At 44.4% G+C, this 71,874-nt stretch overlaps 1 protein-coding gene and 1 non-coding gene across 2 annotated transcripts; both read right to left on the reverse strand.

Annotated features, from left to right (window-relative positions):
* Positions 1 to 2,492: 2,492 nt before the first annotated feature.
* ARGLU1 (arginine and glutamate rich 1) lies at positions 2,493 to 28,441 on the reverse strand. Its single transcript, XM_039226663.1, has 4 exons — positions 27,849 to 28,441; positions 19,844 to 20,069; positions 17,465 to 17,548; positions 2,493 to 3,319 (listed from the first exon to the last, which is right to left on the reverse strand). The coding sequence occupies exons 1-4, from the start codon at positions 28,193 to 28,195 to the stop codon at positions 3,155 to 3,157; spliced, it is 822 nt and encodes a 273-aa protein (XP_039082594.1). The 5' UTR covers positions 28,196 to 28,441; the 3' UTR covers positions 2,493 to 3,154.
* A 22,221-nt stretch (positions 28,442 to 50,662) lies between these two features.
* On the reverse strand, positions 50,663 to 50,793 carry LOC120228375. Its single transcript, XR_005527486.1, has one exon. It is a non-coding gene; the product is annotated as a small nucleolar RNA SNORA18 (small nucleolar RNA).
* Positions 50,794 to 71,874: the final 21,081 nt, after the last annotated feature.

Here is a 71,874-nt window from a genome sequence, read left to right on the forward strand (position 1 = left end):
AGTACAACTGCTCAACATCCTCTGATCCAACCACTGGAGGCTCTGGAAAAGAACAATCTTCCGCACATCGGTTACTCTGGAAACTACATATATACAGTATCTAACAGATCAGACAATGCGATCTAGTCCTCTGAAAACCAGTGACAACTCTGCGTCAAAGTGTGTTGTGCATCCATGAGCACGTAAGTGCAGACCTTCTAGATTACCGCACCAGTACCAGCTGTGCTCATGCAAAACAGAATGCTAAAATAACGAGTAAACAAAACACAGAAATAACAAATATGATAAAGACATCTGGGCAGGAAAATGGCAATTCAACAAATGGACCCAACAAATGGGTCTATTCCTTGGTCTTCAACACCCATTTGAGATGCCTTCCTTTGGAGGTCCTCTCACTTAATTAAGAGCATTCAGGTACTGGAGTGTTCGGGAGACCCCTGGTGACAGTGGCAAGTCTCAGATACTGAGAGATCCCGTCTTCAGAAATTCCCATGGCCAGGAATCCAACAGATGGACGGTTCTGGGTGTAAAGGAGCAGAAAATTAAGGTAACTGAAATGAGAAACGCTTAATAACAGCTTTGGAGAAATTTAGTTAGGTGACAAGTGGAGGTGCTTAATATAAAATGAGGTATCAGAAACGATACCTAGAGTTCATCAAGCCAGGAGTCTATGCTTGTTTCACTTTGGAAAAAAAGAAGTGCAACATTACTGAGTAAGTAATGTTTGGTGGCCACACAAAGTAGCTGACGGCATGGAGAGGCACAACCACATGGCTGGGTCGCTGACTACATTTTTGTAAGGGAAACTGGTGCGGTCCATCTTTAACTAAAAACCCCTTCCCCTCTTTGCAAGCATTAAAGAGTCCTCACACCGAGCTAATTTAAAGGTTTCGTTTATACAGTTGATAATTCTGCAAACTCCACAATAGAAATTGCAATAACTACATACTTTAAATACTGCAATAAAAGTAAACAGTCATTAGTTAACTCTATAATGCATTAAGAATAACCTAAAAAACAAATTGTGAATAAAGCCATATTTAATAAATTAGGGAACATCTGAACTGCTAATTGGGAGAGAATTTGAGCTTTTATAATACGTACACAAAAGCAGTGGAAACAAATGAAGAAAACAAATTAGTACACACTTTTGCAGCACAGAGAAGATTGGGTGTATTTTATTAACAATCACTTCCTCTTTCCTGTAGCCTGGCACAGGGACAATTTATATCTGATGCGAGTCTCCCACAGCCGCTGACACTGCCATGTCACTAGGCAACTTACTGTGATTTCACACCATATGTGGCAGTAAGAGATTTAAAAAAAGTAAAAGGCACGCATAAGCTAATTTAAAATTTTAAGTCCAGGCTACTCTCTTAGATACAATGTTTGTAACACTTGCAGAGCAAAACAATTTTTAAATAAACAGTTCCCAAAACTTGAATATACAACCCAAGAACAATGGATCTGCACTCCCCTCAAAATAAGTTACATTAAAAAAAAAAAAAATCATGAAATAGAGCTAACCTATAATAAAGGTTAAAAAAGGATTCATGAAGCAACCTATCTTCTTTAGGTAAATAAACTAAATGTTTGAGTAATTAATAGGTATAAGTCAGTTCTCTCACTACAGTTCATGCCTACTTAAAAGTCTATCTTTAAAGATATTTAAACTGATAATATTGTTCCTTACCACAATAGACTCACTGAAGAGCTCAAACTAAAGCAATAGCATTTTTCTTAGCATGCACACACAAAATAATCTACCATTTAGGCAGTGCATTAACTTATGTTTTCACTTTGAAAGACTTAGCAAATGGACTCGAAAATATTGGAGAACATGTTCTCTACTTTGAAGACATGTTTATGCAGCTCAGGTAGCATTTTTAGATCCATATCCTTTTCGTGAATAAACGTTTTAATACCAGTAGACTTAAACATACGTAGATAACTGAGGCAGATTCTAGTGTATTAAGAATCATCCGTAAGGTATCACATGCAGAAACAAAAACTTGTAAGAAGTTTAAATGTGTTTGTCCCAAAAATACACGTGCAGGCACCCCACAGCAAAGAGGATTTGACTATCTTAGCCTTTAGTGAAAGTACAAAGCTAAGTTCTTTCTGATGGCCCACTTTGAAAATAATCTAAGGTTCTATAAATTGTTAGAAGCATTTTTCTGGTCTTCATTAAGTATAATTTGTGCTAATATTTATATCCTAAAACAGAGGCACAGGACTGAGAATTTAAATCCTTTTCTGGGTGCTTAGTCTTTCTTAAAGGTGATACTGATGTCTTAATTGCAGTAGCAGCATAAATCAAGTATCTGTATGAAACGCTAATGCAGGAGTATATTTAATGTACATATAAGTCCTATGTTAGAAGTCTGAGGAAAGATAGCATGGCTCTGGGATTCCTAAATTGTCGACCATCAAAAAGCAAACCACCCTCTTTAAGACTTAACAGAACTTTTAAAAAAAATTGCTTCAACATATGAATTTAAGACTTTACTTTATTCAGCAAAATCATTTATTTACACAATGGGGAATGCTGGTTTGATTTTGTCAATGAAATAAAAACAAAGGAACAGAGACAATACTGAACTGGGTATGTATTCTGTGCCAGAGCTGACCACTGGTCTCCTTACCTGTATCAGGAACATCAAGGACACTGGTTAACAACACACCACACAGGTCCAGGAACACCCTGGGGGGCTTCCAATGCAATTACCAACTTTTTCTTTTTTTATAAATATATAAAAAAACAAAAAGTCAGCAAAACCAGCATTATGATGTAATAGACAGAGTATAACTCTGAAGTCAATGGGTCAGTGAAACCTTATCAGACCATCCACAGCTTACAGAGTGATCTGCTCCTCCTACAGACCACTAACACCGAATCCAAACAGGGGAAAAATAGATCACTTTTCAGAAGACAAAATGATCTGATAAGGATTTGACTTAATGGAAGTTAAGGGGGGAAAAAGGAATGCAGAGCATAGCCCCTATTAGAACAAGCTAACTTTTCCAGATTTTCCAAATTAAAAAAAAAAAAAAAAAACAAAAAACAAAACAAAAACAAAAAAAACCACTTCAACATGAAGCTACCATACAAAGTTTTTCCATTTTTCTTTGTAAAAAGTTCAGAGTTTGCAATTTAATCCTGGGTTTTTAGTGAGAAGGACAGTTTGGGCCTGGACTTCCCCTTGCCCAGGATAATTTTTTGTTCTTCTTTTTGCTGACGTTGTCGCTCTTGTTCTAGTTTCATCCTTTCCTCATGAATCTTTCTTTGTTCTTCAACAATTCTCAACTGTTCTTCAGCCTGAAAATTAAAAGTAAACATTAAAACTTTCTAACAATTTCCTGTCTCCCATTAGTAACGTTGGGAACTTAGGTGACAACTTACAATCAATCAGCAGGAACATACTACAGAATGTTTAATAAAACTTACCTAAGTGTAACAAAACTTTCCTAATTGTGGAATTAGAAAAGAACCCATTAATTCTGCGTATGCTGATTTCTTAATGAAAAATATATTTAAAAATTGTAGAAAAGCACACACTTGAAAATGAAAGTTTCTAAAAATCGTATCTTGAGATCAGTATAGATTTTGTCCTAGTGCCTATTTTAATCCACACCTTCAGGGCATCGGATTAATAGATTGTCAATTACGAACCAAGGCACTGACTTATTCAGAGTAGGTTTTCTACCAATTACTAGAAGTAGATTTATAATTAGACATGAAAAAGTTATACGAGAGAAACCTGGCTGGCTCAGTCAGTTATGCATCCGTCTTTTGATTTCAGCTCAGGTCATAATCTCATGGTAGGTGAGTTCTGCACTGACAGCTCAGAGCCTGCTTGGGATTCTCATTCTCTCTCTCTCAAAATAAGTAAGTAAACTTAAAAAAAAAAGTTACAGAAAAAAATCTCTACTGGGGTTACATTATATTGTCAATACACAATCAAGAAATACTAAAGACCCCTTTCTCTGGAGTGAAAAAAAATAAAGACCCTTTTCAGTGGCTGATTATGCTTTTCAGGTTCACGGACACTGGTATAATTAACTTCTGCAGGGCCTTCTGTCTATACACTTCCCCTCTTCAGCAAAAAAAAAAAAAAAAAAAAAAAAAAAAAATTCAGGCCATTCGAATTCTCCCTCCTCACTGTCTCTCCTTCATGCCCACTTCCTTACTTCCACCCCAGGTGCAGGTCTACCCCTCCAGCCCAAGGGACATTAGGCCATGTGTGCTGGGGATTCTGGTGGTCATGGACGAGGAGTGGCTCCTGGCATTTAGCGGGTAGAGGACAGGCATGCTAGTAAACATCCTGCTGCGCACAGGTCAGCCCCCCAACAATTATCCAATCCCAGATGTTAATGGGGCCAAGACTGAGAATAGCCGTCTAATCCTTTCGGTTTTTAACTCTCAGTGATCACTATGGTCCTCTTTTTCCTATTAAATCTTTATCTTAAAACATTCACTGCACGCTTTGAACGCTTTCCTATTCCCAAGGTCAAATTTTAAAGTCATTACTTCTATCTCCATTATTCTACTAAAATTATTTTCTAGATAGTCAAAAGCTACAATTATTAAGGAGTTCCTTATTCATTCTTCTCTTCACTTGAAGGCTTTTAAAAATTCTTTCTCCTCCCACATATTCTTTAATACGAAACACTGTGGTTCAAAACATTAAGGCTCCAGGTAATCTGTGGCTCAGTCAGTTAAGTCTCTTGACTCTTGATTTCCGCTCAGGCCATGATCTCTTGGTTCCTGAGACAGAGCCCCACGCTGGACTCCACACTAACACCACGGGGCCTGCTTGGGTTTTTCTCCCTCTCTGCCCCATTCACGTGCTGTCTCTTTAAAATAAACATTTTAAAGAACCAAAACACAAAACATTAAGGCTCTCCACGTGATCAGTCCTATCTCCACTGATCGCTTTACAGCAGAAGACGGGAAAGATGACAGACTCTGGTATGCAACATAAAATGTTCCCCGCGTCAGGCTCTGCTGGCCGCTAAGAGCTTGGAGCCTGCTTAGGATTCTGTCTCCCGCTCTCTGTCCCTCCCCCATTCGTTCTCTCTCTCTCTCTCAAAAATAAACATTAGGGGCACCTGGGTGGCTCAGTCAGTTAAGCATCTGACTTCAGCTCAGGTCATGATCTCGCAGTTTTGTGGGTTGGAGCCCTGTGTCAGGCTCTGTGCTGACAGCTCAGAGCCTGGAGCCTGCTTCAGATTCTGTGTCTCCCTCTCTCTGAACCTCCCCTGCTCACACTGCCTCTCTCTCTCTCAGAAACAAATAAAACGTTAAAAAAATTTTTTTTGAAATAAACATTAAAAAATTAGAAAGAAAAAAGTGGGAATTTGGTCAGTAGGCAAGATGGAGAATCCAGCAGTGAGGTGAAAGAGCAGTCTCTCTCAGACCTCTGCCCTAAGCGACAGCTGGCTTTGGGACATGCTCCGAGGAGAGCTCTGCAACAGGTCCAAGACTCAGAACCCTCACAACTGACCTGAAGAGAAATCAGCCCTTCTACCACCTTCTCTATTGCAACCCATATCCTGTAGCGTTATGCGGTCTCCTTTCTTCCCCAACGCAAGCAAAGAGCCAACCAGTTTGTTAATCCTCTCTTGGTGCTCTTTTCCATCACATTCTCTCATCAGTTTGTAGACCCCTCCTCCCCACCCCCACGCAGGGCCCCACATCTCAGAGCTGAAATGGCTTCCTGGTTTCCAGTTTTTACCCTTCATCCACCGGCACCCTACGGAGTGAACGCTACCAGTCTAACAGCTTTGGGGACATCGGTCTGTTCTCTCATGCCCTCCAGGGATTTCAACCACGTGCAGAATATGGCCTAACTTCCCAAATCAGCACACTTCTTAAGACGTTCTATAATCTGGCTCCAACTGTGTGTCTGCCACTCTCTCAAATTCCGCTCGCTTCTATCTTGCCTCCCCTTCTCTTCTCCTATTGAAATCCTACCTGTACATCCATTTCAAATCTCCACTGTGGTGCTTAGACTTTCGCTGATGATTTTAAAAGAATTACCTACTTCTGATCATCTTTAGTTAAGTTCATATGCCAGTTACTTTACCCAATTTTAACAAATCATCACACATTTTAGCTAAGAGCTTGGCAAGTACAACTGAATCAAAGAATAGTCAAGAACCTTACTTTGTGTCCATATGCTTGAAACCCTTAGCAATATGAACACCCAGATCCACTGTTCCCTATGGTTCTAACTGAGCCCTCAACAAAGCAGATTAGATCCTTCAAGAGTGAAGAGTTTGAACATCACAGCTTCAACCCTTAAGAGAAATCTAATCAAAATTACACAGTATTTTTCACCCTATCACACTGACAAATTAAAAAGTGAAATACAAAATTCTAGCTCATGAAGAGTACTATGGCACTACTTACCCAAATCCTATTTTCATAATACCTTTACCCAGCAAATGAATTTTCTGGAATATATTCTAAAACAACACTTGCATACATGCAAAATTGAACAAGGTTTTGGGGCACCTGGGTGGCTCAGTTGGTGAAGTGTCTGACTTCAGCTCAGGTCATGATCTCACAGTTCATGGGTTTGAGCCTTGCATCGGGCTCTGTGCTAAGAGCTGAGCCTGGAGCCCGCTTCAGATCCTGTCTCCCTCTCTTTCTGCTCCTCTCCTACTTGTGATGTTTGTCTCTCTTTCCAAAATAAAAATAAACATTTAAAAAAAGTTTAAAAAAACTGGACAAGGTTTTTTTTAATGCAACACAGCTTGCAGAAGACTGGAAAATTTTAAATATTCCTGAATATGGAACTATTAAATCATGGAAAATCTATACAATAGATACTATGTAGGGGCACCGGGGTGGCTCAGCTGGCTAAGCGTCAAACTCCAGATTTTGTCTCAGGTCATGATCTCACAGTCCTGAGATCAAAGGCCAGGCTCTGAGCTGGGCAGGGAGCCTACTTAAGATGCTTTCTCTCCCTCTGTCCCTCCCCCACTCATGGGAATACATGTGCCCTCTCAAATACTGTGTAGTTTAAAAAACTCACAGAAACAGGAATCCCTACATACTGAAATGGAAAAACCCCCAAGTTACACTGTTAAGTAAGAAACGCAAAGTCCCAAATAGTTCTATATAGTATGCTATTTCTCTGCAAAAAGGGGAGAATAAAAATACATGGATTTGTATCTGCCAAAATATGCATTTTAAACTCTGGAAAAATAGACAAAAAACATAACTGAATATATAAATGAAAAGTAGGTGGATGGGGGAAAAAGATAAAACCATTTATTTTCCTAAAAAATACATCTGGATGATATGATCACATTACCTAAATTAAAATAAATTAGATTTTCAAAGTAGTTTCTTTCATAAATAGGAAATACTAATTCTGCACTGAAATTGACTTTATTTTTAAATGTTTATTTATTCTTGAGAAAAAGAGAGAGACAGACAGACAGAGGCAGAGAAGGGGCAGAAAGAGAGAGAGGGAGACATAGAATCCAAAGCAGGCTCCAGGCTCTGAGCTGTCAGCACAGAGCCCAATGTGGGGCTCAAACTCATGAGCCTCGAGTTCATGACCTGAGCCAAAGTCCAAGACTGAGCCACCCAGGCGCCCCTGAAATTCGACTGGGTAAAGGAAGTTTCAATGTCATCCGGGTTCACGGACCCAGGAGACAGAAGTGCACTGTCCAGAAGAGGGGCTGCAGTCTCTGGCTCTCCCTCAGTGCTGAGCATACAGTGCCCTACGGGAAGTACCTGATAATGAAGTGATTTTTAGAAATGAAGTCAGCAGGTGAATATCCTGTCTTTACACTCAAATATTTGTACTTTGTTCCATTACACCTTTAAACTAAGCATAAATGTTATTCAATTACACCAGGGCAAAGAAAAAAGAGTAGCTGGGCAAAAACCAAAGCCATCTATTTTAATACAGTGGCTCTCAAATGATGAAAAATTGGCTTCCTACCCCATCCATCTGTGAAGTTTGACCCTACAACTTATTTGCTAGCTGTGCTCCTACACCCTAGCCCCCTCTGCAATCTGCCTCACAGGCCATTTCCTTCCCAATGAGCTCATGAGCCGGAAAGTCCACTACTCCTCCACCCTTCTGTCATTTATGCAGACGCTATGCAGAAGAAAGAACTATCCCAGGGGGGCGGGGTGCTGTTATGGAGGCCCAAGAGAAAGTTAACCTCCACCACACTAGAGCCGTGGAATTAGGGTGGGCCTTCTTCGCTGTTAAGTCCAGGACCTTCACAAAGGTGGCTTTCAACCTTGCACCTCACTCGGAAGAGTGACACGTGAGATGAAATACATAAAAGCAACGTATACCATTCTACAAGAACTTATTTACCCCTTCCAGTACCTTCTGTCCCACCTCCCTTTTACCCATAGGTCCCAGTCCCTTTATTAAAATTACTCCTTTCTAAGCATTCTCCTCCTTACACTGCCTGTAACTGTTCATCGAGGTGATCCTTGGCAGCATTTTTTCAGCAAATAAGGATGCTGAAACCTACTAAAAATATATCTGAAGTTGTACAAAATCTTACAACTACAAAGAGAGAAATACTTGTTATCAGCAGTGATTACAGGAAAGATGGGAAAGAATGAAAAAATATTACACTTGGTGAATCATACCACCACTCAGAAATGTGGATTCTGTGTTTTAAACTCTCCAGACACACACCCTGTTAAACTCTGCCATTTGTGATTTTAATTCATCTTTACCTCTGTAACAAGTGTAATGTATATCCCACTTTAGATAAACAATGAATAAAAAAAGTAATGGACAGAAATTTGAAGTAATTAGTTCTGACCCTTAACAAATTACGGATCAGTAAAATTTTCTGGAGTTATTAATGTACAAGGTGAAAAAAATCACATGAGAGTTTTTTTTTAAAGCAATCCCCCTCCTGTGGCAAACTGGTTTTTCTGTTACCTCTTCACAGTATAAACCACAGGATATCGTTAGCTGTTAGCTACCATGTAAAGAGAATTCTGATCACCAGCCACTTCTAGCCCCTTTCCTTCTCAACTTAATTCCCAGCTGTTACCTTAACCTATCATCTTAAATGTATTTTTGGAACTTCGACATTACATAACTTCTCCCAAGATCCTGTATTACTTGAAGTGGACACAACGGCTTCAGGAAGGACCTGACAGCTGAGGCTTGTATGGGATACTCGACACGGAAATCACTGGCCTCCGGCGCTCGGCAGGGAGTGCTCTGCAGTAACTGCCCAAACACCAAGCTCAGACCTTCAGGATTATACCATTTATGTCCTAAAATGAACTCATCCAGATTGGTTCTTTTACTCAGCAATACCCTAAAAGTTCTCTTTTCTTTCAAGTCGGTGCTTCTGTCTGCCCTGGTCCCTCATTCCCTCGTGTGGAGGTTTTCTCACTGCCTGCCCGCTGATAGCTGGCTGTCGGCATGAGGACGTCCTCTGGTTCCTACACCAGATTCTCTCTCCTTCTCTCCCCTCTTCCTCCCACCTCTGCACGCTTCTATCGTTCACCAAGTCCATTCTCTCTTTACAGTTTCTACCACCACCTTCGCAATTCCAGCCCCATCTCTGACAAGCTTTCAGCGGGTTTCTGGTTGACTTTCTGTTCTTCATCTACACTGTACAGTGCCAATTTGGTAATGGCAGAAAAATTTCAAAACACTGTTGCCCAAAATACATTATCATCATCTTAAATGAGCTTCTTGTCTTATCAGTTGAAAACAAGCCTCTCACAGTGGGGCGCCTGGGTGGCTCAGTCGGTTGAGCATCCAACTTCAGCTCAGGTCATTATCTCACGGATTGTGGGTTCGAGCCCCACGTCGGGCTCTGTGCTGACAGCTCAGAGCCTGGAGCCTGCTTCAGATTCTGTGTCTCCCTCTCTCTCTGACCCTCCCCTGCTCATGCTGTCTCTCTCTCTCAAAAATAAATAAAACATTAAAAAAATTTAAAAAAAAAAAAAAAAAAAAGAAAGAAAGAAAACAATCCTCTCACGGACTAAACACTCTTCCCTAACTCTCCACCACTTCATTTTAAGTTAAAGTACTTGACATTTGCATTCGGTGTCAAGCCATCTGTACTGGTCTCTCTTAAAATGTGTTAAGTACGTCACTATTGACTACATGTATCACTTAATCCTGTGCTCTCTCAGCTTAGAGACGCACACTCTACTATAAATGCCGATTCTTTTTCCAACTGCACTCGTCTCCTGTAACCACTGTAACAAATTACCACGAACGGGACAGCTTATGAAAACAGAAGTTCTTCCTGGAAGCAAAGTCGTCCCAAGTCAGTATCATTGGAACTGAAGGTACTGACAGGCCCCCTTCCTTCTGCAGGTTCTCAGAGGCAAACTTTCCCTGGCTGCTTCTAGCCTCTTCACGGCTGCCAGGGGTTCGCGGCTTGTGTACACGCACTGCTCCAATCTTTTAGACCAGCATCTCCAAATTTCTCTGTTCTGTCCTCAGGTCACCTTTTCCTCTCCAAGTGGAGTCTGCGAGCCCTTCCTCATGGTGCTCCCCCCACACCCCGGTCCTCTTCAGTCCAAGGCGGCAGTGTCTCTGCTGATGAGGCACCCTCACAAACACCGTGGGTCGCCCACATCTGCAGGCCACTGGACAAGATGCTCCGCCACAGATCTTTCCTGGATAATCTCATTGACTCCTGGTGTTTGCTAACTTGGCTGGAGGAACTTCTGAGTCACAGGCATAATGTCATCAGCCCTAGCAAATGGTTGTTCGGCCCCAGCCTTGGCCTTCTTTCCAGTCTGTCTAACAGTAAAGCCTCCTAACTTTACAGCATCTTCTGTGGTGTAGATAGGCTGAAATTTTCTCCAAACATCAAGCGCTGGCTCATTCCATTTTACCTATCCATTCTTTCCTCTATCTCTTCTTGAATTTTACTATTAACAGCCAGGGGAGGAAACCAGACTGTACCTTCAACACTTCACTTAGAAACAGCTTAGACTTCTGCAAGTTCAACACTCACGAGCCCCACCTTCTACACAGCCGTCGGGCACAAGCCACGCAGGTGTCCCACCACTATACTGTGAGGACCTCCTTCCCTCTAGTTTGCAGCAACATCCTCTTCCTTTAAAGTCTCTATTTCTACCAACGGTCTTTTTGTAAGGCAGTATAGGCATTTTCTATCATGTGCCTCAGAATCCTCCCGACCTTTAACTGTCCAACTCCAAAACTACTTCCGCATATTCAGGTAACAAACTAAGTAGTTCCAGATGACAGAAAACTATCCTGGAGGCCAGAAGTTCGAAGTCAGTATCACTGGTCCAAAATCAAAAGGTCCCACTCCCTCAGGAGGCTCTAGAGGAGTCTATTCCTTGCTTCTTCCAGCTCCTGGGGGCTGCCAGGACTCTCCGTCTCCTGACCACATCACTCCAATCTTCAAGGCCAGAATCTTCCAATCTCTCTCCGCTGCCTTCAGCCTCTCCTGTGTGCACTGTGGTGAGAGCCCCCTCTCCCTTCCTCTTATAATGATATGTGTAATAGCGTTTAGGGCACAGTGGATAAACACCCCAAGACTTTTAACTTAATCATACCTGCAAAGACTTTTTTGGGGCCACACACAGTAACTAATGTTACTAAGGTAACAGGTTCCAGAGATGAGCACACAAAACACATAAATAACTTTGTGTGTGGTGGGGGGCATTTTCCAGAGATCTTTTTTTTAATGTTTATTTTTGAGACAGAGAGAAACAGCATGAGTGGGGGAGGGGCAGAGAAAGGGAGACACAGAATCGGAAGCAGGCTCCAGGCTCTGAGCTGTCAGCACAGAGCCCTACACGGGGCTCAAACCCACAAACTGTTGAAATCATGATGTGAGTCGAAAAGCTAGACACTTAACCAACTGAGCCACCCAGGCACTCCCAAAAATATCTCTTAATTGCAAAGTGAGATCCAGTTTACTTTGAGTATAAGGAACACAGTTCACATATAATCAACTTCCAAACATGGTATTATTTTTTCATTTCTCAAAAGAGTGAAGTACAAAGCGGTAAGTACAATGAACATGGTAAATCTCCCTATTTGGCAATTTGAGAGAGACAGAGATGGAGCAAGTGCATGTGCAAAGGGGAGGGGGCAGAGGGAGAAGGAGAGAGCATCAGAGCCTGATGCAGGGCTCAATCTCATGACCTTGGGATCATGAGCAGAGCCAAAATCAAGAGTCAGATACTCAACCAACCGAGCCACCTAGGAGCCACAAGGAAACTGTTTTTAATAATAAGTAAGAGAGGAAATACATGGTAGATCTCAAACTTAGGATTTGTATGTATTTTAAAAATTCCAAACAATGTTTCCCAAGTAAAATCAATTTTTCCTTTTGTCAGTACGTTTATAATTTTATTAGAAATTGTCAGTCTGCCTCTTATTATAGTTATTTATTTGCAAATTAACCAGATTCCATTTTACTACCACTACCACTCACCAAGGGATAGTTTGAGGATCATTTTCTTGTGTTGCTACAGCCTCCCGCAGGACACCGAATTCCACAGCAACATCTATCACTTTTCTTAGTCTCTTTCCCTTTCTAATTAAGTATGATTCATACCCATTTCAGAATAATACCTGGGCTTTTCCCAAGCACATCACAAAAAACTTCTGTGGAGGAGTAAAAAAAAAAAAAATTTTTTTCAGTACTATTTTTAACATTAAAAAAAAAAAATTAAAAATCGCCATTGTACGAACAACAGCTTCTCAAATATGTTAAGACAGCTGTGCACTGCCAGTGGTAACCCGGAACCAGATACCAATCTGCCAAAAAGCTAAGTCCCGTCAAGCCAAGACACATGTGAATTAATTCTTGTTTGATTTTATTAATCAAGCATGTCTGTTGGTTAATGTTCTTTTGCCTCCTTCTGGACAGATAAAATCAAACATCTTGACAAACAATTTGGAACCGATGTGAGCAAAAACTACTCCTGGTCTAGAGCACCTAACATGAATTTCACATGAGAAAGCCCATGGGGCTAAGCTAATACATTCCTTGTTACAGATCATTACTGTGATCAATCTTTGAGCTTCTGTCATAAGGATCTAATTAAAAGTTAGTCAAAATGTGGTTTAAATTTACTTTCTCTACTAATTATTTTTATGTGATCATGAAAGTGATATATGTTAGTTATAGAAAAGGTAGAAAGTAGAGAAAAGTATAAAGTCACATATAAGTCTACCAATTAGAGAGAACTATTCCTAGCATTTTCCCCCATCTACTACACTGTGCAAATATACTTTTCAAATTAGCAGGATCATAATGTACACAAAAATTTTGCATTTAGCTATTTCCCATGTCTTAACAAAGAGTTTCTGACTAAAGAAAAACCAACTGTATAAGTGATCTGAACACCTGGAAAATTTTCACTCTTCTAAATAAGGATAAAACCGTTTTATTAACATATTTGTATCTGATTTACTTTTCTTAAGATAAAATTCTTAGGAACAAAATTAATTAAAGGCTCCTGATATTTACTGATTGTTATTTTCTAAAATGGTCACAGACATTTCAACTCCCAGAATCACCACATAAAAAGGTCCCTTTATACATCCTTGCCAACAACACTTGGCATGAGGGGAAAAAGTCTTTTTCTATTGGTATTTAGCATTCGAGAAAAAGAAAGGGGGGAGGGGAGTCCTTTGTTTTGCCATATTGTCAACAATTTATGACAGCACTTTCCATTCTCCATATGAGTGAATTCTTTCTGGTTTCTTTTTCTATTAGGGAGCTGGTCTTCTTTACTGACTTCTAAGAAATCCTTGTACTATTCTTTAACAGTTACAATGTTTAAGAAAAACCCTCTAGGGAACCTTCTCTCCCCACCCTCCTTTAATCTGCTTTGGAACCTCAACTACCATTGCTTATCTCACCACCTTCTTGGCTACACAGAAAGCTGCTTCTCTGCTGCAGCCTATCCCACTATCCAGAGAGGGATACACACTCCTGCCTGTATTCGAAGGCCCGAAAAGGCCTCTGCCCTGCTCCATTTCCTCACACGCCTGTCCCCATCGTAAGTACAATTTCCAACTATCCACTGAGGCCCAGCTCACGCAGATCTCTTCTAAGATCCAGGACAGTCAGTTATCACACATTATCCATAGGACTACCTAGTATTTTTGTATTACTAGTTAACTTGTCTTGGAATTGTCCTTGTTCCACAATTAATACATTAAATACTTACAGAGAACCTAATGTCTTATCAACTGCTTTTTACACACAACAAATTCTCAATATGGATGATGTGAACAGTGAAAGCTTGGCTGCTCCCTCTTCCGCCCTCTTGCCCTCTAAGAGTTAAGAATGCACCCCATTCTTCTCACTATGCAATGACCCAGCCCACAGTGCTGGCATACTTAGTACGCCGTAAAGACAAACAGAACTGTTGCTTCAACAAGATAAACTAGCACTACAGACACACTCAGGAAAAGTCCCGGACTGTCTACAACACGGGCATATTTCCCTTTCTTAAATATCTGTTCTTTTAAAGAGAATTCTTTTCCACTAGTTATTTCCCAATAAATGTGTAAAAAGATTAAAGAACTTGCTGAAAATTGAGAGGATGAGGAATGGACAACAAAAATGCAAGTCTCCATGTGTGGCTGGCATCTTTACGCAGTAACATTCTGTCTTTTCCTACACAAAGAAAGGATGCTCTCTGGTTTGCCTGCAAGCAAGCAACTACCAATAGAGCCAAATAAAAAACTTCTCCAACACTGACAATTATTTCTCGAGCTTCCAACATTATCATGCACAGGAAACAAATGAGTTATGTCCAAGTTCTTGCCAAATACTCTCAAATTCAAACTCTTTTTTCTCCAAGGTATTTTTTCACTCAAGTTTTTTTTTTTTATTTTTTTTATTTTTATTTATTTCTAGGAGAGAGAGAGAGAGACAGCGTGAGCAGGGAAGGGTCAGAGAGAGAGGGAGATAAAGACTCTGAAATAGGCTCCAGGCTCTGAGCTGGCAGTCAGCACAGAGCCCGACGAGGGGCTCAAACCCACGAACCGCGAGATCATGACCTAAGCGAAAGTCAGATGCTTAGCCGACTAAGCCACCCAGGCGCCCCTTTTTCACTCAAGTTTTACTGATGACAGGCAATATGAACAGTCTCGCTGCAGTCTATTCTGCCAAACCCAAATGTTCCAGAACAGTGCTGGTCTAGGTATGACCCATGAATCAGCAACAGTCTGCAAACCATAATGGATCCGTAACAAGATATGTAGAAACCAGGAGTGTTTTAGAAGCTTTTATAGCCACTTGACATCATTTTTCTAGTAATTCATCTTAATTGTATTTTGCAAACATAGTCTGAGACAAATTAGGATTAAAAGACAAAAACAAAAACTGGCCGATTACCACCACTTGAAAAGCAGTGGCTCTAGAATAAGCTTGCTGATCTTTTCCCAGTAACGACACACCGAAAGTCCTATTTTTATGGTGCATGTGGGTAAACAAAGAAAATTGCCATAAGAAATATAGAGAGCCCAAGTTTCCCTAGGTACCCAGTTACCCCGGGATCAGAGGGATCTTTGCAGGGTGTAAGTAGTGGAGAAGCGCTGCTCTAGAAGTCACAATCTGGCAGTCCAGGCCCTCCCAAACGGAACTCCCTATGCTATCCAATCTCGGATCATGTTCTAAGAGGAATTCCAGCCGCCTGGCAATTCTGGTTCAATGTTTTAAATACCAGCTATACTGTCCCACCCTTCTGGAAATACCTATGCCCTATAAACCACACTGTATTTACCTTTCAAAAAAGCTCAACACTCAAGACTCAAATTAAGGCTCATGCTTTACATCTTCCTTCCTCCTACCTGCACTGAGATTTTCTTCTTACACAGAAATCACTAAAAAAGCATGATAACATACTCATTAATAAGAGCGTAGGGACGGATCTGAGAATGGGTCCTCATACATTTCACTTTCATAGTGCCTGTTCTACCGCAAGAGATTTTAAGGTCTTCTCACTGGGAAAGCAGGATTAAGTCCTTCCCTTTCGCTATGACTTTTACAATAACAGGACAGCATGTGAACTAAGAATCCTGGTGTCATCTGCATTAAGTTGCTTAGGCCATTTCCAGGATTGGCTTTTTTAGAGCACACCATCTTCTAAAAGATTATGCCTTGGAACCAACTGCCCCCTAGTTTCAACTTTTTACATTCTTACAAACTCTGGGACACATTATTTATGGTCTTCCTTCACCCCTACTCTCATTGGGATCCACTGTCAATTAATTACTTAGACCAACTCAGATCATTTTGTGCCTTTATAAACACAGTCACAGAATTTGTTTTTTTCCTAAGCCACTTAACTGGAGCTTACAACTTGCTTTCTTCCTCATACAACAGTAGGACTTTGCAGCAAATGTCTTCCTATGACTGTATCGGTGTCAAAATATTTCTTAGTAAACAATACTTTTCTAAGAGATTTAGAGCCAAGAGTCCCTCTTCTGGGTCATGTCTGCATTCCTGGGAACTAACCAGCTCTCATTCTCCATTCACCCTAAGTAACTTCCCTTCCACCTCTGATTTAGATTCTTACTTCAAAGTAGAATTCCTATATGCCACTTTCTTGGGGGAAAGAAAAGTTTTTCCTTCAATGCCAGTCTTCCTTTTGTTTCCTGGATTTTTTATATCCACAGTCATTTCATTCTATTTTCTTCCTCACACCAAGACTGCTTCAGAATATACACTTTTTAAAATTTTTAATTTCTGAGAAAGAGAGAGACAGAGTGCGAACAGGGGAGCGGCAGAGAAAAAGGGAGACACAGAATCTGAAGCAGGCTCCAGGCTATGAACTGTCAGCACAGAGCCCAATGCCGGGCTCGAACTCAAGAACTGTGAGATCATGACCTGAGCTGAAGTCGGACACTGAACTGACAGAGCCACCCAGGCGCCCCAAAATATAAACTTTTAAGTTGTTCCACATCACCTGTGTGACCTGTGGGTCATAATTACAGAAGTGTCTGTATTCCTTGCTAGATTACAAACTTGGAATCAGAAAAAGAGCTTATGAATCTGACACGCTATCAGATACAGACTCCCTCCATACTTCACTAGTAACTGAGAGGGAACAAGGTCACTGATGTGACCTGAAGTGCTGCCTTTTAAATACTTCCAAGCTTTTGTATTATTCAAGCAGAAAAACGTAGATGAGGTTAAGACAGAAAAACTCTGGAACTGGCGATACTACAATTCTCCCAGGAACCCTCTTTTAAAGCACTGCAAATTTTAGAATGCTCTCCAGAGTCACTAGAATTTCTGGATAGCCCCGGATAGATTCCCCTGGAAGATGCCAGCTAAAATCTCACAAACCATTTCTGCTCTTACCTCAAATCCCTGAAAACAGCCCCAAATGCTCTTAAAAAACCTGTCTGTTAAAAAGCACAAAATCATCCCACAGAATCTGACGAAGCAAAGCAAACAGAAATGCTTCCCGTGTGCCCTCCACACGTACCAGTTTGGCTTGTGCTTCTGCAATTTTTCGGTTATTCTCTTCCAGTATTCGCTCTAGCTCCTCACGTTTTGCACGTTCTTCCTCCTAAAGGGGAGGACAGGTTAAGATGTTAGAAAAATAAAATGTTTATTTTCACTGATAAATATTTACTAATCTTCCTCTGAACTTTTTCGAGCTGACTTAGAGGGCAGCTTTACAGCTACCTTCTGTCTGACAAACGATAAACTGTGCAGCCACTAAAATTTGTTTCTAGCACTAAATTTAAATCATCCCTCCCAGTCCAAACAGCAACCGACTAAACCCTCCCTAATGATAGTTTCCTGGCAATTACTACTAATACTTTAATATCACACAAATCAACAAGGACAACTACAAAACTGGATAGTATTTACCAAATTAAAAAAATAATATATAAAATATAAATAAAGTGAATATTTGTCTCACCAATTATGTATACCTACGTATTCTTTACCTATACTCCTTTAATCAGCATTAAAAGTTGAGTATTTACTGTCTTGTCCAGTGTCCTGCAGAGTGTGCTCCTCGGCTGCCATACGCGCCAGCTTCCTCTTTAAAATGATTTGTACTGTTAGCTTGGCAAGACCTGCATCAGCAGCTCAACCATTTATAAAGGAACAACATACAAGGAAGGCTGAGCTGAGGAATGCAGATGTTTATGGTAAGAAGGAACAAAAAATGTAATTCATCATTCCTAAGGCAAACAATTAATAAGAAAAATACATTTACTGTTAGTGAAAAATACAAATGGTAATCCATACTTCATGGAACTAAGGGCTTCTTCCATGGGGAGAATGGACTTAACATTCAGATGTTGACCATTTCTAAAGGCAGCTTATCTTGTCATCTACAGTCTGAACTGAAATTCAGGAATCCAGGGGGTGCATGGTCCGGAAATAAAATTCTGTAATTTATGTTTTATTGGAGAATTTAATGAGATTTTATAATGCAAACTATATGAAGACTGCTTGATGGTTTGGGCAGTGTTCAGATCACAGCATACATATTCAAATGATTTTAATATTTGGAAAGACTGTCAGAGGGTTGTGTCCGTGTAAAAAAAAAATTGTTAATATGAAACAAAAAGCAAATGAAGAGAAAAAAATCTTCCTATGATTAATAACTCGCTACAAGACAGCACCATTACTCCAAAATTATCTTCATTATTAAAAGCACTGATAGAAGTAAAATTTCATACATTTCAATCGCACAGTCTGTGATAGCTACCAAATAGAGACACGTGTATCTACTTAAAGACAGCACAAGGGAAAATGCACTTGAAAAGCTAAGCTTACTGGAAAACAAGACAGATTTAGTATGATGCCAACTTGCCTGTAATAATGCCAAGATTCACAATGGTACAAGACATATATTTTGAGTCAAATATTAAAGTTCAAGAAAATAGAACTACAGGATTTTCTATGGCACACACCAATGGAATTTGTATTCATTATGCAAACTATGTCAAGGGACACTCAGCACTGTAAAGTAATTTGCCTTGAGTGTTTCAGTGACTTTCAACAAGTTTTAGGAACCTGGAGTAATCAGTGCAAATAAGCCATAAAGCTTCAGTAGCAAATTACTGTCTCACAGAAAGACATTTTCAACTTCTGCTCCAGCTGCTGATAAAACAAATCATGTGTTTAGCTTGACTCCAGACAAGGACAACCTGTTCCTTCATAACTCTCTAGAGAAAAAAAGGAGTTGTTAGTAGATACTAAAAAAAGTGGATGAATAATCTGGACATTTTTCCTAAAAAGATTCCTTGAAACACATTAGGAAAATGGAGGGCCTTATGATCAGAATGCTAGAATTAGTCCATTGTGTTGAAGCAGGATTTGGGGGAGGGGGTAAGGGATAAAAGAAGGAAAAAAAGAGCAAGAAAACCTATTTATCAAAAGCAGGTGCTGTCACTCAATGTTAGGCCCTGCTCTTTGTAATCTGACTGAAGGCAAAAAGCCTCTCACAGTCTAGGCAGTAAGAATGATAAACAGAAAAGAAGAATACATAACCACAGGTGGATTTTTAACCTTTTCCCTTTACCACTCCCTGTCTCCCGCCACCCTCCCAAAAAAGAATGTAAGTCCTGCAGCCATGGCAAAAGTTTCAAACACTTCTCAAATATGTAAGCCAGTTCCATTAAATCAAAAAGTATCCTTGAATGCGTTTTATGAAAATAACTTTGAAATATCAGTCAGCACTTCTGAATAGGCTAAAAAATTAACTTTCGCAGCAATGTTAAGTTTAGATGAGAAAGGAATTAGTCTGTATTCCATCTCTTTCTGAACTGAGCAGGAGGCACACCCGACACTGAAAGTTTTGCCATGGACTGTCTCTACTTTCCAAACGACCGAGCGTTACCTCTCTGGCTTTTTGTGCTGCAAGCTCAGCTTGTCTCTGTCGCTCGAGTTCTTCGAGCAACTGCTTTTCCATGATGCGCTTGGCTTCCTCCACCCTTCGGAGAACTTCTCGCTCGATTTCATCCTTCCTTTTCTCCAATTCTTCCTCTACCCTTTTTGCCACTAATTCTTCCACTCTTCGTGCTGTTTCTTCCTCGATGAGTTTTTCTTCTATTTCCTGCTGCCGACTAACCAACAAAGTAGAAAAAAGGGACTTAGATGACACAAGGAAACCAAACAATGAAACCTAGCTATAAGTCTGTAAAACATTCAGCCGGATTCTAGGATTTTATAATTTTCGTGCAACATTCAAAGACATACTAAATACCAAGATGTTCAGGGATGTAGTAACTCAGAAACTCAAACAAGTACGAAGCCATGTTTTGTTAGCTGTCACTCTCCAAATCCAAAATGACTATACAAAGAGCTTAATTCATTAGTTCTAATTTAAGAACTGTAAGCAGACATCTGAAACAAGAAGTCTACTTTGTTACCAACTTTTTAATGGAAGGACAAACTGCTAAGTGCATGGATTCACTCATTCGCCAGTCCACTCAGTCTAAGGGTTGAGCTTCAGGAGAAGTCAGGAGAAAATATTATGAAGCAAGCAATTCAGACTAACTCCATCCCCCTCACTAGCAAAATCAGAATAAATAGAGACTTGGAGATTCAGACTGCCAAAGCAATGTAATGTAGCTTTTTCTGAAAACACAGACCAACTTAATTCAGGTTCTGAACCTAATACCTCTTACTGTACCTCCTTTCTTTGGATAATTTTCAATTAAAAGCTCTTCAAGATGTGGGAGGGTAGATGAAAATATACTGCCAATTCTAATAAAAAGTTCAATGAAGCATGATACAGTTTTAATAATTTTGATCCAATTTAGAGAATATAAACCAGCTTATTTACTCAAAATGACACTGCACTGAAAATACTGACATTTATCAAGGCACTATAGTGGAAACCATGTACATTTGATATCACTAATATCCAAAAGAATAGCTACTGGTCACATATGTCTAGTCTGAACCGAAGATTAGTACAATGTAAAGATATAAAAGCTCTTATAAATATCTGTGTTTACGTGTTAAAATGACAATATTTTAATAAAGACTAGGAATGTATTAAAATTTCACTGGTTTAACAGGACTACTAGAAAATTTTAAATTACATAAGTAGCTCACATTGTTATTTTGAGACGGTAATTTGTACTGAATTAATAATAAATTCTGAGGCTCTGGAAGTATACCTAAATCCTAAGAGGCCAATTTATTATTATTAATGCTTCAACTTTCTCACAACCCATAAAATTAAATACAACCTGTAACCTTTATATCTTTTGATGACTCATAAATATGTATGAGCCAGTCATTCAATTTACGTGTTTAGTAAAGATTTTATAGTGTCTAAGCGACCTTTAAACACCCTAATCCACTTCAACTAAACTGTATTTTGGGGGTGGGGGAGGATTCAATTCCCACTCAAGTGCTTTTTTTTATTCGCAACTCCTGTTACTTATTCACACTGATACCATACTAACACCAGTATCTCTTTAACACTCTGATTCATTTCAGTTTCTGCATTTATAATCTCTTATGTTTTTCTGTCAAGGAGATAGTAGCCACTTGAAAAAGCACAATTTATTTTTGGTTCCAGATATATGCATTACCCATTCTGAAGATTCTGTGGCCTGTTTTCTTAAATATTTCCTCCCAACACTAAATTATCGATTTTTATTTAAAAAGATACAAAAGCCTAACAAATACTCTAAACAATGCTCCTTTCCCTATTCAACTTCCAATAAAATAGTTTAAGGTAGTTTCAATAAGCCTTTACCTATGACAGCTCAATAAAACAGAATAGCTATCTATCCCAATACTAAAATGAATTGCCAGACGTTATCTCAAGGAAATCATTTTGTTTCTCTACCTCACCCAAAGAGAAAAACATTAAGCTGAAATAAGTCTGATAACTGTCAAACCTAGATGACGGGTATATTAAGATCATAATACTCTCTCCACTTTTGCAGAAGTTGGAAAGTTTATGTAAAAAAAGTATACACCACTCCCCACAAAGCAAACATACTTTTGCTGGTAAAGAAACCTAAGACGAAATTTTTTCTTAAAATGTCAAAAATGGTGCAACTCAACTCATAAGGACAATGTAAAAAAGTTTCAATTAAAACTTTACCAAGTAAAAAGGAGAGAGAAGAATGGAATAAGGCTTTGGGCTAGTTTATCACTAGAAAAGTTGACAAATAACTTAGGAATTTGGTAAAGATGGAAGAGACCTGATACATATTCAGGGTTTTTTGTCAAGCAGTCCCTGAGTAATAGCAATAGCACAATGGCTAATGGGGTCACATTTCCACAGATTTGGTAAGGAGAAAATAAGCCTAAATAAATTCAGTTTATTACTTACAGCAAAAGCCAGATCAGCACAGTGTCAGCTCTGTTCCTGGTCCCACTCGTGGACACCAAACCAGAGGGGACAGGTGACATGCAATACAGGCATAGGCAGTGGGCTGTTCTGCTGCTAAGGAGTCAATTCTAAGGACAGCTCAGCGGTTTTATAGCCCAGAGGGGAGGGCCAGTGGAAAGTCCCAAGCTCAAATGAAACTGAGAGGATGAGAAAAGGCCTCGTGGAGTTTCTCACAAGGCTGCTTATCTCCCTTTGTTCCTAGAGGAAGCCCAGGGCACACCACGGTGACCGCAATTAAGCCTTGCTGCTCTGTCCCCCCTGGTGACAGGCAAGGTCAGGGCGCCACAGCAGAATGGCTCCCCTACAAGTATTATCAACAATATAACTTTCTGTTGTTGCTATTCTTAGTAACTTACTGTTATTTTAGTACAAAAAAAATTTTTTAAAGCGATTTTTCAGATTTAGCACTGAAAAAGTTACTCTCAATAATGTTTCAATTCCCCTCTCCCCACACGGGATTCAGGAAAACACATGTACAATTGAATTAAGCAGTTCATCTCTACTGATGACAAGCTTATCATAATCAATGATAAAGAGCTATAAGGCTAACTTTCATAAGGGGCACTGATATTTTCTTGGGGTAAAAAGATCACTTTTGCTCATCAGCATCTTAATAATAAAAAACATACCATTTCATGTCACTGCCTACTACTCCTTAAAACTTTTTAAGTTTTTATTTATTTTGAAAGAGAGAGAGAGAAAACGTGTGTGCATGAGCGGGGGTGGGGGGAGGTGGGAGGGGGCAGAGAGGGAGAAAAAAAAAATCCCAAATCCCTGTTCTGCCACCACAAAGCATATCACGTGGCTTGATCCCATGAACCATGACCTGAGCCAAAATCAAGAGTCAGATGCTTAACCGACTGAGCCACCCAGGTGCCCTGCTCCTTCAAATTTTTGCCATAGGAGTGGTCACTTTCCTGATATTCTTTAGTAGCTCTAATCTCTTCCTCAGGCTCCTCTACTGAATATACTCCCTTGCCAAGAATTTGTGCCAGTGCTGAAAGGGTTGAATCACAACCTTCAAGTTTTCAATGGTAGTATGTGTAACACTAGGTCCCATTTTCTCCATGCTCTCAGGTATTTTAAAAACTACAGTCACCGGGGCGCCTGGGTGGCTTAGTCGGTTAAACGTCCGACTTTCGCTTAGGTCATGATCTCGCGGTTAGTGGGTTCGAGCCCCGCGTCGGGCTCTGTGCTGACTGCCAGCTCAGAGCCTGGAGCCTGTTTCAGTCTGTGACTCCCTCTCTCTCTGACCCTCCCCTGCTCACGCTCTCTCTCTCTCTCCTAGAAATAAATAAAAAACATTTAAAAAAATAAAAAAATAAAAAAATAAAAATAAAAACTCCAGTCACCATCAACTCTAAAATCATAACTACTAAAACAGTAAAGGGCCAGCAATACAGCACTTTTAAACTAGAGTATGACTTTGAACACAGCAACTGGCAATTTTATTTTAAATACTGTACACAAATATTTTAACATGTATGAAAACCCTAGGAGCTTCCTTCTAGGAAGTGCTTCATAACATCAGCAGACAGCATTAATTCAGCACTGAAAAGGGACCAAATACTGTGCCAACAGCTTTACACATCATGTCATCACTTACACCTCTGATGGTTCCTGAGGCACAGGAATAGCTCAGGAGCTGGGCTGCAGCTCACTGCATTTTGCTAAGAGAGGACTCCAAACCTAGGCAGACTCCAAAGCTAATCATCCAGGCACTATACTACCCTACAAAGGCAAAGGCATGCAAAAATATGTAACGACTCAAATTCTTTTAAAAAGTCATAAATTTCTTATCAACATCAGCTAGATCTTATGCCCTTATACTTTGTCTTAAAGCCCTAACTTCCTGGAAATACAGTTCCACATACTGGATTGGCTCACAAAAGCTGTTCTCTGCTCTCACAATGAGCTCATCAAGTACTCTAAGGGTCACTGTACAGATCCCAGTTCAGCTTAGACACTTTAATTCAAAAGGCTCTCAACCTGTCATGCACTTGAATACTAAGCATATTCACACCTGGACTATCACAGGCTACAATAAATTATTATACTCATTAACATTTCCTGATTTGCTGCAAGTCATTTACAGCTGTCCATTTTCTCAACATGCACAAAGCATCTCAATAGAATACATATGAAAATGATAAGGAGAGAGAACCACACTAAATGTCTGGGACACAGGGAAGAGGTAAACTTCTGAATTCAATTTTGAAACATGTGAATTAGTCAAAAATGAGAAAAAAAATGTTTAATGTTAAGCTCTGCCTTTTATAACATTAATATAACTCACAAGAGCACTTCATAAACTCACCAGGCTCCATGTGGCTGTGTGTACACAAATTATATTACGCCACGTATGGAGGCCCATCATATGGTATGTCTAGTTACCGTATGTGTGCGGTTTCTCATCTTCCTAAGGAAGACCAGTATCTTCATTTCAGAAATAAGAAATCCAGCTTCACAGTTAGGTGATGTATTCAAGGCCTCACAATTGTAGATAGCAAAGCAATCTGGTTTCCGTTATTTCCACAAAATTAGTTAAGCCCAACAGCGTATTCCCATTTTGCAGTCTCTCACCTCCCACGGACCCTTTTCCAGGTACTTGGACACTGTGCACTCTGCTGTCCCTTCTCTGCTTCCAGGAAGCGCCTGTCTTCCTCCAACAAACATTCCCCCAGGTCCTCTCAGTCCTGTGAGCCAACTGCTCTTTTGCCTCCACACTCCACCTGGATAATTCTGTCTACTCTCAAGGTTTCCTCCAGGCTTCAGGCTCCCATATCAACCGTGAATAAACTCACTATATCCAGATGTAAGTGCCGAGAGTGGAAGTGCCAGTAGAAACTCCCCTGGATAACACCTCATCCCTGACCCGCCAGGTTTCTGGCATTTTAACCACAGTCTGCCACGTAACAGTTCCTTAAACATTTTGTACTCGGGGTGCAATAGCCACAACATAAACACGGGAACCAACATTAATGCTTTCTCCTTTATGTTCCAATCCAGTTTTATTTGCACTAAATGTTTCTTAAACCTGTCCCTCTTTCCCATTCCAACAACCGCACCCTCACTACTCCTGTGTGGTCTTCCTGTAACTGGTTATCTATCCCATAGAGCATTGGGTGCTCTGGCTTTTGGGGGAGAAAAAAAGCTCATCCCATTTACCTCCTCAAAATGTTTCCTGTTTCTAGGAAGAAATCCAAGCTCCTTAATATGATTCGCAGCCTCTATTTACCTCCCTGGAATATAGGGACCCCATGACTTTAGTGTTTTACCCCACTTTAAGGCCATTCAGCCCCCCTCCCTCCCTTTATTTGGGGGAGGGGGCGGGGACTCTGCTTTGGTCCACAGGTACCTTCCTATGCCTTGCCCGGCAGTCTCTTATTTTTACCTACCACTCACTCTTTAGGAGAATGAAGGTGTTTACCCACCTAAGATCTTCCTTTTTACAGTCCCATCACCTTCACTGAACTCACCACACTATTATTACGTACCCACCTGGCAGTCTTTAGGCTTCTTACAGAGGGGTGGACTATCCTTACATCAGCAGCACCAAGCACAGTGCCCGGCTCTTATTAAATGCTCAATACGTATGAGATGAAAGAATGAGTTAACCAACAGAGACTTGTAGGCACACAACTGCTTAGGCCCCTGGCTCCCTCGGTGGTATTTCCATGGCCTCACCCGTATTAAGAAGTGCCTACTGCATGGCGCACAGGAATCCAGTATATAGGTGGCTGCCCGCTCTGCCCCTGCCCTTCACGAATGCGATGGTAACGTGCTGCTGCTGCCAACGTGACTATACAGCTGCCCGGTTTTCTCTTTTAATCCCTGGTTTTCGTCTCTGCTATTCACGTGCAGCTTGCTAAATGCTTCCAATTATTCTCTGCATACCAAGTTTCCTTTTATTTTTCCTACACGTCGTAGCTTTTCAGTGAATGGCATATAATTTTTCTTTGGACACCTGTTTTCATGCAGAAAAATCATCTCAGAGATGACTTCAGAAAGTTTTAAAAGGTTCATCAGTTGACATTTATTTGAGTTCGTTTTTACAGTTAAGGATCTTGTTCCAGACCAGAAAACCCTGGATCCTATGTAATCAAGGTTTGCTGCAGAACAATGACTTGTACCTATCTGGTGTTCACATACGTATCACCGCCAATGCTTCCCCATGAAGGAAAAATGAACATGTGCAGCGGAATAGCCGTCCAGGCACTAAGAGCAGCTAGTGCTCCAGTCCTGTAACTCTTGCTTGCAAACTTTGCTCCTTAGAAACTCACTCTGCCGGAAAATCTACAAAATACAAACTCAGCTGCAGAAAAACGTAAAGCCTCTGAACAATTCAGTACCTATGTCTGTCTCAGAAAATTCGGGTAATTCTCCTACCTCGTGTGCACTTTCTACACACCAGCGGAAGAGCTGAGGAACGTGGCTGTGAAACGCGAGAGTTCACATCTAACACTACCCTTCCACCCGGCTTTGGGGAATGAATACCAGAGCATCAGGGTACCACGGTCTTACACCGAAACAAAACCCTGCATTCTCAGACCAAAAGATGGTCAGCTTAGAATTATTTGCACCTACACTTGGACCTAGAAATGCTTGAGGTGACTTTTTCCCCAGACACTTTTATCCAAACAGTAATTCAAGTTGGGAACCTCACTGTCACTCATTTCCCCCACGTTAAGGTCCGTACCTGAGCGACGCAAAAATAAAAGCAACTACCCCAGGGTCCTCTCGTCGGAAGTACGCAAGGGAAAACCCCACACAGGACCGCACCTCCTACGTTCGCTGCCGAGGAGTACCCGGCGACAGTAATGAAGTATAAGGATGCTGTAACTTTTGATTGGGATGTCGCTTATGCAGGTGAGTTCAAGCGTCAAAACTCGCCGTACTGCAGGCTCAAGGCTGTGCAACTTTGTTTTTACAGCTCACAGAATAACACACACAAAACGAGGAGGCTCGAAAGAAGAGCAACCGCGACATCTTTAACAGAAAGGGACACCCTAACAGGAGGTGCACCTCTGGCTGTACCGCTGGGGCCAACGGGGTCTCATTTCCCGAGCGGCCCTGTCGCAAACGGAAGCTTCGATACTAGAAAGCTCTGGCCAGCTGCAAGGCGCGTCGTCCCCAGGGTTAACCCCTCCCGCTCCCCCCTTCCAGCGGCTCCGCAAGCGCCCTCCATCCCTACCCACCGGCTCGCTCGCCCCACGCCCTCACGGGCCCCGGCCGCCCCTCTCGGCCCCTCGCTCAACTCCACCCCCTACTTCCGGCACTCGGCTCCGCTCTCGCGCCAAAATCGCGTTCTCCGCTCCAAGCCCTCCCTGCGCCAGCCCCGGGATTTGCCTCCCGGGACGGGGGTCCGTCCCGCCCCAGGCTCCCCACTCGCCCTGCGGGGTCCGGCGGCCCCCTCTGCCCCCCGCCCCCTCCCCCCCGCGCCCGCTCGGCTCCCCGCCCCTCCCCCCCGCCCGCGGCCACTCACATTTTTCGCTGCCGCTCGAACTCCGCTTTCTTCTCCTCCTCCTCCCGCTTCTGCTTCTCGTCCAGGCTGCTGCGCTTGCTCACCGTGCGCCCGAAGATGTCGATGCGGTCGGGCGGGGACGAGGCGCGCTCCCGGTCCCGCTCGCGCCGGGACACGGCCGTGTTGGTGGAGCGCGAGCGCGAGCGCGACTCCCGCCGCCGGTTGCGTTTACTCTCCCGGGACTTGGAGCGCTTCCGCACGCGCTCCTTGTCCCGCGACCGCGACCGCGACCGGCTCCGCTTCTTGTTGTGTTTGCTGCTCTTGGTGTGTTTGGAGCGGGACGAGCTCCGGCTCCGAGACCGGCCCATCCTTCCGGGCGACGCTGTGACTAACCGCTGGCCTGGCGCCCCGCACGCGTCCCGCGGCCCTCGCCTCCGCCTCTGGACGCGGGCCGGCCGTCCTGTCGGGGCCGGGGGAAGGAAGGCTGTCGGCCAGCTGACTGTATACCGCTCTGTGAGGCGAACGGCCGCCGCGAAGGCCGCCTCCAACGACAAGGCCGCAGCGCCAGGAGTTGCTAAGATGGCAGCCGCGGCTGCACCGGCCGCCCTTCCCACAATGCCCCGCGCGGAACGCGCCGCTGCGCGAGCCCCGCCCCCCGACGATTGTTGCCGAAGGCGCGGCGAGCGCTTCCGAGCGCGTTCGGCTCCTTCCGGCTGCCCCGCGCCGGCCCGACGCACTCCGGAGCCGCGGTACCCAGCGCGCTTCGGCTTTCCGGTAAGAGGCCAAGCCCAGGCCGTAAGAACGACCCCGTCGCGTTTTGGTGGGAATGAAGTCATGCCTCAGCAGGACCCACCGACCGCACCGTGGTCTGGAGCTGGTTTTGTCAGGCAGCCCTGCGCTGCACCCGGGTGACCCTGAGCAGGTGACGTGCGTGGCTTCCTCGGTTGTCCGGTGCGGAGACCCGCACTTCCCCAGGTGGCTGTGAGGCTTGGAGGGCGGGCTCGGTGCGTGGGAGCCAGGCCGTCGTGCGGGGCCCCACGGGCTTTGCGTTTTGTGAGCTGGTGTTCCGTCCTCATTTTGGGGTTGGGGACGCCGAGGTCCGAGGGGAAAGCCCGCAGCCGCTGGCAGGTGGCAGAGCAGGCGTGGGGGCGGGGGCGGTGCAGCCCTTGCACATCACCACGAAGACCCACGGTGGCAACAACGACCAAGCACCTAGGGGTAAACATTAACCAGTTCCAGGGTCCCCCTGCTGAAGCCCCTCAGCCTTTGCTGAAGGGCAGAAACACGACCCGCGTAGATGAACAACATAGGCCCCACCTTTGGATGACAAGTGGGTCTCCAAAGTGCTCCAGTTCTTTCCAAGTGAAATTACAAAATTAGCAATTCCCAACAGAGTCCCAGGTACTCTTGGGAATGCGTTAGAACTAACTAAATAATTTTAAGTTTTATGCAGAAGATCACATGGTTGTGAGTTATCAGGAAGCCCTTAAAAAAACCAAAAGAGTCATAAGCGTTTGCCCTATAAAAGTAAAATAAACTGGACGCCAAGGCATTGACACAGCAATAGGAAAATAATCAGAATAGAAGGGTGGATCTAGTTTTCTGGAGATACATTCAAGTACAAACAAAAAAACCTTTTAATAACCTGGATTGTATAGAATTACCCCATTAATGTGTAAATGTTCCTGTCAATCTAATATGTACACACACACACACACACACATATCTCAGATGATGTCCATCTAATGCTAAAGATAGTTATTTCTGATTGGATGATACATTGGTTTCCTAGAGCACCACAAACTCATGGCACGAAAAACAGAAACTTTTTCACTTACGGTGCTGGGGTCCAAAAGTCCAAAATCAAGGTGTTGGCAAGCTTGGTTCTCTTGAGGTCCCTGGGCGAGAATCTGTTCCATGCTTCTCAGCTTCTGGTGGTTGCTGGCAAACCTTGGCGTGCCTGGCTTCCAGTCTCTGTAGCTGTCTTCACATGGCATTGACAGGGTGTGTGTCTTCTTATGAGGACACCAATGATTGAATTAGGACCGATCCTAATCCAGTGTTAACTCAGTTATAACTAACTACAAAGACCCTGTTTCCAAATAAGACCCCATGTCCAGAGTGGACATGAATTTTGGGAGACGCTAGTCAACATACTACAGGTTGGATTTATATACATATATATATATATATATTTTAATGTTTTATTTATTTCTAGGAGAGAGAGAGAGACAGCGTGAGCAAGGGAGGGTCAGAGAGAGAGGGAGACACAGACTCTGAAACAGACTCCAGGCTCTGAGCTGGCAGTCAGCACAGAGCCCGACGCGGGGCTCGACCCCATGAACCGCGAGATCATGACCTAAGCGAAAGTTGGACGCTTAACCGACTAAGCCACCCAGGTGCCCCACAGGTTGGATTTTTAAAAGCTTCTCCTTGGTGTTTTTCTACATGTTGTGAATTCTTTATAAATATGTAATCTAGAAAAAAATATAAGATGTTTCTTTCCAAAACTATAGGAATGTGAAAACTCTACGGTAAATGATAAGGATGATGCTTTAGTAGAAAAAGAATGGTTTATTAAATGCTGTTGCTATAATGAAAGTAGAGACACTTAAAAATAAGGTACAGTTGGGGCACCACCGGGGGGCTCAGTCAGTTAAGTGTCTGACTTCTCCTTCGGTCATGATCTCAAGGTTTGTGAGTTCAAGCCCCGCCTAGGGTTCTGTGCTGACAGCTCAGAGCCTGGAGCCTGCTTCTGATTCTGTGTCTTCCTCTCCCCCCCCCCCCCCCCCCCCCCCCCCCGGCTTGTACTCTCTCTCTCTCAAAGATAAATAAATAAACATTAAAAAATAGAAGATACAGTTACTTAAAAGCCATTTTGCATCATAACAGGAAGAAAAGTAAATTTAAGATGGATTGAAATCTATATTTAAAAGCATATGCTATTTTTAATAATCATGTAAGACATAAAAATGAGAGTCTATGAAGCAGTGGTTATACTACTTGGAGATTCGATAAAGACACACAAAAGCCTGTGTCTTATCCTAGGATTCTGCTACAGCACTCGGGCCCCAGAACCTCCATTTTGCACAAGCGCTCTGTGTGCTTCTCTTGTAGCTATTCCGCCAACCACAGTTTGAGAAACACTGGTGTAAAAGAGCAGGTTAATATATTTGTCTACGTAAATAAAAAACAAAACTTTGGGAGAAAATCTTTGGAATATTTAGCAGACAAGGCACTCATATCTCTACTATATAAAGAGTTTCTAAAAAAATAAAAGTTTCTAGTAATCAATAAGAAAGACAACCCAATAGAAAAATGAGCAAAGAATGTACACCTGCAGTTCACAAAGGAAGTATAACCGATTGGAAAAAAAAAAAGGATAAAAGAATCTTAACCTCACTTATAACCTAGGAAATGCATATTTAAATAACAATTATTTGCGTGTGTGTATTTTCCTTTTAGATGAACAGTAGTTTAAAAGATTACTAATAAAATGTCAGAGCAAAGGGTTGATTTGGCTGTGCCTTTCAGCATTTTAAGTTTTTACGTCCCGTAAGTAAGGAATCTCACTTCCGAGAATTTGTCTCACAGATAGGAGAGCACGATATATATGATGTAATGATGTGTAAGAATACTCATTGGGGCATTGTTTGGATGTCACACAATTGAAACCAATCAAACATTAAAGGTGGAAAAGTCTGTGGTATATCCACAAACGTAGCACAACACGGATTTACGTGGACTGCCTTGCAAATGTGTTCTCGGTATAATTATGGTTGGTGGGTGAAAAAGGAACGTTTAGAAAAGTATGCAGGCTTCCATCTCAGTTTTGTTTCCCCAAACATCGTTGTGTGCTTATATTTCTCTGTGTGAACGATAGCTACAAATTACATAGAAGGGTCTGGAATTGGAGGAGTAATCTGAGAATCTAGTCTGGTTGCTTGGAAAGCACGTGATCTATTTTATTTAGATTACACATATTCTGAGGTTGGCTTAAAGGTAATTTGTGGAACTTTTAAAGGAAGATGGTATATATCCCATTTAAGCCATGTCTTTTTGCTGCCCTTGGGGCGGGGTACGGGGGGAACCCTGGAGACAGAAGTGCATCAAAGACCACCATCCCTGTCCCAAATCACTAGGGATTTTCTCTGAGGGTCAGCAAAGGAATGAGGGACACATACACTTCACACCTCATTCTGTAGTGTAATTATCAAAGTCTCAGTATTTCACACTCCCTGAACTTACCTTGTTTTCTTATATATTCTCTCCTGCCCTGGAATCCAAATTCCAGGGCCCTTTGCTGTTCTGTGTTCACTGACACCCACGGGTTAGCGTGCTAACCTCACTAAATGTATACTGAACACATGCTGAATGACGAAGATTTGAGTGGTTTTTACTTTGAGTGTGATTTTGGTTTTATGTGTTTTGCTTTCACATTCTGTTTAAATTTCCAGATGCCCACCTCCTCCATTCCCTTCTCCCAAGATGGTTCCTCGGTTCATCTTTGGATAATTATGATAGCCAAATGTAAATAACAGAGCCTTCAAAAAGACATCATTCTGAAGCACAATCTCCTAATTAAAAAAAAAAAAAAAATACCAAGGAGATGCCTGATATCTTTCCTCCTAATTCTTTAAGAAAAATTTTTTTAATGTTTATTTTTGAGAGTGAGAGAGACAGAGAGAGAGGGAGAGAGAGAGAGAAAGCAGGGAAGGGGCAGGGAGGGAGGGAGACACAAAATCTGAAGCAGGCTCCAGGCTCTGAGCTGTCAGCAGAGAGCCTGATGTGGGGCTTGAACTCCCAAGCCCTGAGCTCATGACCTGAGCCAAAGCCGGATGCTTAACGGACTGAGCCACCCAAGCACCCTAACTGTTAAATTAGTAATCTTCAACTCCTTTTGACAGCTTTTAAAATTTGAGGTGTATCTTGTAATGTGCTGATGATGATCATTTACTCAGGTTCTAAATATTGAGCACCTAGTTCACGCCAAGTACCGTACTAGTTGCTCATAGGTTCACACCTATGCTTAGCGGATAGGTGGAGCGCTTGGGCGCCAGGTGCGAATCTCTCCATAGCTCACTTACCAACCAGTTGGTTTTCTTTGCCTGGAGCCGTCTGACACCCCAGTCATACTCATCCCTCCCTGTTCCACTCAAGGCCTTACCCCTTGGCAGGTTAGTTCTCCTTGGCAGAACTTGTCAGATTTGTAATTAAGGAAAGTGATTTCGTGAGCTTCTCTAGGAGGAAACCCTGTCTGATTTGTTTGCTGCTGTTTTCTCATTGAGGCCACACTACCTTTCACATGGGAGGCATTTAACAAAACATAATCTGAATGACTAAATAAACGCGAGATACGCACCGTCTGGTTTCTCCTGGCAGCCTTAAAACGCGGCCTCTTTTACAACGGCTTCAGACATCCAAAATTACAGAATATCACATAATTTGAATAGAGAGCAAGCTGATTTCATCACAGCTCTGGTAATAAAATCAGCAACACTCTCACTTCCAAAAACTATCTTTTGATTCAATTAAAAACGTTCAGTTCTCTCCAGAACATACAGCCTTATTTTCCTTAGCAAATGTTACTCGAATTCTCCACCGCAACAGATTGCCCGGAGGCCCCGTGCTAGGCAAGGTTAATTGTAAAATTGTGAGCGCGCTTCTGTGGAAAAAAAAGAAAATCCAATGTTTGCCGAAGGAACAGGTAGGGATTTTTTTTTTTCTCAGAAAGAAAGAAAAGCCTTCAGACTCTTAGAGCACATAGAGAGTGAAGCAGCAGCGACGGATGCAGAGATCTGTGTCTTCCGGTTCAGATGCTTGAAGGGCCAGGCGGCATGCGGCCTTGGCGTTGCCAGCACAGAGGGGCAGAGGGAGCCCCTCCAGCAGCCTGCTCGGACCGGAGGGGACTGGAGCTGATCTCTGAGGGAGGGGAGAGCGGGCCTGGCAGGCTCTGACGTGGCGCCCATGCCAAGCAGAGAAACAAGCAGAGGCCAAGAGTAGAAACAAGTCTGGACTCAGGAGAGACTTGATTCAAAAGGATTATTGCATGGGCTGGGGCGGAGCCTGTGAGGAGAAGCCTGTTGCAAGAGGGGGATCCGGGGAAAGGGGGAGACTGTCGTGACCATGACACCTGCAGGTGTGTCCAGAATTGGGCAGACAGGGGTTTTCTTTGACAAAGAGGGGTAAACAAGGGGAGAAAGTTCCAGATGTGTGGGAGTGAATGGCAGGGGGAGCCTGATGGGATAGTGCCTGAGACCACGTTTTTCTCTGAGGTCAGCCTCCTTTCCGAAGGGGTGTGTACGGCTCAGGCTGAGGGTGGGCCGACCTTCAGGCACCTGGGGGCAGGAGAGAAGCTCAACCAAAGGGCGATTAACAAGCATTTTGCTCACGTTGATCCGTGGGGACAAAATAATTCAGCTCATTTATGAGGTGAAGAATGGGAATTGGGAGAGTCTGTGTCTGGCCTCGTCCTAGGTCATCGAAAGGGCGTTCCTGTGAGGCTCACCTAAGTCACGTGTGGAGGCGGGGTTCTTTGCAGTAGGCCGCCTTCCAGAAGTCAAGGTATGGGTGGGGAATCTCGTATTCTCTGCTGTTTTCCAGGAGCATGGGGTTCAGTCCAGATTCACCACCGTCAGCAGTAATAGCCTCCAAGGACACCTCAGGGTCTTCATTCCTTCTCTGACTCTTTACGTAGGGCTGAGTTTCTGACCCCTTTATCCTTCTTATCCTTCTTTGGAGGAACCTTTCACATTTCCCACAATGCAGGCTTATCAGGGACAAGCGCCCTTGGTTTTTATCTGAGAAAGTCTTTATTTCTCCTTTATGTAAGTTGGGAGGATAATTTTGCTGGGTACAAAATTCTGGGTTGGTGTTTCTGTTTTGCTTTGTTTTTCCCTTTTAAAGTGCTGAACTTTTCGGGGTGCCTGGGTGGTTCAGTCAGTTGAGTGTCCAACTTCGGCTCAGGTCACGATCTCACGGTTGGTGAGTTGAGCCCCGCGTCGGGCTCTGTGCTGACAGCTCGGAGCCTGGAGCTGCTTCGCATTCTGGGTCTCCCTCTCTCTCTTTGCCCCTCCCCTGCTTGTGCACTCTTTTTTTTTTTTTTTTTTTTTTTTCTAGGAGAGAGAGAGACAGCGTGAGCAGGGGAGGGTCAGAGAGAGAGGGAGTCACAGACTGAAACAGGCTCCAGGCTCTGAGCTGGCAGTCAGCACAGAGCCCGACGCGGGGCTCGAACCCACAACAGCAAGATCATGACCTAAGCGAAAGTCGGACGCTTAACCGACTAAGCCACCCAGGCGCCCCTGCTTGTGCACTCTTTCTGTCACTCTCCCTCAAAAATAAATAAACATTTTAAAAAATACTAAAAATAAATAAAAGACGTGATGTATTAGGTGATAGGAATTGAGTAGACAGGCCTTTGGTGTGAAGTTTATTTTCATGTGGCTGAGAGTCAGGCTGTGTTTACCACAGCTGTAGGTATGAGAGACTTCATTTCCCTCCAGTGCCCTGGTTTCTGTGTCTCCGTTGTCTCTGGGCTTCCCTAGGAGCTCCTTCATCGATAGAGTCTTACAGTTCTTTTAGCTGTAACCCTGTTATTATACAAAGAGCCCATTGATTTGGTGGAAGGGGTGGGAGGGGAATCATTGTCTAATCCCATAATTAGGTCTTAGTGTTTCAGTGAGTCGTTACCCCTGCATCGTGACCTACCAAAGTTTCTTAGCTTATTTTCCTTCCCCTGAGGTAAGACGGGAAGGCTAGTGGGGGCTGGGGTTGGCTAACATTCTTTTCCCCAAGAAGGCTCTGGGGAAGCTTTTTCTCTTGCTGGGTAGGTGTTTGTTGTGACCTATTTTAAAATGGCTGCTCTCTTGGGGCGCCTGGGGGGCTCAGTCGTTTAAGCGTCCGACTTCAGCTCAGGTCATGATCTCACAGTTTGTTCCAAGGATTCGACCCCTGCGTCAGGCTCTGTACTGACAGTTCAGAACCGGAAGCCTGCTTCCAATTCTGTGTCTTCCTCTCTGTCTCTGCCCCTCCCCTGCTCATGCTCTGTCTCTCTCTGTCTCTCAAAAATCAATAAATGTTAAAAAAATTCAAAATGACTGCTCTCCCCAAACCCCAGCCACACATGAAGGATCTTCCTCCTGTCTTCCCCGTGAGAACCTACTGGGGGTGCTGCAGGTGGGACTCTGTGAAAAGGTGGGGGGTCCTTGCTTACACTGTGCTCTAGGAGCGCTTAACTCTCAAGTTAATCCATCCTCAGCTTCCAGCAATTTCTGAGGCCTGTGCATGTCCCTGCCTGTTTGGGCTCCAGAGGCTCTGCTTCAGGTCAGCTGGTTTTGTGGTCTCTGCCTTCCCCTGTCTCCGGTTTTCAGGGTGGGGGTTTGTCCTGTGACCTCATTACTCTGGTAAATGTAAGAAGAGTCCTTGATTTTCAGTTTGTTCTGCTGCTTTTTTGTTCTGAGAGAGAGAGACATGACTTCCAAGCTTTTTGGGTTTTTTGTTGTTGTTTGTTTATACATTTAAATAATTTTTAAAATTCTCACAAGAATTGCGTACCAATAACCTCCAAATTCACAGTTTCTTTCAGATGACAATCTTAAAAATGTGTCTGCACTCTCTCCCCTCTCTGGATTTCTTTTTCCCATTTTATGGGAACAATATATATTTCTTATGTTTATTTTTCAGAGAGAGGGAGTGAGAGTGAATGTGAACGGGGAAGGGCAGAGAGTGAGGGAGAGAGAGGATCTCAGGCAGCCACCACGCTGTTAGCACAGAGCATGACATGGGGCTCACAAAGCCATGAAATCATGACCTGGACTGAGATCGAGAGTTGGAAGCTTAAACAACTGAGCCACCCAAGTGTCCTGAACAATATTTTCTTGAATTTAAAAAAAAATTTTTTTGGGGAGATATTCCAAGTGTCCTAAAAGTTAGTATTTTACTAATCAGCCTGTTGCTAGTTAACCAATTTCCTTTTGGGTAGTTTAAAAATGGCCTGCCTTCATCCCTTCTCTCTTTTGTTTCCATCTACAGTTATGAAATGAAATGTAAACTCAGCTGTTTTACTGAAGTGCCTTTATAGTGTTGGGGGGGGTGGCGCTTGGCATTTATTGGCAGATTATTAGGCCCCAAGGACCGTGCTAAGTGCTCCTCACACTTCACTGGGCTTCTGAGTCATCAAGAGATTTGGTTTAAATGCAGACTCCAGCTCAAGTGGTCTGGGCTGGGGCCTGACTTCAGCGGTTTTCATGCCCAGGCCACTGACGTGGGGCCGCACTTGTCCCAGTTACTGCCACTTACAGATAAGTACTCCGAGACCGAGGGGTGACAGAGCTTTCGTACAGCTTCGCAGCCAGTCAGTGTTTGAATCCAAGTTCTTAAGGCAACAAAAGAGGTAGCAAAGGGATGTCCCGCGGTTCATTATCTTGCCATCCCCACTGCCCTCGGGTTAGATCTCTGTTCAGGTCACTGCTCTGAGTTGAACTGTGTTTCCCAAAGACGTGTGTTCAAGTCCTGACCCCTGGTACCCACGACTGCGAGCATATTTGGAAATAGGGTCTTGGGGTGCCTGGGTAACTCAGTGTCTGGCTCTTGGTTTTGGCTCAGGTCATGATATCATGGTTTGTAAGTTCAAGCCCCACATGGGGCTCCATGCTCACAATGCAGAGCCTGCTTGGGTTTCTCTTTCTTCCTTGCTCTCTGCCCCTCCCCAACTCATGTGCTCACTCTCACTCTCTGCCTCTGTCTCTGTCTCTGTCTCTCTCTCTCTCTCTCACTGCAGGACTTGAGTGATCGTCTCCCATGCTCAGATACTTGGTCTTAGGCTGTGGTGTTTGGCAGAATTCAGTGATTTTTCAGGATGTCGGAAGGTGCCCACAACTGGCACTAGTATATTTTTGGTCACTTCAAAGCACCTACAGACACTTCCTCTTCCATACAAGAGTGAGCTTAGGAATGAATGCTTTGCTTCCTTCTAGGGCAGGCTGCCTGAAGATAGAAACCCTTTCCTCCTGCTGCTTTATTGCCAGTTACATTCAATACAGTACACAAGGGTCTGTTAACACTGTATTGTAGTGTATACAGTGTGCCCCCCCACCCCCGTGCAGAAGAAGATTCCACTGAGCCAATAGATAGAAGTGATGCCATTAGTGATAGTGAAAGCCCCCTCCCTACACAATAACCCTCCTCTCTCTTGTTTCCCTCGTGCCAGCCATGAAGGTTTTCAAAGGGAAGTGCAGGTTAATTTATTTTTCATTATATTTTGTATCCCTTATTATTGTATGTTGAAGTTTGTGATCATTTTTAAAATTTTTTTTTAAATATTTTTATTTATTTCTAGGAGAGACAGAGACAGCGTGAGCAGGGGAGGGTCAGAGAGAGAGGGAGACACAGACTCTGAAATAGGCTCCAGGCTCTGAGCTGGCAGTCAGCACAGAGCCCGACGTGGGGCTCGAACCCACGAACCGCGAGATCATGACCTAAGCGAAAGTCAGACGCTTAACTGACTAAGCCACCCAGGCGCCCCCATTTTTAAAATTTTTAATGTTTATTTTTGAAACAGAGAGACAGAGTGCAAGTGGGGGAGGGGCAGAGAGAGAGGGAGCCACAGAATCAGAAACAGGCTTCAGGCTCTGAGCTGTCAGCACAGAGCCCGACGTGGGGCTGGAACTCAGGAACTGTGAGATTGTGACCTGAGCTGATGTTGGCCGCTTAACCCACTGAGCCGCCAGCTTTAGTGTTTTTTTTTATTTTTATTTTTATTTATTTATTTATTTTTTTATTTCTAGGAGAGAGAGAGAGACAGTGTGAGCAGGGGAGGGTCAGAGAGAGAGGGAGTCACAGACTGAAACAGGCTCCAGGCTCTGAGCTGGCAGTCAGCACAGAGCCCGACGCGGGGCTCGAACCTACGAACCACGAGATCATGACCTAAGCGAAAGTCAGACGCTCAACCGACTAAGCCACCCAGGCGCCAGCCTTGGTATTGTAATAACTTTTACATGAATACTTTTGGATTGTGAAATGAATCATCTGAGTTTCCATTATTTCTTATGGGGAAATCTGCTTTGATATGCAAGTGCTTTGGATTACAAGCATGTTTCTGGAATGAACTAGACTCGCAAACCAGGGTTTTACTGTACTGACAGAATACATTGTTGACCTGAAATTCAGATTTAATGGGATGACCTGTACTTTTATTTGCCAAATCTCCTAATGCTAATGACGTAGCCTTCCTGATTCCCTTGTATGTCAAGGTCGTTCTTGCCGTGGCCCTGAACTGTGGGGGCGTTCTGATTATGCTTCATGGACTCCACAGAAATCCCTTGGGATTTGCCAAAGTGGCCTCCTCCGCTCGGGACCTGGGGATCATCCCACCAGCCCTGCAAGACAGCCCTTTTCCCGCTTGGTATGTTGTAAAAGTTGGAAATCTGTTTGCTGTTTTGTGGAAAACTGTGCTTGTCAGTGTAATTTTAACAGTTCTTGTTTTCCTGGGTGAGGGTGAGCATTCTTCCATATGCGTGAGGGTCGTTCACATACCATGAGCAGTCACAAGCAGCCTGTATCGGGTGCGTGTGCGTGTGCGTGTGTGTGTGTGTGTGTGTGTGTGTGTGTGTGTTTAAATCAAGCTTTTGTTTCTTCCCTCAATTTCTAGGAACTCTTTCACATCAGAAAGCTCAGTCCTTCGTCCCGGACGTGACTGAAAATACTTTTTCCCAGTTTATTGATATTACTGTGTCTTTTGATTATTGATGGCTATCGTCTCATGAATCTGTCACCTGCTTACAGGTGAATTAAAATCTCTCCCTATGAATATTGCTGCTGGGCATTTATTGTACTTCCTGTCATTTCTAACAGTTGGGGGACAGAATTCTACTCTTTCATATCAAGAGCACAGCTTTTTTTGGATTTGCTTCCCTGTACTTCGCTCATCTCTTTACCTGAATTGAATCACTTTTATGGGGTGAGCCTCTTGTGCGGAGCATAGAGTTGGATTTTGCTTTGTGATAAAATCTGAAGATCTTTAATAAGTGATTAAATCTTATTTTCATTTAATTATTAACAGATACATTTGGTATTAGCTCTATCCCTTTACTTTATGTTGTATTCCAGTTTCTAGCATAGTGTTTAGAAATCTTTCACCATATGATTTGTTTTCTTTGCCTTTTTGTATATCTTTGCATTTAAGGTATGTAGTCTCCTTTTATTGGCTACTTTTATAAATATAATATTACCTATGCTGCTTTTTTATGTTTATTAATTTTTGAGAGAGAGAAATAGAGCATGAGTGGGAGAGGAGCAGAGAGGGGAACACAAAATCTAAAGCAGGCTCCAGGTTCTGAGCTGTCAGCACAGAGCCCGACGCGGGGCTTGAACTCACTGACCTGGAGATCATGACCTGAGCTGAAGTCGGACGCTTAACAGACTGAGCCACCCAGGCGCCCCTAATGTTAGGTATACTTTTACTCCTTCATTTTTCAGATGGCATCAGTGACAGTGGAATCTTCCCCCTCCCTCTTTTCCTTCTATAATCTGTCCGTGGCAATCATGATGCATTTTTCCGTATTTACGTTTGAGCAGTATGGTCTGCTTCTGCAGACTCCCAGTGACCATTCAGAGATTCCATCTCCTTCCAGTTCTGACCCCGCCTGGCCTGGCCCGTGGTCCTGTGACCTCCCCGTCCACGTGCAAGGCGTGCACATTCCTGTCCTCACCCTTTATCCTCCCGGCGCCTACAGAGCCAGCCTCACGGCAGTGCTTTCCAAGGACTGAAGTTCATCTGCCGAGTGCTTCTCAGGAACGTCTCCTGGGAGTCATGGTCTCGGAGTCTGTGTACTTCAAAAATGCCTGTCGCTTGTGTCTTTGAAAGACAGCGTGGTTGGAAATAAAACCCTTGTGCCCGGGTCCTTTTTGTGGTTCCTCTATTTTTAATCTGAGAGTTAGTTACTGCCTCATTGTGTCTGGGGTTGACCATTGCTGGAAGGAAATCAAAAGCCACACTGATCCTTTTACGGCCCCGCCCACCCTAGGAATCTGACTTTATCCTGGAGGCCGGGTAACCTCACTAGGATGTGTGTGTTCCTTGAAGATTCTCATCAGTTTCTCAGACATAGTGTGTGCTTTGCTCACTTGGAATTGTGCATTCTTTTACGTTGGAACTTTTTTATTATGTATTTAACTATATGTCTCATTTCACTATGACTATTATTGTTGTCATTATAAATGGGGAGAGGCTAGCCACTCAGATATTGTTTTCCGCTGTAGTCTTTGATCTCTTTTATCTTCTCACTGATCCTTCTAAACATTTGATTTCCATTCTTTGCTCCCTATTCTCATTCCTATCTCTGTTTCTCTACATTTTTATTATCTCCTGTCCCTTGTTTGCCTTCTACTTGACCTTCATTTCTGTATGATTCTCCCATTTATTTGTTTTGTTTGTTTAGTCTTGCCATTGCTTACTTACAGTCTTGTGTTTCTCTTACAGGGTCTTCATGGAGACTTTTTCCTTAGAATTCTTTTTTTAAGAATGAGAATGTTCCTTAGGTACTGGTATTAAATGATCTCTGATACATTTTAAGTGGGGAAAAAAAGCAACAGGCAGAGCTCTATGTCACTGATTGTATAAAAAGGGAAAAAAGAAAGAAGAACTATAAATGTGTATGTGTCTGTATAAAGTATTTCTGAAATAACATTCAAGAGATGGTGACATCGTGGGCCTCTGGCAGAAGGGGGGGTTTTCATTTGTGTGCCTCTTGTGACGTTTGCATTTTGAACCATATGAATCTGTGATCATTTCCGATGAAATGAACTTGATACAAACAAAACTAAAATAAAAACTGAGGTCAGCTGGGAATATGTATGTGTTAGTTTTTAAAGTACTTTAAAAAATTTGTTTTTAAATGTTTTTGTTTATTTTCGAGAGAGAGAGTGACAGAGTGCAACCTGGGAAGGGGCAGAGAGAGAGGAAGACAGAGTTGTAAGCAGACTCCAGGCCCTGAGCTGTCAGCACAGAGCCCCATGTGGGATTCGAACTCAGGAACCGTGAGAACATGACCTGAGCTGAAGTCAGACCTTAACTGACTGAGCCTCCCATGCATCCCTGTATATGTTACTTTTTAAAATAGGGCCTGGGGCACCTGGGTGGCTCAGTCGGTTAAGCGTCCGACTTGGGTCAGGTCATGATCTCATGGTTCATGGTTTCGAGCCCTGCGTTGGGCTCTGTGCTGACAGCTCAGAGCCTGGAGCCTGTTTCTGATTCTGTGGCTCCCTCTCTCTCTGACCCTCCTCACTCGCTTGCGCTCTCTCTCTCTCTCTCACAAATAAATAAAAACATTAAAAATTTAAAAAAATAAAATAAAATAGGGCCTAACGGGGCATCTGGGTGGCTCAGTCAGTTAAGTGTCCTACTCTTGATTCAGCTCAGGTCATGATCTCACGGTTCTTGAGTTCGAGCCTCACGTTGGGCTCTGCTCTGGCAGTGTGGAGCCTGCTTGGGATTCTCTCTTCTTCCTCTCTCTCTCTGGCCCACCCTGACTCGTGCTTTCTCTCTCTCAAAATAAATAAATGAACTTAAAAATTTTTTTAAATAAAACAAGGACTAAAAATAACATTAGCAAGATGTCCCTTGCTTTATCAGACATGGAAGTGTTCCATAGCGTTCTAGAACGAGGTGGGTTTAGGCCACCGTGAAGAGCCACAGGTGAATGGGAGTCATGCCCCTGCCCTGAGCAGAGCTCAGCCCCAGGTCCGGCCCGCCCCGCCCTCGTTCCTGCCTCCATCCTCCAGCACCTGTTTCCCTTATGTCTTCTTCCTGCTGGGTTAGGTCCTCAACGCACCGGTGACAAATCAGCTCCATTAAGAACGAAGCTCCCTGACTCCCTGTAAGTACTTCCCCAAGCGCTTCCGCAGACGCCTGTTTCTGCGTCTTCACCCCGGTCCCTTCAGCTGGGACCCTTCTCCACTGACCTGACCCAGAGGCCCCTTAGCCGCGCTGATCCTGCCCCGCGGCGGCTTTGCAGGAGCCCACCCTGGAAAACACTCTCCCGCCTGGGCCTCAGGGCGCCGCACGCTGGCCTCCCCACTGGCCGGTCCTCTGCACTTTCCTTCCCTTCCCCGGGCCCTCCAGCCAGGCCCTGCAGACCCCTCCCAAACCCGTATTTCCACCCGAACTTTCCTTGGGACTTTCCTTCTGAGCGAGGCCGGACGCCCACGTAACGCCGCCAGGAGACAGGTAGAAGGAATTTCGTGTTTAAAGCAGAGCTCTGGCTGTGTCTCCCTGGAACTTTGCGCGTCGCCAGCTTCTCCCCCCTCAGTTCCCTTCTCCCGCCCCTCCTCTTGTGGCCCGGGAGTCCCCAGGAGCCTAAGCTGGAAGGAGGCTACGCCCTGGGGCCAGGTGCCTTTCCTTCCTCCTGGGGCCTGCCGCCCCCCTGTCTCTTGGGTCACTCCTCGCTGGCCTGTTTCCACCCCCCACACACTGCTCCGCGACGGTGCTCACTTCGGCACTGGAAACCCAGCCACGCTCCACAGCACAGAAGCTTCCTCCCCGGCCCGCACAGACCCCTGTCTGAGTCTCTGAACTTCTGCTCCTTGTTTCCGTCCGGCTGCTTTGGCCTTTTCACTCTCCCCATCCAACTACCAAGCCTGTTCCCGTCCCAGGGCCTTTGCGCTTGCTGTGCCTCTACCCCCAGACTCTCACAAATTCTTCTCTGTGCTACATGTGAACCCCCCCCCCCACCGCATTATTCATGTTCCTTTTGCTTCTTTCAGGCGTCTGCTCAATTATCATCCTTCACGCAGGCCTGCTCTGACCACTGTTGCTGAGAAAGCTGTCCTGTCTTCTCCACATTGTTGTCTACTGCATTATCTGGCCTTGTTTCTCTTCTCCCTGCTTATCGTCGCTTGTTCACGGCCTGAGCCTGTTACTTGAACAGAAGCCAGAAAAGGCAGGGATCTCATCCACTTCATGCAGTGCTGTATCATTTGTGCCTAAAACAGAGCCTAGAACATAGTATTTGCTCAATAAAGATTGGTTGAACAAATACGGGGAAGAATGAATAAGCATTCAGGTATGAACTCATTTATGTAAAAAATTACTATATAATGAAAGCATTACAAAACAGATAGAACATTGATATTTATTTGTTTAAAAAAATTTTTTTAATGTTTTATTTATTTCTGAGAGAGAGAGAAAGAGACAGTGTGAGCAGGGGAGGGTCAGAGGGAGAGGGAGACACAGACTCTGAAACAGGCTCCAGACTCTGAGCTGGCTGTCAGCACAGAGCCTGACGCAGGGCTCAAACCCACAAACCATGAGATCATGACCTGAGCCAAAGTTGGACGCTTAACCAATTGAGCCACCCGGGCACCCCAATATTTATTTGTTAATAGCAGGATAATTAACCATATGGGGAATAAATAAATCTCATGTCTTACCTGTGTGCATATAAATTATGTAAGGAAGGAAATGATCCAGTAGAACTATGGTTTTTAACTTATGTTTACAATTCATGTTTTTATGTTTTATGCATCCTGATATACATTTTCCTATTTTTATATTTTAAATATTTAAAGGTAAAAATCAAAACTATGCTCATGCTATAAGAATTTATATTTTCTTACATGTGTATTTTGCTTGATGGTTTAATCATGACCCTAAGGAAAAACCAATATGAGAACATATTACTTAATTTCAGTACATAAGAACTTAAAGCTTCATCTTATTTAAAAAAAAAAATTACTTTGGAGTTCATTTATTTGTGAGAGAGAAATAGAGTGTGAGTGTGGGAGGCGCAGAGAGAGGGAGACACAGAATCCAAAGTAGGTTCCAGTCTTGGAGCTGTCAGCACAGAGCCAAACGCAGGGCTCAAACCCTCAAACCATGAGATCATGACCTGAGCTGAAGTCAGAGGCTTAGCCGACTGAGCCACCCAGGTGCCCCAGGAACTTAAAGCTTCTTAGTGTAGAAATAAGCCCACTGATCCAATCAAAGGAAGGACACGGGGCCTCGGAGCACAGTGAAGCAAACCTTAATCAACGTTCTGGCAAGATCAGGCGTCACAGGGGCAGGCACACTGGGGGGCGGTTACCCCAGACCATTTATCTCCTAGCATGTAAGTCCCTCCCCTGGATCCTCATTGGCTGAGCACTGCAGAGGTTACAGCCTTTCCCAGATGTTGCCTATGCCCATGTAAGGCAGAAAGTAAGTCTGATAGGAACAAGTGTACATTCCCTGAGGTGACACAGAGACCTTCAGTCCCTCCTCCCTTTATTCTGTGGCACATGCTCATTGCAAAGCCTGTGAAAATAAGCCCACCAACCGGAGAGGCGTAGAAGAACCAGGAAGTGAAGTGTCTAAAGGTTTGGGACTCCGTTGTGGGGGGTGGAAGTTGTACATATTTCCCTTAGTGTAACTGGACAGCATAGCTTTTATTTAGTGTTTCTGAAAATGAACCATGTCTTTTCTCATGCTTATGACAAAAAAAAAGTTTAGAGACAATGTTTAAAGTATAATGGCCTGGGAAAAAAGATTCCAATATCTGTTGTGAAGACCTAATAACCTTAGTATATAAAGAGAGCTTATAAATCAATAAGAAAAATGTATACCCAGTAGGTAAAATAAATACCCATGAACAGGTACTGCACTAAAGAATTAAAGACAAACATTAACATTTTTACTTATAGTTAAAGAATGATACTTAAAGCAAGTTGATTCTATTTCTCTCTTATAGCAAAGATTTTTTTTTAAATGCTAAAATTTCCTCATGTTGGCAGGGGAAAATGAATTCTGATATACTACAAATGTAAATTAGAGCAACTTTTCTGGATAGTAACTGGCACTACAGCTTTTTAAAAACATGAACTAATCAAACCTAAATTTATACTTCCTAGAATTGTTATTTTTTAAATTGGAATACAACATAAATATCTGAAAATGGAGATTGTAGAATATTAATAGATCTATGCAAAAGAATAGAGTGAAGTCATTATGAATACTGATGTAGAGGTAAAATACTTCCATTGAAAAATCTAACATTTAACTAAAGTATGCAGATTGAAAATAGGAAGTTCAATTTTTGTTAATAAGGATGTGTTTATTACACCAGATCAAAATATAAAAATTAGACACATTACTTCTTATAGTAGAAATATGTCATCAAGCACAAATGGTAATTACTAAAAATTAATTTTAAAAAGGTAAAGTAAAAAATATGAAAAGCAAACAACAAATTGAAAAGATGAATAAAAATATGAAAACTCACCACAAGTACATAAAACATAAAAGTATCAGTTGGCAATTTGAAACATTTGCTTTAATTTTTTAAGTTTATTTATTTTGAGAGAGAAAGGGGGCCGGGGAAAGACAATACGAAGCAGGCTCCACACAGTCAGCACAGAGCTAAACGCACGGCTCAGACAAACCACAAGACCATGTCTGAGCTGAAATAGAGAGTCAGACGCTTCACCAACTGAACTATCCAGGCGTCCCAGTATTTGCTTTATTTCTTATCTACACAAATGATACACGAATGAGCTCTTGTTGGAAATATTCAAAACGTGTGGATGAAACATGGTCTCCTTGGTCATTCTCTCTCCCAGAGATGCACCTGTTGCATAGACCTTTGGACTTTTTCTCATATGCACTAAATATATTATTTTGTCTACTTTTTTAACTTAGCCATATGTCTTAGGGTTTCCACCTGTCAATGCATGTAGATGTAACTCATTTTTTCAATGCTGCGTGATATTTCCAAGTACATACACAAGCTTATGACGGAGCCGGTTTCCCTTTACTGGTCTATTTATTCACCCAAGAGCAATGTATATGCCTCACAGAGTTCCATCATGGGGCTAGAATTGGAGGAGCCCAGAGTCCTTGTTCAAGTACATCGTCTTAAAAAAAAAATTTAAAGTGTTACCCCCACCCCCAACTGCCTGGGAACCTCTGCAATACCCCTTCTCACACCAATTCTGCCTTTTTAAAAAAGGCCTTTACATTTCCTATCAGCAGCACTATAAGCAGTGCTGTGGGCTCATCCCCACTTTCTGGTATTGCTGAGTAGTGGGCGGGTGGGGGGTGTTTGCAGAGGGAGTGGGGGATGCAGGGAAGGAAGGAAGGCATGAGGTATCTCAGTAAGAGTGGCGGCACCAGCAGCTTTTGAAAGCTGACAGTCAGTCGCCTCACCCTGTGAAAGCCTGGCATATGGCAGGAAATATTGCTTTAAGGGTTCGTCTGCAGGGAATACTGTTTTAAAGATACACCTGCATGATGTCTGAAGGCTGGAGCAAAACCAGATGCTTTCGGAAATTTAAGGCTGTGATTTTCTTATTTGTTTGGAAGAGTAGGGACTCCAGCGCATTTTTAAATAAGTTTCCTTTCCCTTCCGTTGCTTAGGTTTGTTTAATAAAAGTTGGTTTCACCCGATAGTGACAGGATTAAAATGCAAAGTCATGCGTGCTTAGAGTCAATTTATATCTGTGTGGAAAGTTTTTTTTTTTTTTTTTTTACCTAAACAGGCTATATATCACGCTGGGCATTCCTACTGCCAGGAATCTGAGATCGTTTTATTTGAAATGTGGTTCTCCTTGGTTGGTCTCAGAAGCTCTTCAGGGCATGGGTGTGGGGGTGCCAGCTGATGTTGTTGTCTGCATTTATTGTGAAAAACTTAGAGGATGGAATAAAAACTTCATCTCAGCTGAGAGGGAATGAGGTCTAAGCATTACTGTTACCCAGACCCCTTTGTCATTTCCACAATGAGAACTTATTTTAGAGACGTTCGTTTGGATGGGAGGAGTCTGTGTAGCTAATAAACAATCCCCGTCCTCCCAGACTCCAGCAGAATGGCAGAAAAGTCACTTTAGCACAAAGGCGTAGACAATAAACACAGAAACAAAAAGGGTAGGAGAGGGGACTGTGTCAGGGGAGGGTCCATTGGCAGCCTTTTTGCAAGTGGGAAAATGGAAGCGAGATGGTAACTCGTTAAGTTAGGGGAAGGGGCAGAATCTGGAATCTTAGAATTTCTAGAAGGGACATGGAGAAGAAGCCAGCCAGCGGGAGCAGCAGGTGGGGGTCGGGGCCAAGGAGGACCGGGTGACGTTAGGAAGAGTCACCCGCAGCAGGTGGGGGTCGGGGTGAGAGGGGAGGACCGGGTGACCGCAGGAACCGTCCCCCTGCTGGTTACTTCTCCTGCCTCAGCCTCTCCAGGAGGCACAGGCAGCAGGAGGTGAGGACGGGAAACATGACAGATGCAGACAGATAGCGTATGACAGGAATATGAATAAATGAAGTTAGATTGCAAACCAAATGTAGTTTGTCCACAACATAACTTACTTTGGATCAAGAAATTACTTTATGCATATGATTGGTGTTGTGTGTGTGTGTGTGTGTGTGTGTGTGTGTGTGAGAGAGATATGTGTGGTGTGTGTTTTACGTACACAACATACACAACATGTGTTGTCTGTGTTATATGCATGTTGTGTGTGTTGTATCTATTGTCTGTACTTGGGGTGTAAGGTTTGGTGTTGTGTATTGTGTGTAGGGTATATTGTGTGTATATTGTGCATGTTGTATGTGGTGAGTGTGTGGTGTGGTATGTGGTATGTGTGTACTGTGTGTGGGATGAGTGTGTTGTGTGTGGTATGTGTGTGGTGTGTATAATGTGTGTGTATTGTGTGTGGGGTGAGTATTGTGCGTGTTGTATATACTGTGTGTGCATTGTGTATGTTATTTGTGACATGTATGTTATATATGTTGTGTGTGTTGTGTATATAGTGTGTGTACTGTGTGGGGTGAGTGTGTGTATGGTATGTGTGTTCTGTATGTAGTGTGTAGTGTGTGTTGTGTACTGTGTATGTTGTATGTGGTGTATATGTGTTGTGTGGTATATATGTGGTGGTGTATTGTGTGTGTGGTGTATATGTGGTGTGTGTGTTGTGCGCTTTGTGTGTGTGGTGTAAATGTGGTGTGTGTGTTGTGTGCTGTGTGTGTATTGTGTGTGTGTGGTGTGTGTGGTGTATATGTGGTGTGTGTGTTGTGTGCTGTGTGTTATTGTGTGTGTGTGGTGTATGTGGTGTATATGTGGTGTGTGTGTTGTGTGCTGTGTGTGTATTGGGTGTGTGTGGTGTGTGTGGTGTATATGTGTGTGCTGTGTGTGTATTGTGTGTGGTGTATATGTGGTGTGTGTGTTGGCTGTGTGTGTTGTGTGCTTTGTGTGTGTGGTGTAAATGTGTGTGTGTTGTGTGCTGTGTGTGTATTGTGTGTGTGTGGTGTGTGTGGTGTATATGTAGTGTGTGTTGTGTGCTGTGTGTGTGGTGTGTGTGGTGTATATGTGGTGTGTGTGTTGTGTGCTGTGTGTGTATTGGGTGTGTGTGGTATGTGTGGTGTATATGTAGTGTGTGTGTTGTGTGCTGTGTGTGTGGTGTGTGTGGTGTATATGTGGTGTGTGTGTTGTGTGCTGTGTGTGTATTGGGTGTGTGTGGTATGTGTGGTGTATATGTAGTGTGTGTGTTGTGTGCTGTGTGTGTGGTGTGTGTGGTGTATATGTGGTGTGTGTGTTGTGTGCTGTGTGTGTGGTGTGTGTGGTGTATATGTGGTGTGTGTATTGTGTGCTGTGTGTGTATTGTGTATGTGGGGTATGTGTGGTATGTGTGGTGTATGTGGTGTGTGTATTGTGCAGGGTGAGTGTGTGATGTGTGTGGTGTGTGTGTTGCTTATATTGTGTGCAGCGTGTGTGTGTGGTGTGTGTTGTGGGGGGAATGTAGCATCTACATCTTGCCACCGTTCTCTCTCACAGCTTTTCTCCAACAGCATTCTTTTCATTTCTTCTAATTTTTACCAAACACAACATCCACGTTTCCACTCTTTCTTCCTCTGACTTCCCTGCCACGGAAGTCAGGTTCAAGCCTGCCCTCTCCGTGACGTCCATCCACCTTGACCTTATCGGTCCTGTGTCCTCTGCACCTGTGGCCCGAACTTCCCTTGCATCTAGCGTGCGTGGTCTTGGATTGTTGTTTTGCTTTAAATTGCTTTCTGTTCAGCTAGAACCTGTGTCCTACTATAAACGTTTTGTGTTATTGACTCTCGCGTCCATGTTACAGGGTGAGGCGTGTGTGCTCTACCTCCTTCTACAACAGCACGGCTAGAGAAGAGGGGGCACGCAGTACTTTCTTAGCAGGCAGAGCTGACCCGGCTCGGAGACTGCAGTTTGGTTTCGTGGACTCAGAGTTCAGCCTTGCGTGGGCGTGTGCTGATCCAAGATCTAACCTGACGGAGTTCGTGTGCTTGTTTTAGTAAAGTCCTCAACAGACCAGTTCTCTTTCTGTAGTGGTTTTATTTTAAAATAATTTTAGAGTTACCGAAAGTTGCACAGAGACTACTAAAGTATCTTTTTAGATAATACATAAATACATATGTGTTGTTAATTTAACGTCACTACATGTAAAGTCAATGAATTTTACATGTGATTCCTTCTACTGCCAAGCACCTTGTTCTTCCAAAGTCAGAATAAGAATCTTCGAAATAGCCCTTTATAAAAGAATTTTTGTTCAGTCCACAGTTGTAACTATCAGTCCACAACTGTTTTGATCTCCACTGGAATATGGGCATACTTCAGAAACTCCCCACCTGTATTCTTTGGGATCCACTTTCTTACTTTAGGACCATGTTTAGGGTCAAAGAAGATGGATGTGCCTGGTTCTCAATTTCAGACACCCTCTTAACATGAATGAGTTCAAATCATATTCGCCCCTGAGCGATCACGCCCTAGAACTGTACAGGTTGCTGGGGTACGCCACCACCTGAGGTTTACAACATGAGACGTTAGGTCTCTCACATAGTTTCAGCAGATCCGTGTCCTAGAGTTCTTTCCCTTGGGCCTAACACATCGTCCTGTGAGTAAAGGAAACCACGCAAATACTCTACAAGGTGTTCCTGGCAATGTAAGTCTTCAGAAAAAGTCCCATCGGGATAGACCTCAACAAAACATAAATATACTTTTAACTAAAACAGAAACGAAAATTGCTTTGCGACTTTCCTGTATTCTAAAACACATGTGGATATTGTCTGTGTCAGTAAATATACACCTATCTGATTATTCTTAATGGCTGCAAAGAAAGGACAAATGGACCATAATTTGTAAAACAGATTCCTTGTTTAAGCTGTTAAGACGTGGATGTATGGTGTTTATAATTTTTTCCTATTTAAAAAAATGTAGTGATGCTAATGTCGTTAAATATTCATATATTTCCCCGTGTGTTTTCTTGGTGAAGACGTCTAGAAGTCACTGAGTGGAAGGGGAAAGCGTTTTTAAAGACTTCCGATGCCCTTGCCAGCTCACTCCGCAAAGCTTTGGTCTCTGCATCAGCTGCACATGAGTGTTCGTTTCAATTGACTCCTGACCACACTGGGCATTATCTTTTTCATGTTTTCACACTGGTTGCCAAAAATTGTGTTTTTCCTTCTCCAATGATTTGTATATATTTGGTGACTAGTGAGAGTGAACACTTTTTTTTTTTTTTTTAACATTCAGTAACTTAGTATCAGACGTTAAGTAGGTGAAACCCTCAAGCCTCAGTGAGTGACAGAATGCTAGGTGTAGAAAGCATCACAGAATGACCTTCAGGGCAGTGGGGAGACCGGGGATCCGGCAAATGGGATCTCAAGAAACACTAGTAGAAAAATGCACGAGTGGACTTTGGGACGCATTAAAAATGAGGAGCCTCCTTCCGCACCAGCCTGAGTTTGGGGTGCTCAGAGGATATGCAAATGGAGAATTTCAGGGGCAATTTAATAACACCCCCTGGCTGACCGTCTCTCCAGCAATTCTGCACCTTCACCTGTCTGAAGTTATGAGTCATCTGGGAAAATTATATGCCAGGAGGGAGGGTTTCCTTCCTGTCCGTTGGCACTGTCCGCCCCCTCCTGCTGCAGGCTGCTACTCTCTCTGCTTTGCGTCATCTATTTCTTCTACTTCACGGGCTCGTTCCCCTGGGCACCCAAGCAGCCTGTTTGTTTCCCACCCTTAAAGGACCTTATAGATTAATAAGCAGGTGGAAGGGGTTTGTCCTCAAAAAATTAAAAATAGAGCTACCCTACGACCCAGCAATCGCACTGCTGGGTATGTATTCAAAGGATACAAAAATGCTGATTCGAAGGGGCACAGCCTCCCCGGTGTGATAGCAGCCCCTACCAACAATAGAAAGAACTCATGTCCATCGACTGATGAAGGGATAAAGAAGATGTGGAATGCTACTCGATGATGAAAAAGAATGAAATCATGCCATTTGCAACAACATGGATGGAAGTGGAGTGTATTATGGTAAGCGAAATAAGCCAGAGAAAGACAAATATATGATTTCACTCATTTGTGGAATTTAAGATACAAAGCAGATGGCCATAAAGGAAGGCAAAGAAAATAAGATAAAAACAGAGAGGGAGGCAAACTTTAAGAGACTCTTAAATACAGAGAACAATCTGAGGGTTGCTGGTGGGGAGGTGGGGGGGGGATGGGCTAAATGGGGGATGGGCAGTAAGGAGGGCACTTGTTGAGATGAGCACTGGGTGTTACATGGAAGTGATGAATCCCTGGGTTCTGCTTCTGAAATCATTATTATGCTATATGCTAACTAACTTGTTACTTGTCTACATGTGTTACTGTACTGTTCTCAATTGCTATTTACTTTTCACTCTTTAAAATGTGACCTGTGATGTAAAAAGTAAATAAAATGTGAGGTATAATGTAAAAAATAAGTAAGTAAATAAAGTCTGAGATATAATGTAAAATATAACAGGCATGTAAGAGTACATGAAACACAACTGTATTTGTTTATACTTATATGTACGTGTTGGTTACATAAATATATGTTTAGAGATCGATGTCTAAACTACGACATCACCAGCACCTTTGAAATTCCCTGTGTGATGTTCCTGAGTCACACATCCTTGTCCCTATGGAAATAACCACTTTTCTGAGCTTTGTGATAATCATCCCTTTCTTTGTAGTTTTCCCAGATTGTATGTCTCCCTAAGCTAACTGTATAGTTTCTAGTTTGTCTGTTACATAGGACATATCATCATATGCATCCTAAATTAGTTTGCTGTTTTTGTTTTAGGGGCTTTTCTTTTTTGTGCTCAACATTATTGAATTTCTGTTGTGCTGATGTGGGTAGCTGAATTATGTTCAAAGTATAATACGCCATTACATGGATATATCCAGACTATTTCTCTTTTGTACACTTGAAGGGTATTGATGTCATTTCCACTTTTTCTCCTCTTTTATTGTTAATGCAGAACATGCTTCTGTGAATATTGTCGTCACTTACTAGAAGAGATTATCTAGGAATTTAAATGGTGGCTAATAAGATGGTCCATTCTCAGGCTAACTAGATATTGCCAGTTTTTCTGGAAGGCTGTTCTACAAAGTGCATTGCCCAAAGCGTTCCATAAGTATTTCCGCTGCTCCACACTCTTGAGAACGGTGGCATCAGCAGGCTTCTTAACTTTCCAGCTGATTGATAGGAAATGCCGATTCCCTGTGGTTCTAATGTGCATTTCCCATATTGCTAAGAAGGTCAATCATCTTTTTAAAAGATGTTTATTTATTTATTGAGAGAAAGAGGGAGAGAGAGAGAATGTGTGTGCTCAAGGGAGGGGCAGAGAGAAAGGGAGGGAATCCCAAGCAGGCTCCACACTCAGCAACAAGCCTGATGCGGAGGCATGGGCACTTGATCTCGTGCCCATGAGAGCGTGACTTGAACCCAAGTCAAGAGTCAGATGCTTAACTGCAGGTGCCCCAAGGTTAATCGTCTTTTCAAATGTTTGTTGGCCATCTACGTTTCTTCTTTTGTAAAATTCCTTGTTTGCATCTTTTTGGTTGTTTCTCTTTTCTTATTGAACAACGTGCGTTCTTTTTATCCTGTGGTATCCATAATATTATATATATTGTATATACCCTCAGCCACTTTACGTCTTATACTTTTACCTTCTTTGTGGCATCTTTTTATGAGCAAGTGTCATTAATTTTAATACAGTCCAATTTATCAATCTTATATTTTATGAGAAATGGTTTTTGTGTCTTGTTTAAAAAAAACCCTTGTCTACCTTGAGGCCATAACTATCTTCCATATTTCTCTTAATGTTTCACAATTGTGTGTTTTATAACCAAGCTGAAATCTATCAGTCAAGTACAAATGAAGCAAACGGTCCAGTTGCAATGCAGAGATTGGAATTTTAGAAGTTCAGTCACATGCTGAAATGGTCAAAGTCTAAAATTAACCAATTACTTTATTCGACAGCTAGAAAATAGAAGGACTCCGAGGCCCCATTTCTTCCCCACTGCACCAACGCTATCTTCTTATGCTACCAGTTCTTCTGTTTGCTTACTTACCACCACTTTGCTCTTCATTCCTTCTTTCCTCTCAAACGTTCCATCTGGATCTCTCTCTGTCTTTTCTTTTTTTTTTTGCTTTTAGGCATTTCTGTAGGACACAGACGACTTCTCAGTCCTTGAAAATGTTTCTACTTTGCCCCTGTTCTTAAAAGGTATTTTCACTGCTCTATAATTATACGGTGATGGTCATTTTGTGACAGTACTGTTCCATTGTCCTCTGGCCTCCATGGTTCCTGTTGAGAAATCATCTGAAACCCTAACTGCCACTTTATTAAAGACAATCAGTCTTTCTTCCTGTTCCTCTTTTGTTTTTACCGTTTTTCTCTCTGTCATTGATGTTCTTCAGTTTTTCTATAATGTGTCCAGGTATAGGTGTCTGGGGTTTGTATGTATTAAGTACGTGTGTGTGTGTGTGTGTGTGTGTATGTGTATATATTAATATATGTAGATGTGTGTATATAGGTGTCTTTGTGGAAAGTTCTCAGTAAATATGTCTCCAAATATTGTGTCTTCTTCGCTGTCTCCCCATTACTTCTGGAGCTCCAGTTAAGCACATTCCTCTTCTCCATGTCCCTTCCACTTCTCTTTACTTCTCTTTCGTATTTTACAGAACACAGTGACAGGCATTGAGGGAGTGGAGTGGCAGGCGTAAGAGCGTTTCAGAGCGGAGAGTACGTGCTCACTCCCGCAAAGTCGTGAGGAGGCTCGCGTAGTTAGTGCTCCCAGAGTGAAGGGGCAGGAGCGAGATGAAGCAGAGATGTGGGCAGGGACAGGTTGTTCAGGGTCTGTAGCCAGTGAGAACCATTCCAGGGTCTACAGAGATGGTGAGAGGATAAGATCTGTGTATGGAGAAACTCACTTGGCTTTTGAAAGAGAGAATGGACTGAAGGAAGCCCAGATAAGAGGTCAGGAGACTAACGAATAGGCTACTGTAGTGTCCAGACAAGGAACTAAGCACCAAGGTGCTGAGAGGTGAGAGGAAGAGAGTGAAGTAGAACTGAAGACGTCTAGGAGACAAAAATCAACACAAGTCTGCGTTTTGGAAGTTCTGGCTCGAGGATGAGAATGGAACAGAAACACAGGTCATACTGTGACACAGAAGGAATAAGAGAAGTCATTATTTTCAGATCATATCCCTAGGGAGTCTCAAATCAACTAAAAATCTGTTTGCCTTAGGGAAGTTATTTATGAGCCCGAATTTTCCGTGTACCTCACTCTCTGGGTGGCTGTCTCCCCTCTGTTCTCTCCTCAGACCTTTTCTCTCTTGCTCAGACTGCTGTCAACCTCACGATCCACTCGTGATCACGCTATAAGAGCAGCCAGGAGGGAAGATCCACATGCCGCCATCACCACCCCTGCCCACGCCCTCGGGGTCCATCTTTCCCCCGTTCCTGCAGATGAACTGTCCACACCAGGGCACGCCCTCCACTGTGCACTGGCTTCCAGTCCCTTTGCCCCTCAAATCCCTTTCTCTCAGCATCGTCATTTCCCCACTCTACTAAATCATCCCCATCAGTATAGAAATATGTGGTTTTTCTCCTTTAAGAAAGACCCTCTGAGCCCACGTGCCTACCCAGCCGCTACTCTACTTCTCTTCTGTTTGCACTCGTACTTCTCAACAGAGTTGTCCGTGGCCGCTGGCTGTGGTTTTTCCCTTCCCGTTCTCCCTTGCATACACTTACTAGGCCTCTGCTCGTACCCCACCACCACTGGACCTGCCGTCATTAAAGTCATACATGGTAGGCATGTTGCTAACTCCACGTGGGCCGTGGCCAGTGGCTGAATGAGTGGCCCAGGGGTATATATCGCCCTCAAAGCAGGACAAACTCTGTGTGTGAGCTCCACTCCCAAGCCTCTGTGTGGGACCAGACTGGAGCCCGTCTCCAGGAAACCACATTCTTGCTTGGCCTTCTTCCTGCTCTGTCCCACTTCCTGGGCCCCCTTCTCCCAAGGTCACTACGTACACCGTACACCTCTTGAACCGAGGTCCTCTGCCAGGTGCTGCTCTAGCAGCCCAGCGTAAGACAGGTCCTGTGTGCCTCATCACTGGATGTCCAGGCAAGACTTTCCACATGTGTGTCAAATATTAAATGTTCCTACTGTCATAATTAACCTTGGCCAAGTTGCCGGTCTGAAATTTTTAGTTAAGAAGTTCTGCCTCGTCCTTCTGTCTCCCTGACCTACTTTTACTCAGATGAGGGTATCTTGCTATTAAAATGTTAACTACCCTCCAGCACAGTTCCCAGTAATTAATACAGATCTGGCACACGGAACGTATTCAATCAATAGTTTGAATGAAGGAATTATTTAACTCAACCCTCTGATGGGCTGTACCCATTTGCCTCATAGTCTCCTTATTTCAGTTCGTCTTTTACTTCCTAGGATCTATAACCTTGAATAGATGCTGGCTTCTGCTTTTACCTAAGTGGGACATAAGCCAAAAAGACAAATCTCTCATTCTGAAAGTTAAGCTCCTTGAGAATGCGGAAAGGGTTTTGCACAGATGTCCTCTCACAACAGTCTGTCATGGTTGGGAGGAGCTTTAGGCCCTTGATGCCAGCCACTTCTTGCTCTCATCTTTCCATCACGTGATGAGGTAACACCGGCATGCACCCGACGCACGCATATAGTGAGGCAACAAATATTAGTGTTCCAAGCCACTAAGGTTTGAGGGAACGTATTACTCAGCGTGGATACTCAACAATCTACAGTGACCAAGTAAAGTGCTTGTGTCTGCTCCCGGGGAGGCATTTGGGTTTAAGAGATGTAAGATCAGACGTCATTCTGAACAAAAAGTTCAGGAATGGGAAGGGACAGAGGTCTGAGTCGACACCGACTAAAAACCAGTGTCAGATTAGAAGCTAGTTTTAGGAGAACAAGAGCGACTCCAATGTTGACCAAAAAAAAAAAAAAAAAAAAAAAAAAATCGACCCTTGACAGCCGAGCAACCTTCACACCACATATCCTAAGTTCAGGAACTAAGAAGAGATCCTCGTGTTTTGCTTCCCTACATAAGCACTGTTGTGATTTGTTTATAGAACCTAAATGTTTCCTGGACAGGAACCTTTTCAAATGCATATTTCCAATCCTCTTTAAAATGCCTTTTCCCCCATAAGCATGTACTACCTTTTTTTTTTTAAATTTTTTTTAATGTTTTATTTGTTTCTGAGAGAGAGACAGCATGAGCAGGGGAGGGTCAGAGAAAGAGGGACACACAGAATCTGAAACAGACTCCAGGCTCTGAGCTGTCAGCACAGAGTCCGACACGGGGCTCGAACCCATGAACCATGAGATCATGACCTGAGCCGAAGTTGGACGCTTAACCGACTGAGCCACCTAGGCGACCCAAGTGTGTACTACCTTTTGATTTCACCTGCATTTTCTCCTATCTGCCAGGATCAGGATTTCCTGTCTTTCCTGTTAGATTGTGTGAAGCCCTCCTTCTCTGATGACGGGTGGGGAGGGGGAGAAATCTTGGAGGGGCGTCATAGTCTGTGGTCCTTTTCCCCACAAGGGTATAAAATAAGAGAATGAGGGAAATGCCTTTAATTGAAATGGATACATTGATAATATGTCAAGACATGTTAGAGACTGAGGCCCTTGAAGTGGAAAAATGAGGAAGTGGGGGTAGTCTTACAAGTAAGCTCAGCTTTATTATTTGTAAGTATAGGGACAAAATAATGTCCTTATAAGTGGGTCAAAGGCAGTAACCATATCACAGAAAAACAAAGCTCCTTTTGCAGCCCATACCATACAGCGTGTCTTCAGGCTGAATTCTGCAAGAGATGTGTGGAAACTGTGCTGGACTAGGACCTACCTTCTCTTGGCAAATGGGGTATCTGGCTTCCCTGGGTCCTGCCTACTAAATACCAGTAGTTCCTCTTCAACAATTGTGGAAATCAGAAAATACTCCCACAAATATTTGAAACTGCCTTCTGATGGCAGTGCCCCCACTGGAAATCACTGCTCTCTTACCGTCTCTAAGCTTCAGCCTGCCATTAGGAGGATGTGAGGAGTCCTTGAGCAAGACTCCACCCTCAGCTCAAGAAAGGAGCCGAAGCCATAGCCTAAGGCAGTCAGTGCATTGTATTCTCTGGTGACAGTGGTTGGTTTAGGGTACTTGAGTCACTTGGAGTCAATGACACGGAAGGGAGTTTTAGCTTAGCGTCTTGGGAAGGAGACCCTGGTCTTCCCGGGCCACTTGAATGAGAGGTTGTAGGGGGTGGGGCTGCCAGAGTCATTTTGCTTCTTTTGGAGCCCAGTAAAAAACCCAGGGGGAGGCACAGTGACTCTGGGCTACCTCTAGATGGTTCTTTCCATGATATAAGTCCTGCTAGCCTTGAGAAGGAGGACATTACCTTTCTACTTTATGGTTGGGTTGGAGGGAGCCTAACAGCACAGTCCACGAAGACCTTGTGTATGCGATCTGTGGTCCCAGTACTTTCATAGACTAGTTTTCTTGTACTGCCTTTATCCCCAAACCAGTTACGTGTCCCCAGGGCTACATCCTGTACCCTTATGGGAGGGAAGGAAAGACGGTGAACACACAGGTGCACAGAAGCACTTTCCCGGTCCTGACTATTTTGTTGGCTGGCTGTCTCCCCCCCCCCCCCCCCCCCCCCCCCCCCCCCCCCCCGGAATCCAATTTCCGTAAGGGACAAGAAATTTCACCTGTTTTGCTTACCACCGGATTATCAGCACCTAGGACAGTGCCACAGAGCCATGCGGAGAAGATAAGTTTTGGTTCCTGCTTTTCTATATTTGCCACCTAAATGGTTACTGATATTTACTCATATTCACCCCCTTTCTGTTTTTTAAGTTTTTATTATAGCATATTTCAAATATCTGTAACACAGAGGAAATCTAAATCCTGTAATTCCTCTTTACCTGTCTCCACTCTCCCTCTCTGCCCCCTCACTAGATTATATTAAATAAAATCCCAGAGACTTGCATGCACCCCTTTTTAGCAACTTCTCTCATTTCTGGGATACAACTTCCTTGTTTATTTCTCGTTCTTTCTAGCCACTCCATCTTGGTCTCTGGTCTTATGCATGGCTTGCTGGGGTTTCCTCATCTGGAGGTCAGGGGCATGGGTCTTTATTTAATTTCTCTGCACTCCTGGACCAGTCATTGAGTCAGGGCTGTTGGGGGGGGTGGGGAGCACGCATGTGGGCGCCGTCATCTTCAACGGAGGTAGGGTGACTGCATGGCTCACAGCGCCCACGACAGTCCACTCCTCACGCTCCTGCATGTGGTACCTTCCTGGATGAATTCTGGGCACAGCCTCCTCCAAACTTTGCTTGGCCCCTTAGAAGTCGTAAGAGGGAGGTTGGTAGGATGTGTCTTTGTCCATTCAGACGGCCACAGCCAACTCCCGTAGGCTAGGAGCCTTATATACAGCAGGATTATAATTCTGGCAGTTCTGGGGTCTGGAAGTCCAAGATCAAGGCCCCGGCAGATGTCTGGTAAGACCTTCCTGGTTCGTGGATGTGGTTCTTCTCGCTGTGTCCACATGGTGGGAGGGGCAAGGGGGCTCTGTGGGGTCTCTCATAAGGCGCTAATCCTGTTCACCAGGGCTCCACCCTCATGACCTAATCACCTCCCACAGGCCTCACCTCCTAATATGAAGGTTAGGTGTCAATACATGGGAATTTGGGGGACACAGACTTTAGTCTGCAGCGGGATCAAATACATATTCTGCAGCCGATCTCGAGATTGCAAGCGCCACTCATTGTCTCCTCCTCGGTTACCAGTTCGGAGGGCCTCCCCCTCAATCGGCCCCTCTGCGGGGACAGGTTGCTTACCTGGTGAAGTGACCTCCATTCCCGAGAGGGTCATGCCCTTGCGACAGCACTCTGCTTAGGCTGTGGTCGCTGCATTTGTCCACTTAACCTGTAGCATTGGTCATGAGGGCACTGAGAGCCACCCAGAGCCTTATGGGCACCAGATTTATTCTTCCTAGCGCCCCCCTGTGTCAGAGCAGGGCACTGCCTCTTTATGATCAGGGTCAAGGGTCAGTCCCTGAGCCAGGATGATCTCTTATTTTCTGGCCTGACGGATTTAGGGCATGATGAGATTAAAGTGCGCAGGCGTGGGGCGCCTGGGCAGCTCAGTCCGTGAGGCATCCAATTTTTGGTTTCGGCCCAGGTCATGATCTCAGGTTCTTGGGCTCAATCCCCACATCGGGCTCTGTGCTGGCAGTGCAGAGCCTGCTTGGGATTCTCTCTCTGCCCTTCCCTGTGTGCTCTGTCTCTCAAAATAAATAAATAAACTTTAAAAATAAATAAATTAAAATAAAGTGCCCCGGCGCTTGCGTTCTCGAGTATCCCACTTTTCCGGCACGTGATCTCCTCAATGAACGACGGTAGATCTTGGCAAAAGGGGATGGGACTCCTTACCGTGGGTACTTGCCATGGGGACTCGTGAGGCCCTGACCTCCCATTAACTAGTGGCTTTGGGTTAGAAAGCCGGCGCAGGGGCTGAGCTCTATTTCCTCACGTCTCGCACGCGCTGTGCCACCAGGGCTGGCATTTCATTCCGACTTCGGAGGGGCCATGATTGCCCCAGAGCCCCAGGGGTCACCCCGTCAGCGTGACGCAGCCGCCTCCGGAGCCCTTGCCGGGGTGGCCCCCGCACGTGGCCGCCGAGCCCCCGCAGAAGCCGACGCTCCCTCCATCACCCTCAGGACCCAGCCCCGTAAAGAGCCTCCCGCGTGGCTGGTGCGCGGGCGCTGCACCAGCACCCCGTCTCTAACCTGTGTCACTGGGGTCACGCGAGGGGCACGAAAGCTTAAGGGAACGGGAATGAGACCAAGCACGTTATCGGCGGCCCCACGTCCCAGCCGATGGTGCCTGGACGCCCCGGTTCTCCCCGGGAACCGAGCCTTCGTCTCCCTGCACGCGGGGCTGGTGAGCGCAGCCTCCCCTTCCCCTTCCCCCAGAAAGGGAAGCTTCTGGCAATCCGGCTTGGGTAAGACGTGGCGTGGTCATCAGGGCAGCTGATCACTAGTCTGCACGCACTGGAGACTGATCCCCTAAATGCCCCCGCCGTCCAGCCAGAGCCAGTCCTCCCCTCCAGCCTTCTCTTTCCCCTGTTATCTGCGCGGTGCCCCGCTTACCTTTCCTGCACGGCCCCTCCCCCTCCCGCAGACCCCGGTCCCTGTCCGGCTCCACCCCCCTCCCCCCCCAGCGGCAGGTCCGGGAAGTCCCCCGCGGGGACAGGGCCCGGAAACAGAAGACAAGCATTCATCACCCCGCGGAGGCTCGACTGTCATATTTAAAAAAAAAAAAAATTAATGTCTTTATTTCCGAGAGAGACAGAGACAGTGTGAGCAGGGGAGGGTCAGAGAGAGAGGGAGACACAGAATCCGGAGCAGGCTCCGGGCTCTGAGCTGTCAGCTCAAAGCCCCCGCCCACCCCCCATCCACCCGACCAGGAAGGACCTCAATTCGTGAATGAGATCATAACCTGAGCCACCCAAGCGCCCCAAGACTCTTAACTACAGAGAACAGACTGAAGGTTGCAGGAGGGGAGGTGGGTGGGGGATGGGCATTGAGGAGGGCACTTGTTGGGATGAGCCCTGGGCATTACCCGTAAGTGATGAATCACTAAATTCCACTACTAAAGCCAATATTACACTGCATGTTAACTAAACTTGGATTTAAGTAAATTTTTTTTTTAAATAAGTAAATAAAAAATATATAAAAGTATAATCGATGAAAAGTAGAGAGTTGCAATCTGGATGTTTATATCTGAATTGCATTGTTAAACGAAGTAGATCCAACATTGGTCATATTGATTGCCCTTTGAGTGGAATTACCGTGCTTTACTGAAAAACCTGGGCAACACTAGGTTATATTTGCATATCCGAGGCTGACAAAAGCCTTAAGAAGGACGGGGTGAGCCACATGATATAGAAAAGGCTAGGAAGACCCTGCCATGCCTGAAGATGTTCCTGTGTGTCACTCAGCACGAAATGTTAGGATTACTTGGGACTAAAGTCAAATGTTCATGTTGACGGGCAGATGTCCTTAAAGTCCATTAACTATCAGCTTCTTCTCCCTTCCGTGGTTATACCTCTGACAGCCTGACTCTGAGCTCCTGGAAAGTGGTGGGAAAACGGTACTATAAGGAGCTGGGTCCGTGCTCACACCTCACCACGGGACACTAAATGCCAGAATGACAAGTGGGGGCAGAGGATGGGGGCACATTCCAGGAGGCGGAACAGGAGTGTGAAGAGCTTTACCTCTAGCTCCCCCTGGGCACAGCTTCTGAAAGTTGATATTTCGTGAGTCCTTCAGAAAATTTCTCTCCCCCAAATGTCATTGGTATAGTTCAGGAGCTGAAAGACCTTCATTTCTTATTTTAGCTACCTATTACCCCCTCAGCCCTCCCAACGGTGTGGTGAGGTCAGCACTATTATTCTACTCACGGCGCAGATCAGCCGAGACACTGGGAAGTTAAGGGACTCGCTTCATTAGAGTCACTTAGCCAGTGGGCGAGGGGGGCAGATTCCAGACCTCTGTGTGGCCAGCACTCATGTGCCCCAGTGCATGGTGGGTCTTCCACCGCAGGGGGGTGTGGCCGAGGTTCCCAAGCCTGAGCTTTTGTGACTGTGGGACATTGAGGCAGAAGACGCAAGCATGTTGTGCTGGGTCTTACCAAGATCTTTTAGGCAACACTGGCTATGAGCGCTATTAGGTCTGAAAGGAGATGGTTCCTTACTGAAGCTTAATTTAGCACACAGTTCTTATCCTTCAGGATTCTAAGCCGAATTCTGTACCAATGAGTTGGAATCTCGCTGGCCTCAATTTCTGTGAGTTTGCATGATCCCCCTGTTGATGGACACCAATTTTCATTAATTGCTTTATGGAAAACAAAGACAATAAGATTTCTTTAAGAAAGTCTTTTCATGGTGGGTTAAGTGTTTCAAAAGTGATCAGTTTAAAAATTTCACAGCAGCAGAAGCTGGGAGAACTCATAGTTTGTGGCCTTGACCGTGTTTCAGTCTATAGCGTATTATTCTGGTGGGGCCGAAAAAAGATGGAGAAAAAACCAGTTTTAATGCCGAAACCCAAACTTACTTTGCACATGCAGACGATCCATTGAATTAAAGCAATTAAAAAGAGCTGAAACTCACTCTAGTTACAGTAATTTTTTAATGCTTTTTTTCCCAACAGTGATTTTATGTATTATGTTAGCATAAACCCGTGTGGTTAGATGGTTACCAAGGATAGGAGATCTCATTCCAGATCAACCAGTGAAAGCTGTGGGGATTTAACCACTGACATCTGCAAGGCTAAGTAAGACCCATGTCACTTCGATGATTCAACCACTGTACTTCTGACAATGTGCTCCATTGTCACAGTCAAAGTAAACACTGGGTTGGTTCCCAGGGATGTTGGTTCCCTGGAAAAAGTGATTCCAGCTCCTATGTTCTTTACAAACAACTTAAGTAAACATCTGAAATGAGAGTCCAGTCCTTTCGATTCTGATTATCGGTCCCTCTAAGGTTTCCTCCATTCGGAACAGAGGAGGAGACAAATGGTATCTTTGGAAAGACTGTAAGTCCGGACCAGGGGGCAGGTCAATTTTACACCTTCGTGTAGAAAAAACTTTTTCCTCGTGGAGCCAGACGGTAGACAGTCGCTCTCCTTAATTCTGGAAGCTGTTCGTGAAGAGTGGGAGCTGGATACGCTGACAGAGATGTATGCTCTTGGTGGCTCGTTCACCGAAAACAGGACCTTGATTTACCGTTGGGGTTTTTCTGTGCCTTCGGGGATGAGTTTTCAAGAATGTTTTTAAGAAAGACATGAATTGAAAACGAAATCTGAAATCATGGGCTAAGTAACATATTTCTGTATACTTGCCCGTTTGGACGGATGATTAACTTCTGGTCGTTTAGCAGGACTGTTCCAACAAATCGCCGTCTGAAATAAACTCCTCAGACCTCGTTTGTGTGCTCCAGTGCCCCTGCTTAGCACCCCAGGATTAGATTCCTGCCAAAGTTTGAAACCAAGAATAAAATTTGCGTTGCAAAGAGGCAGCTCAGGGAGGCGGCACATCATCTTGTGAACAATTCAGAATAATATTGTGCTTTATACGGGGCACGGGTAGCATTCGGCGTTCTGTGTCCACATACAGAAATTCATGTGTGCGGCATTTCCCCTTCCAGAAGTAATTAGGAGATCCAGGTAAAACCAATTTTTTTGGCGAGCGCTTTGTTACATAAAAGAGTTCTCTGTGCTGAGCCACGCACAGGGAGACGGTAAATCAGTCGTTCCTTCCAGGCTGTGTTAGATTTGATTACACTGAGAATCCATAATATTTTACCCTTTTCATTCTGTGCTCATATTTTCAGTGGTTTATAAAGTAACAGTCTCTAGATTTCATTCCAAATGGAAAGTTGGCATGAAAACTCTCAATCCAATTATTCCTGTACACATTTTGAAACAAATCATTTTGGCTTTTTTGAAAAAAAATTTACTGGAGGTGATAAAAATAGGAAATTTCGGGTTTCAGATGTTTTATAGCATTCTTGTAGCATAATCATGGCTTCATTAAAAATAATTTTGCAATACAATGTGAACTTTGTGAGATGGCTAAAACACATTTGCTGGCTTTCCTCTTAAAGCTTTGTGTGCAAGAAAGTTGTATTATTTTATATTTTGTGTTTCGTATCATTCTGCTAAGGCTTTGTGAGATATCCAATGACTACCTCCTCTCCTGCATGACCGTAAGGAGTGAGGCGTCTGGAATGGGGTCCTACTCTTTGCGGGGGGTGCTCGCTTCCCCACTGGGGTCCCCAACACAGGAAGAGATGCCAGGATTGGTTTCAGTGCTCTGTGCTCATTTCAATCTGCCGGCCTCCGCGCCCGTCAGCTTGTGGGATGGGCTGGCTGTGGCCGTGGGAAGCTCTTCTCTAGGGCCCTTGAATACGACACAGTGTTTGGATCGGCCGTTAAAGGAGACCGTGAAGGGGAAAGCAAAACCGTCCCCCTCTGCTCTGAATTTGGGAGATGATTGTCTCACAGACTGAACAGATTTTAGGAGGGTGGAACGAAATCTAAAACTCACTTGATGCAGATGTACTTTGGCTACTCTATTCTCCTCTCCAAAATCCCCCTTCCCAACAACGCTCAAGTCTCCCCAGCGATGGGAAATTTGTCTCCAAAGGCAGGCAGCGCCTTCCGCCCGTGAAACAACCCCAGTGTGACAGAGTTCCTCCTATCGATCTGAAATCTGTCTTCCTGTCATTTCCACCCATTGTTCCCGGTCCTATGCCTCAGACCCAGAAAGAAATAGGCTTGTTTTCCTTTCTTTGACAGCGGGTCCCCTCCCGGAAAGGAGGCAAGGGGTAGAGTGAGAAGGATTTGTGGCAGGCAGGGTCCTATCCTCTCCGACCCTCAGTCCCCTCTTGGGCACAACTGTGACTCTAAAACCTGACTTACGGGGTGGTGGTGGAGGTTTGAGAGCATGCGTACGGGCACCTGGCACAGTTCCTGACATACAGGAGCTACTCAAGAACGGATTCTCGTTATTATTACTGTTGAAGGCGCCTGGTGATTTCCTTTAGCGTTTCCTTTTCTTTGGGCTACTTAGCCTCCGTTCTTCATCTGTCTTTCCTATTTGCAGTTTGGGGTCTCTACATCTTCTCCATCATTCTGGTTTTGGCCAGGACATTTCCATCCTTGATTAGACACTGTGCTTGCGGCACAGCAGACTGGAAACCCTCCCCGGGCACTCTGCCACTGGCCACTGATGCCATACTGATGTCCACATGGGGTGCTTTCTTCTTCTTCTTTTCTAAAAAATTTTAAAAATTTATTTATTTTGAGAGAGGGGGGAGAGAGAGAAGAAGCAGGGCAGGGACGGCAGAAGGAGAGACAGAATCCCACGCAGGCTCTGCACCATGGGCCCCACATGGGGCTTGAACTCACAAACTGTGAGATCACGACCTGAGCCCAGATCAAGAGTTGGACGCTTAAACCGACTCTGCCACCCAAGTGCCCCCAGGGCGCTTAATTCTGATCGGTTCATTCAGAGACCACATGCCAGCAAATGTCTGTTAGCGGATCATAAGCCCTTTGTGGACCAAGAACAATAAAGAATTGGTACCTGAAATTCACACTCTCCAGTATTGTGTTAATAAATTACAGCGTGCCTCTCGTGTGTGTGTGTGTGTGTGTGTGTGTGTGTGTGTGTGTGTGTCTTTGTGCCGGACACCAGTGTGTTTCTTATCTTACTCCCTCCTCACATCCACCCGATGATGTGGGTACTGTCTCTCCCCTCCTAAGATGATGCAAGCACCTCAGATCTCTCCCTTCCCCACATGCCCCCAGACTTTCCACAGTTTCCATCCGACTCCCTTGACTGTTTCCCCTGTACAGCCCGGAGCTCCCCAATCCCGAAAGGGTAGCTCATAAGACAAATAGAATTACTCTCTCGGTTAAGAGTACTGTACTTACAGTATTCTGTGGACCGTTTTAACATTGCTCTAAGTGGACACTTTCAATTCATTTGAGAAATATTGAACTTGAAGAATGTAGTAGAACTTCAATCTAGGGCTAAATGCTTAATGATATGTAAAAAGCAAGTGGTTATAATGGGGGAAAATATGCCTATAGCCAGCGTTCCCTGTAAAACAAACTCCCAAGCAAGTTCTAGAGGGTAGGCTGGGAAGGCCAGGGTGGAGGCGTCTGGCTTCTCCTAGAATTCTTCTTCTCAATGCCGCCTCTTTTCCAGATCATACGAACACAAGCATAATAATGTGTTTTGCCTATAGGTGCCAAGCCTTGTATTGTTCACTTCCAGACACTTTTCTTGATTATGTTTGGGAACAAAAGCCTGGCTCTGGTGTGGGGGAGAGAGTGCCGGGAGGAGACAGAAGAAGAGAAAAGAGCCGGACGCGGGGCACTGCCTCGCAGACACTGAAGACATTTCGGTGACTCCAGGAACTCGCAGGAGACCCTTCCTTCGCTCGGCCCCAGGCTGGTCCTGTGCGGCCCTTGCAGTCACGCAGCCGCCTGGTCTCGGAGAAGCGCTTGTGTCACTCAGCGTCCCACCGGGAAGAGGCTCGTTTCAGAGGTGCGGGCGTGCTGTTGGGAAGCCCCGGAGAGCAGTGCGGTCCCCGGCGCCCGTGACAGGTGGCTGCCACCACCCCTCGGCCACAGGGAGAATCACGTAGCGAGGACCCTGTGGAGGACATAGAGACAAGGCGGGGGAGCCTCTTGCCGTCTCCCATCAGGACCCCTCGCTGGCCAGTGCACCACCAACAGCCAGCAGGCCAGCCTCCCCCGGTGCAGAGCAAGGTGGGAAGGGACGGGCTGTAGGTCGCAAAGGGCAAGTGGGCGCTTCCTGGCCCGGCCCCGAGGACCACGGCGTGATGTGCAGCCAGGTGTGTCCTGCTAGGCTGCGGGGCCTTTTGCTGAGCGATGTGAACCGTCGTGTTTCCCAAGGTGCAGTTCTTGCTGAATCACGTGCAATGTTCTTTCACCCCTGAATCCTGAGTTCAAGTGCTCTGTGCCCAAAAATTATCGCTTGTTTTCCGAGGGTGTGGCAAGCTGGAAAACTGGACCGTGGCATGAGGGACAGGCAGGCCTGATGTTTCCTTCCCTTGTATGGGTGGGTGGGGGGGCTGGGAAGACAGCGACATGGGGCTCAGCACAGCGTTCCTGGAATCGGGCCGGTGCATTCCCACACATGGTGTCACTTAAAACCGAATAAGCCAGACTTTGGGTATTGCTCTGTGAATTATTGTCATTGTTTGGTCCAGGCTTTCCGAGTTAGGCCCTGGAGGGTGGGACGTGGGATACGCCCTGAAGGAAATAGCTGTGGCTACTCTCTTTGAGATGAGCCAGGGGCTGGGAGACCATTTCTTAGGGACCAGGAGGAAGTGCAGTGTGGATGCAGAGGGTGGGAGCCGCCGCAATCCCCACTGAGGGGGATCCTTGCGGCCTCCCTGGGTGGGCACCCCGGGTCGGGGAGGCTGGGCAGTGATGCTGAGGTCTGGTTGGGATCTGAGCATGCCCCTCCCAGCAGCAATACTGTGACATACAATGCAGTCTTTCCGTGGGCCGTCAGCCTTCCAGATGCTCTGGGTCCAGGTCACACTCGCTGTCAGTGTGCCAGAGGGATCAGAGAGCCAAATTCCTTCTTCAAGATGGTGTAGGGCATCAGGGGCTTTCATCTTCAGGACATGCAGTTTCCAGAAGAGCAGACTCGGCAGCACGCCTGCGGGGAGACGTCAGGATGGAGAAGCCACACAGAAGGGCGGCCATGGAGGCCCGGCCATAACTTCTTGGGTGTTAGAAAAAACCGTGGTCTCATTTCACAGTCACAAGCTAAGGAAGACACTGTATGGGTGAGTTATACATGAACAAAGCACAGCCTCTTCTCATGTCTCAAGAACTCATTGGTCCTACCAACTACTTGCTCTACTTCATAGGTACTCTCAATGGACGGGTAACTCAGCTCAGCATAGAAAATGCGTGAGCAGGCAAACTCTCTTTTAACTGGGGAGATAGTGGGGGGTGCCAGGCTACTATACCCTAAGCCTAGAAATCTAGGAAGACCTACACCGTAGAGTGGCTATGTTGGCACAGAAATGTAGACTTGAAACCACACTTTGCCATTGAAAGTGCGGGACACTGACCTCATAGTCTGGCCAAGCGGGGGTTACGCCCATCCCGAAAAGTGACCATCCAGCTTGGTGGCCCGGGACACGTCATCTGATATCTCTCCAGAGTCTCTTTGTCTGAAAGCCATAGTGAGACTCACCATCGCGCAGAGATGAGATGAGCTGCTATGTGTGAAGTACTTAGAAAGTTACCTGGAACTTAAGTAAGTTTCCAGTCCATTCACTCCTTCACTGTTCAAGGAATATGTATAGAGCCCCGAGGCAGGAATGGTTTCTGGTGATGAGTAACAATGGTGGAAGTCTTCCTCAGCATGGACTTGGTCGTGAGCGGCCTGGAGCCATGACGATTGTCAGGGCCTCATCCTTCTCGTACATCACACACTTCTCATATGGTGGAAACGCAGGTGGGTTACGGGCTATCTGCACCGCCCTAGCTTTGCTGATCTCAGGTGTGGCTGATTCCTGGCTGAGAGAAGGCGGAAACACATTCCTACTGAAATCGTTCATTCTCTCAGAATTGCTAATGCTTCCTTGAGGACTTAGGGGTTCGACCCAGCTGAACTGGGGGGTGGAGGTTGGACTCCATGGCTGGCCTATTTTGCCACCATACTGGCAGGAAAAGCCCAGCTCATGAGGAAACAGAGTTAGGAGTCAAGCAAGAGGAACTTGCAGCTTTTGAACTGTGCAGTAGGAAGGGGTTAAAATTGAGAGTTGGTTTCAACATGGAAGTTTTCTAGAGGTTTAAAAAAGCATTTTTATCTTGGGGGGGGTCAGGAAAGGGCCTTAGAGCAAGGGTCTGCAGCCCCCAATTAAAAGCCATGAAGAATTTCCCTATAGCTCCATGCCACATGACTCTGATCCACCCAACAGATGCTCTTGGCCATCATGCCCTGGGTTGGATGTTTACAAATACTGTACTTTGTGTAGGGCTGTCTCTCAGAGCTCAGCTCTCCTATGCTTTAATTGCATTTGCTGATTCCAGAAAGAGGACTGGGAATGAGACTTGCAAACAGCAAAGAAAGTGGGGCGCCTGGGTGGCTCACTGGTTAATCGTCCAACTTTGGCTCAGGTCATGATCTCACAGTTCATGGGTTCGAGGCCCGCTTTGGGCTCTGTGCTGACAGCTCAGAGCCTGGAGCCTGCTTTGGATTCTGTATCTCCCTCTCTCTCTGCCCCTCCCCCTTTCACACTCTGTCTCTCTCTCTCTCGAAAATAAATATTAAAACAAATTTTTAAAAAACCCAAAATGCACAACACGCAAACCTTTCTCTCAAAAATACACCAAATAATAACCCGATACAACCAAAAATTTCAGTAATAGATTTAGTGTAGTAATTTGAGTACTAGATGTCACATTGGAGTTGATATTTGCCAAACTTAGCATAATAATCAGATGCTTTCTGCTTACTTATTTTATATTTAAGTTGTTTTCTAGTAAATAGAATCATTTGTAAATTTTTAATAATAGTAGAGAGAAATGAAATTTAAAATGTTGTCAGTAGGGAAAAGTGAAAACCGATGGTTGTTACAACTTCTATTTACTGTATAATTTAATAAAACTTAATTTGTGGAGAGTAAAATTATTAACAAAACAATAAACTACCTAATTGTACATCTTCTAATGTGGAGCTTCAAGTAGATGACCTAGTTGATCCCCTAAGATAAGGCCTGAAACCACACAGTATGTACTTCAAATTCACTGGTAAGCAATATTTTAAGAAGGGGATTAGCAAATCAGTGCGAGATTTAGTCTCTCATTTTGTACTTTTCTGGACTATTCATGGACTGTTGGAGTTTATAACACACACAAAAAAGTGTCGATAATGTGTATCATGTTATCCTAAAGCAAAAACACAGATTGAAATTTTCTAATTGATCGCCTGGCTAATGAAGTAAAGGCTAACAGAAACGAATTGCTAAGAAATGGGCTGCTAAGATGGCGGTAAAGCCAATCTGGGCCCAGTGCGCACCCCTCCTCTAAGCCCCAGACCAGAGGACTTTGTCCATCTCTGTGAAAGACCTCTCTCCAACACGACCTATTAGAAGTCTGTCTGGTTCCATCTGTCTGTCCTCCTAGGACCTGTATCCCCTCCTTGGCTTTGGGGTTTGCCCCAATCTACCCAACCGAAGAAGCCAGAAACCTGGGAAGGACTTAGGGCTCCTTCCCACCTCATCCTCTCCCATTGGTCACCAGGCTGCCTGTCCAAGTTGCTCAGACCCAGCCATGCCTTGGCACCCACTAGCCCTGCCTCGGCTCAGGGCCTGATCTAGGGGACTCTCCTCTGGTCCCCCAACCCGTGGCTCTCAAAGCAAGATGGTAAGACCTCTAGCAGCAGCAGCTGGAAACTGATTAGAAATGCAAATGTCGGACCTCAGCTCAGATCATGATCTCTCGGTTCATAGGTTCGAGCCCACATCGGGCTCTGTGCTGAAAGTTCAGAGTCTGGAGCCTGCTTCAGATTCTGTGTCTCCCTCTCTCTTTGCCTCTCCCCTGCTAATGCTCTCTGTCTTTCTCTCTCTCACTTTCAAAAATAAACATAAAAAAAAGAAAGAAAGAAAAAAGAAATGCAAATGCTTGGGCCCTGCCCCACATCTACTAAATTAGAAACTCTGGTTGGGGGTGGGGGTGGGGTGCAGCCTATGTTTGAATAAACCTTCCAAATTAAATTTTTCTGATTGTGAAGTTTGAGAAACATTGCCCCACTCCATCCTCCGTGCTGAGTCGCTCTTCAGATCCAAAGCTGATGTTGTCTCTTCTCTGTTTGAAACAATTAAATGCCTCCTGTTACAAGATAATGTTCACTTCAGGCAGGAAATGTTTCCAAGCCCTCCGTCATCTGGCCCCTGCCGCCACCCGTATACAGCTAGGGCACTACCGCCACTCTCCCCTTGCCACATTGGCTCTACAAATTAGTAGAAACAAATGGCTTTTCAAGCTTCTGCGGCTCCTCCCTCTGCCTCCAAAGGCTGACCACACTATTGTCTCCATCTCCCGCCCTTCCGCTTTCTGTCTAGAAATTCTTTCTTTCCTTATA

This window comes from Hyaena hyaena, unplaced genomic scaffold, assembly GCF_003009895.1.
Source record: "Hyaena hyaena isolate Hyena2069 unplaced genomic scaffold, ASM300989v1 scaffold_22, whole genome shotgun sequence".
Classification (NCBI taxonomy): Eukaryota; Metazoa; Chordata; class Mammalia; order Carnivora; family Hyaenidae; genus Hyaena; species Hyaena hyaena.

Excerpts from the sequence above, each read along its gene's own strand:
- ARGLU1 (XM_039226663.1), bottom strand. The coding sequence starts at position 28,195 with ATGGGCCGGTCTCGGAGCCGGAGCTCGTCCCGCTCCAAACACACCAAG. Across the intron at positions 20,070-27,848 it reads TTCGAGCGGCAGCGAAAAAT|TCGGCAGCAGGAAATAGAAG; the intron begins GTGAGTGGCCGC and ends TTTGTTGGTTAG. Across the intron at positions 17,549-19,843 it reads CAGCACAAAAAGCCAGAGAG|GAGGAAGAACGTGCAAAACG; the intron begins GTAACGCTCGGT and ends CCTCCCCTTTAG.